Source organism: Apteryx mantelli, chromosome 13 (assembly GCF_036417845.1).
Source record: "Apteryx mantelli isolate bAptMan1 chromosome 13, bAptMan1.hap1, whole genome shotgun sequence".
In the NCBI taxonomy this organism is placed as follows: domain Eukaryota; kingdom Metazoa; phylum Chordata; class Aves; order Apterygiformes; family Apterygidae; genus Apteryx; species Apteryx mantelli.
In genome coordinates, this window is record NC_089990.1 from 22,108,031 (window position 1) to 22,167,672 (window position 59,642).

The 59,642-nt window shown below is 43.2% G+C and overlaps 1 protein-coding gene across 1 annotated transcript; it reads left to right on the top strand.

Moving 5' to 3' along the window:
* The first annotated feature begins 14,047 nt into the window (after positions 1–14,047).
* Positions 14,048–48,702, top strand: ALG13 (ALG13 UDP-N-acetylglucosaminyltransferase subunit). Its single transcript, XM_067304443.1, is given in 28 exon segments — positions 14,048–14,226; positions 15,057–15,219; positions 15,483–15,621; positions 17,404–17,505; positions 21,085–21,247; positions 21,363–21,446; positions 22,665–22,715; positions 23,449–23,495; positions 24,446–24,518; positions 26,378–26,459; positions 26,820–27,000; positions 27,981–28,056; positions 28,759–28,867; positions 30,053–30,117; positions 31,035–31,135; positions 32,070–32,197; positions 32,855–32,863; positions 32,909–33,146; positions 33,311–33,424; positions 33,632–33,788; positions 35,820–35,955; positions 37,246–37,281; positions 37,410–37,464; positions 38,144–38,216; positions 38,571–38,742; positions 45,530–45,570; positions 46,383–46,566; positions 47,716–48,702. Coding segments are annotated over 28 exon segments (3,138 nt in total). The 5' UTR covers positions 14,048–14,145; the 3' UTR covers positions 47,994–48,702.
* Positions 48,703–59,642: the final 10,940 nt, after the last annotated feature.

Sequence of the window (59,642 nt, forward strand, 5' to 3'; positions counted from 1 at the left end):
GGCTGTAGTTTTCTCTGACTGTATGCTTTACTTACGAAACTGCTCAGCTCAGAATCCAAGACACACATTAAATCACAGGAATGAATCACAGCAGTGTACTAGGGATGTGCATACAATGTAAAAAGACAAATCTGGAGCCCAGATGCACTTGTTATTCATCAGACATACAAACAAAGAAATCCAGGACCAAGAGGAGGACCAAATCAGAACTCTGTTAGTGCATGCTTGGTTCTGAATTTCAAAACAGGTGCATACTTTCCCACAATAATACATAGTCAGCTTAAAGTTAATAAATGTCAAGCTAAAATTACAACGGCTGATTTACATGATGGCAAAATGACATTAATATATGATGTTACTGTTTCTAAGGGACTTGGAAGTTGAAAGAAAGATGTTGCGTATGTGCTGGAACTATCACGGGCAATGACAATGTTAGTAAACCATCTGATTATGAGAAGTGCATATTATGCTAGCATCACTCACAGAACCATTGCCTTCTCAAAGAAATAAGATGCCACTGGTAAGTGGCAGTCTCAGAGACAAAGACTGAACAGACATGGCAGAATCAATTGCTTTCTTACTGATGGGGCTGGTCTTTCTGGTCTAGTGCCTGTGGTAGCTTGAATTTTAGCTACTTGGGCCACACTTGACGTTTAAGTCACCACAGCTAACTGCAAAAACCTTCATATGTCTCTTCTAAGGGGACAAAGCAGAGTTAGCCCAGATGGGAAAGGAATGCGTGGTTGCAGAGTCCAGTCATTTCTTGCTTGCTGCTTTTAGAGAATGTGACCTCTCTCACAGCAGGCAATACACTCTGGGAAACCAGCAGGAGCCAAACCAAATTGAGATTATTTTTTCCAAATACAACCTGTTTTGAAAAAGTCTCTTTCCACAAGCAGTTCTTTGCAGTGAGGTCAGCTACAGCAAATGTAGCTGCATCCAGTTTGTCTCTGTGCATGTGCTTCTCCTTCCATTTATGTTTGCATATTGTGTCAATGACTTAAGAAAGGACATGGGAAATTAACACCAAGAAGTTATTTAAATAAAATCATATTCTCTCTGAATGTAATTTAAAGGCAAAATGAGGAGAAGCCAACCAGCTTTCCCTTGTCTATTATCATATGATCTGACTGGGAGGTTACTGAAGAAGGAGGAGGACCTGTGAGTTACTTGGTTTTGTCTGTGTTCTGGAGACTCTGTCTTTGTGCGAGTACAAATTCTCTCATTTGCCCCCCTCAAGGAAAGACAAACAGGGCAAACAAACACCTCCATGGCCAGGGAGCAATGAGAGCTCTTGTCTGTCTCTCAGGTGATTAGACCCAGCTATACTGGGTTTTCACTTCCCCAGGTATCGTCTTACAGAAGTAAACATTGTTTTTTTTTCTAGTAGACAAATTTGTAAATAAATGCAACATGCAGTCCTCCTCTTGGGAAAGCTGTTTATTCTTTCCCATAAGTGAGTCTGAAAGAGCTTTCATTCAGTGTTACTAAGTACACGAAACCCTTCTGGTGAATGAAAATAAGTTTTTGGACCCCATTTCACCAGAAAGCTGGGGAAGACAAATTTTTGGCAATTTCAATGTTAAACACTGCCTCTTTACTAAATATTGCAGGCTTAAAAACTCAGACTAGAACATCAGACAAAGTAAACTGATACCTAGTGACATGCATACATGTGGTTATTTTATCCCTGAGTGACTGTAGCCTATTCTTTATCTTTCTCATCTATAACCATCCTCTGCTATGCTGAAGAAGCCTTGTAGCTCTTCTCTCTGCTGCCTTCTTTGCTGTTCAACAGTCTTCTGAACAACCTTCAGCAAAGCTTTGCGACTTAATGGACTATCTCAGGTTTTCAGAAATCCAGTCAAATCTGTGCTGGAAGCTGGTCTGAAGAACAGGATTGGGAGTGAGGAAATCTGAGGTTTTTCCCTTTTCTATCACAGGCAACCCATTCCACGATGTAACATGTTTGGTGAGAGTAACTACTCTACACAAAGTTAACTGCATGCCTGAGTGGTCTGGGTACCCACACTAGTTTTGAGTATCTCAGAATTTCGTAGGAGTGTAGTGGAACTCGTTTTCAGCCATTTCCTTCCCAGCTCTCTCTATCCAACATTATTTTCTGAGTATATGTCAATAAATTTATCAACCCTCAACTGACAGTAAAATTTCTAGAAATAGAACAGGCATTATATTTAGTAAGAGCCTAGATCAAGGATAAGAGGAGTTTATACAAACTCCTTCATATTTCCTCTTTGTCCCCTAGGATAGTCTTTTATCTTTTTCTGTGTTTTTTCTGTGGTAAGTGGCTGGCACATGCTCTCTCTGGCTCTCTTTATCTATTGAGAAATGTATTATAATTAGAGTTCTTTAAGATTTTTAGCATTACTAGAGGGACTTAGTTCTTTACAGAAGACAGGCTTTCTCCATTGCGGGATTCATACCATAATTAGACAAAATGATGGGCTAAGCCCCAGTGGAAAAAAATGCACTGTAATTGGTGTTCATTTGTGTTACATAAGCCCATGGAGACGATGCTGATTCCTCCTATTGCGGCCACTTCTGAAACACAGCGTTCAGTTCAAAACTGATGTATCATTATTACTTAAGTACCCACAAGCATCCTCAAGACTTGATCCATCTGAAATGTCTGATGGAAACCTTCTTCCTCTGAGAAAAATAAGATGCCCCAAAGAAAATTTAGTATCAGGCTGCATTTGCATTGCCTACTCTCAGAAGCAAGACTGCAGCCAGCCAGGGTTTGCCCCATGTTCCTTATTCAAGTGTCCTTGAGCTGAAGTCAGCAAAAAAATACTTGACATGGCACAAATCATATCTGTACGTCAAAGCAAGACACACAAAAGAATTTGTTCCAGCCTACACTGTACAGAGTCAGGCCAAGAAAATAGCTGATTACAGTCATAGAGGAGAAGTACCAACCATCAAAGACAGATGTAATTTAGTACAAGCAATATATGGCCAGAGTTTGTGGAAAACATATAATAATATTGAAATGGTTTTATGCATGTAACAAATCATTAACAAGGACTGGTGTTATAAAGATTTAACCAAATATTTGCAACTAATTTTTAGATGAAAAGTACCAGTTTCATAAATTTTTGCTATTACCTTGCTGTTCTCAGAAATCCAGGATACTCACAATTAAGCTACACAGTTAAATTCACCTCGATCACGAATGTATTTGCATGGAGAAACAAAACAGTATTCTGTGTATATGCAATTCTTCTGGCTAATTAGCACCTCGGGGTAGGTTGTTCATAAACAGAAAACAGTAAGGGACCTGCACTATATCCCAGAAGTACTTTGCGCAATACCAATCTCTGAATCAACGAAGATTTCACTGGAATCCTCACCAAGTCACTGCCTCCTAAAAAAAAGTTAAAACTCCAGGTTCAGAGAATCCAAAGGGAATGATTTTGTCTATCTTGGCAGAAATATAAGGCCCTGGAGGGAAATGGGACACTGTCTGCTTCAGAGGAGGTTTCTGTTTGATCTTAGACATGAGTAATTTCTTCAAAGTCAAAGATCATTATATTCAGAAAAATCAACTTATTTTACTAGTTATGGCAGCAGTGACACCATAACAACTGTGGACACTGCCAGGCAATTATATTCCCTCCTTTGCCATGTTCAGCACTTGCATGGATGCAAAACTTTGATAAGGGACAGAAAAGTAGTATTATTTGCTTCATGGCAAAGGTATTGGGTCAAGTCCAGCGCTGCCTGATAGTGACCTGATGCTGCTGCATATAGAAGTTGCTCAGCAGCCTGTAAGCGTCCTCACTCCAATTCCTGGTGGCCAATTGTCCCTATCTCTAGGCAAAGCTCAATGCCATTACTGAAAGGATTAGAAATGAATGGCGCTGTGAAGAATGAAGAATTTTCTCAGCCTTTGTAGTCCCACCTCCCAGTCACCGCAGAGAAAAGCTGACCTGTCACTACTAAGTATGTTGCATCTCACTTATGGATTGACTAAAGATCTCAGTCTACCCTCAGCTGTCAGTCCAATCTATGACACATTTAAAAATCAGACAAACCAAAACCAAGTCCCTTCATTCGGACTGATTTCTTTAACTATGAGTCATTGTTTTAATATGGCAAAATGATGGGAGCAATGCTTTGCAGTGTGGCACTAACAGAAAACATTACTACACCAAGCCTTACATAAATGGTCACATTTAGGATCTGAGCATCTCTCAGTTTTATCAGGGAAAGGGAGAAGCAATGTTACTGTAGATGGAAGTACAGGTGGCCATGCATAAGTATGCTACAGGCTGAAGCAAACAGGACTATCGCGTTCAGTAATGTTTTCTCTTGGGACAAGATAATGCAAAACAGTCTTGTTTTGACATTAGCGCATCCAGTGGTAATGACTCTCCCACACGTAGCACTGAGTTCTGTTTTAGATCTAAGTCAGTTAAATTACACCTGGGATGAATCTGGTCCAATATTTCTGAGCAAGTTCTAGCAAGATTATTTATTTTGAACAGTTGAATGTTAACCTGGAATTATGATGCAAGAAATCCTGAGGGAAAATTCAACATCATAAGCTGATACCTAAGTAAGAGTTTATATTTGTAAAGGGTACAAGCATATACACATATAACACTTATCCAATGAATTGTAAATATGAATGGGTATTTCTGTTATGCCTCTCCCTGCACACATCCTTAAGATATTAAAAAATAAAAGTCACAATTTTTTATCTTCACATCTTTGTGAAATTCACTGCATAATATTAACATTTTGGTTTGCCTCTGCATAAATTATTTTCAGTATTTCTGGTGGTGAAAAAAGGCTATAAACAGGAAATGTGTAGAAACAAAGATGTTTCTGATATTGGTTCTTCTCAGTCTGATTCACTGCTATATAAACAGGCAAACACAAAACTGGTGAACTAAACAGAGCTTTTTAAGACTCTCCAGTTTGAGGTCAATGGTTTTGGCAACTATCTACTGGCCACTTTGATCCCTGATATCTAATGGGAACTAGACTGCCTGTAGATAATAAGCTGATAGTGATAGTAGAAACAAAAGGGAGACATAAATGAATCACAACTCCATCACTGCCATTAGCACCTCTGCTGCAGTTGCAAAGGCTTGCGAATGATGCAGAGGATCCAGTTCCTTTGAATAAGATTTGCTGGAAGCAGGCAGACTCAGCACACAAACCAGTCTGATCTTCAAGGCCTTCTGCAGACCTGTGTTGGCTATCTCTGTTGATCTGCTGTGAAACGAATCTCAAATGCTTTCAGGATTTCACTTTTGCTTCGATAGGCAGCTTGAGAATTAAAAACAGGCATCGCAAACGTAAAGACGCTAATAAGATGTACTGAAAAGACCCAGCAAAAAGGAGCCTGCACACTTGATTCCAATTAAAATCCCCTTTTGATCCCAATTAATGGAGTGTATGTGGGCAGCCCTCTAGTGGCATGAACACTACAGATCACGTTTGCTCCTCACCCTGCTTTTCTGTTTTCTTTTGAAGCAGAATTACAGCATTTTTTCATTAATCGTAGGGTATATTCAGCTAGTCCACATTCTTCCAAAATCCATTTACTTGATCAGTGGAGCGACTTGGGTGTCACTGAAGACTTCTGAAGTGCAATTCAAAATGCCTACATAAGCTACTGCTGCCGAGAGCCAGACATTGGAAAACACCAGGCACAGGGACATAGGTGAAATTAGGACTGGGCCACAGGCAACTCCTTACTTATTTTTATGCTACATGGCTAGGGGAGACGTTTATACATATCTGTACAGTTGGGACTGGCTGGGAAAAGGGGAAAGCTCACTCAGAGCTCATTCCTAAAAGAATAAAACTGTTGGTTTATTTGAGCATAATATTCTAATTTCCTTCAAAAAATGCACATCAAAAAGAATATTTGAAACATGAAGTATATTTCAGTGCTTGTAAAAATGCATGCAGGGCCACCTCAAGATTTGATTACATGTACACCAGCGCAAGCAGCCTTCGGAGAACAAAGCTCATTGATTTCAGGGAATCTGATTTGCCTGGATGAAAACAAATTTTTAATAGATTTGTTTGTCAGACAGATTATGCAGGAACACGAAATAGCAGGGCATTCACACAGCGGATTGCTGTGGCGGTGCTTGCTGGTAGCTAGTAGGCAGGAATAGTGGTATGTGTTCTTCCCAGACTGCGAGGAGAGATGCCAGGCTGTCACGGGCTGAGGTTCCCTGGAGAGCTGAAGGGACCGGTTGCCAGGAGACATCAGCCATATCGAGCCTTCACGGCCATGATATCTCTCCTTGTGATAGACCTCAGACCCCCTCCTAGTCCTGCACAGATGCCTGTATTTCAACTGTTCTTCAAATTATTTCCTTTACAATCTGCCAAATGTCTCTAATACTGACTGGAAATCACTGGCTTTGGGAAATTGTATTTGATATGAAGCCCATTTTCTCTTTCTTTAATGCAAGTATTTTATCCTTCACAGAAACCTAGCAGAGGCATCAAGCATCAGTGAAGATTCAGTTCACCAGCTGGTATAAATCAGCTGAGCCACACTATTATAATAAAGATTGAAACACAGTATGTGCTATATCCTAGCATAAAGGTGACTGCCTGCTTCATGGGCAGGGCAAAGATGAGCACAGCTTTATTTCCAGGAACTACTAAGCCCTGAGCTTTCAAAAGTCAGGTCTCAGAGAATCATAACATTGTTTAAATATAAAGCAAAACAGGAGTATTACAAAGATATATAGTTATAGGTATATAATAAATATTCTTTATGTGTTAATCTTCAGAACCTTAAGATTTCACTGAGTCACGTTCTCAATTTCCTCTCCACAAGCATAACGGCTTAAAAATCATGATCACATAATTCCAGAACCTGGAGCTTTAAGGCACACCATCAAATATTGCAAAATTCAAAATGAATCTATGAGAGTTGTCAGATCATGGACTGATATAACACTCATTCTAGCTAAGCCACCACCTCCCCGTCCACCTCAAATGTGGAAGATTGAGTCAGTGGACACAGTTCCCTGTGCTTCTTCAGCGCCTGCCTTCTGCTAGCCAGCCCTAAGGAAAAGGTGGTCTAACATCCCTTCGCTGTCTCCAGTTAGTCTGAGCTTTTGTGTATGTGTAGGTTATCTGACAATCCTCACTGCCAAATGACAGCCCCCAAAGTGACAATTCAATTGATGTAGAAAAGTTGTCATGAATTATTTCAAAGTATACTATTTAGATTTGCCTAACAAATGCTCCTTGGTTATTTTTGCAGCCCAAGAATCTCTGAATCATGCTAATATGAAGGAAAAATCATCTATCACCAAGACAACACCACAATTAATTGAGAGAAGAAAAGGAAGTGAACCTTTTTTTCAGTTCAAATTTTTATGTAGCCAACTAGAAAGAGAAGTAAGACTATCTTTACTCATTTTTCAAATTGATGAACATGTAAAAAGTACTAAAACATACTTTGCTATCAACTGAAAATGTTAATTTAGTGTGGAGAGGCCTAATTGCTCTCTTGTGCCTCATGTGATCCACTACAGCACTATACCACAGGTCAAGAGGAGAATCAATCTGTGCACAAAATAAAAGGTAAAGGAAAGGCAGAGTCATATTTTTAACTAGCCAGTCACTGGCATTTTTTTCCTTCAAAGGATATCAGACTTTCCAGGCTAACAGATTTACTTATCTTTCCATTGTTATATATTTTTAAATGATTGCTTCATTATTTGATACAGTGTCTGCAGCCCCGGCATTTGGGGAGCTGGCAAAGTTTTATTGTGACAGTTGCAAGTTAGTCTTTAGACTTCAAGGATAAACTGAGGGCAGACTGTAGTTTTCAGAAACCAGGATGTGAACTGGCTAGCTTATTTTCATGCATTTTCTTACTCCTGAATAATATAGTTATGGAGCTTTCAGGGCAAACTTTGGCAAACTGAGTTGAATACAAAGAGACAGAGCTCAAAAACTGAACCATCAAAAGAAAGCCAGAAACATTTCAATGAAAAGGCTAAGGAGAAGGGAGGAGGCATACATCATTTCTCACTTAACAAAAAAACAACTTGCACTCATGCCATCTTCAGTTTCTTGCCCAGATGTTGTCATGGGAAGAAAATATCAGAATATAAATTATGCCATATACAGCACAGATGGGAGAAAACTCTCACAGGAACTTATCTTCCATTTTAGCCCTCTCCTAACCTCTGCCTCTTGGGTCTTTGACTACTTTATGTTAGTCCGAGTCCCTATTTCTTGAATGTCGCTGATACCCTCCCAGTGCACATATATGCCCTGGAGTGAAACAACTGGTGCGGCAAACAGAGACTCTCAAGCCCAAGTGGGGACTGGTTCACACAAGCTCTGCCCCACAGACTAGGGCACACAGCTGCCCAAGCCATGTGGCTCAGCAAATGCGATCCCAGCTACTAACGGCACGAACAGGCAGGCGTAGCTGCAGTTCCCCAGCATTTAAACCAATCTAAGTCCACGGCGCTACAATCCTGCCTCCTTCTTTGTGCTAGTACCCATGCTTGCGCAACTCAGGAAGCAAATCCAACTCCAAACAAACCACTTATTTGTCAGATCAGCTCTCTGAACCGAATCACTGTGTAGTTGTACGAGCAGCTGTAGAAGCACAAGGGCAGGGGGGAATGAATGGACAGGAACAGGGCATGACATGAAGTTGGGATTACAGGATCTTTAACTGCCTTGGAACTGCAGGCATCAGTTCCAAGCATCTCATTCTGCAGACACCAAAAGTCTAAATGACCAGTAGCTCTCATGGATCAGAGCATAAGCGCTCACGAGCAAAATTCCACGTATGCCCTACAAAACTTTTAGATAAAATAGCAGGTACAAATTAGGATGAGACTGAGTCCTATAATGGATGGCTTCTCCTTTCCTCTTTAGTTTAAAATCACCCTAGCAAACCTAACTCAATTTGCAAGTGGAATGTATCCTCCATCGTTCAGTGAAAACTCCAATGCACATTTTAGTCCCCACAAAATTATTTGTGGGTATTTTGTTCTTCTGTTCCCTAGACAGCATGATGCTGGGAGTGCAAGCTGCAGAGGACGCTAACTTTCAATGACACATTAAAAATACCAAGTTGGAATCACACAGACCTGCTCCATACTGTGTTCTTTTAATCTCTGGCCTTCCAGCAGTCCTCATGTTCTGACAACCATTTCAGTGTTTTCTGAATTCTCTTCATTCTAAAAAGCAAATGAGTATCACAGGATCCTATAAAAGCAAATGAGTATCACAGGATCCTATAGAAGTGAAATTCAGCATTCATGCAATTAATTATCAAAAGAATTAAATGCAAAACCTGCTCTTCCATGATCTGGGACATATAGTATTTTAAGAGAGCTGTGGCTTCTGTTGGCATGAGATCTTTGTTGTATTTATAATTATTTTCTTTTTTGAGCATGTTTACAACAACCAGGTAGCTGTATTAACCCTTATTTCAGACAGCACTGTATTTAACATCTTCCACAAGGAGTATTAAAAGTGATGAAGAGTAAGAAGGGCTCCCTGTTGACAGGCCATTTCTCTTGGACTTTTTTGATTAAGTAAACTGGAGGACAGATTGCATTTGACAGGCTAGTGAGATTAGGCCTGGTTTTGCAAACTGCTGAGCACGCTAAATTCTCCTTGAAATTGAAAGTACTGGGCTGTTTTGCAATCAGGCCTACTACATTTTGGAAGGAGAAGAGCAGCATGCTTTCCTCACTTTGAACAGTGCTTTGATAACACAGAAGTTGGAACACATCAACATAAAATTAGTCCGAAACACTTCTTAAGAGTAAGAAGAGGTCAGCCAATTTGCTTTTCTTTTTCTTGAGCAGTGTGGGTTTACCATTACCTAACGTGCAATACTCCTAACAAGCTCCATGCTTTGTTTAAATTGCAACTTCCCTAAAGCATGGACAAAAACCATTGAGCAGGTTTTAGAATATACCACAAACCAGACAGCCATTGGCTGGAGGAATAAGTTTTCCTGTACACAAACATTAATCATAAGAGCAAACCTTGATATAAGAATTAACAGAGTACTATGCAGCCTGTACTATAGTTTCTCTCTCACCTGAGGATTAGAAAGACTAAGACTACTCAGCTTCATTTTTCTAAACACACATTTTATTCTGCTGAAGTTTGAGGGAGCAAATAATGACAGTACAAACAATTTGCTGCTGACGCGCAGAACGTTTTCTTTAGAGTACCTTACTTTATAGGAGCTTTAAGCTACGAGTGGATGGCTGAAAGCAAGGTCATAGCTGAGATACAGTGACAAACACTGTAAACCTGTGCTAACTGCAGAATGAACACGTGGGCTTAACTCACCGTGATGGTGAGTTTATTTTGCAATTTGGGCAGAGCAATAGCATGCTCACATGGTGAGTTACTGTGCCTCAGCCACAAACAAGCAGTAATTTGCTAAACTATAGTAACCTAACCTAATATAAATTAATGATATAAACAGAAACATGCTCCAATATACTTAAATTCTATCCTCATTAATTTTAATTAAAAAAATTCTTTAATAGCTGTTTTATAATAACCTCATCTCTTCTCAGAAAGGTTTTTTTGATGTGTTGACCCTCCTTTGTCACACCTGAAAAACTTAGCATCCTTCCTTTCATTCCAAAATCTTCCTATATCCATCAGCTGTCAGGGCCCTGAGGGCACCAATTGGCCTTAATTGCCCTGACCAGTCTCACCTGGGGCCTCCACCCCCCCCACCCCGCCACCCCCCCCACCCCCCGACAGGGCTGCATTTAAGCACAGGCTGGGTCCTCACTCCCTGCTGAGCTGCATCATAGGTGTGCTTTCTCCTGATCCTGGTCTAAGTTGCTGCTTGGATTTCCTGGCTGGACCTTGGACTTGGCCTGTTGCTTTGCCTTTCCTGATGACTGTGGGGCTGCTGGCAGGACCCGTCTGCTGCCACCGCCCTGCTCTCCTTGCCTGTCTCTGGCGTTGAGGGATTGTGCCCTGCCGGTGATGTTGCTTCCTGGACTGTGTTGTGGCTGTGCTCTGCTTGCAGCTTGCCTGCCCCTGGGGAGCAGCAAGAGCAGGGGGAGGCTGGTGAGGGCTGCTGAGGCCTGCTGCATTGCTTAGGGCTCTGACACCAGTTTGGCTCTACAACATATCTCCCAACACCAAATACAGCCACTCCCCATGTCTGCTGTCAGCACCACTTGCTTTAATCAAACAATAAATAAATTTTAGTGTGCCTCATTATGCTAAATGAAAGCAATAGGGGGCTAATGAGCATTGTGAATGAGCCATTAGCATGGCAATCAGAGGCATCCTCAGAGAGGCTAAATCTCTTCTGCATCTTTCTTTGGACAATCAGCAGTATATATAGATGTAACCTTGTCTATTAAATCTAATTCAGAGAATAAGTATGTTTAGATGTCTAATTAGAGTAGCTTCTTTTTGTCAAAAAGTATGTTGCTTTACACTTTTAATTAAGAACATTTTTTGTTCAGCTTATGCAACTGGAAAGGATTATTCTGTCCTTCAGTGGCCAAGACTGTATGCGTTATCAGATGTAATGTTTCATTTTGAAACTACAACACTGCAGGATTTTCATCGCAAAGGGGAAACATACCTGAGATGAGAAATTTGCTGGTGACTTCATCTTTGCTACTGATTTAATGGGGCTTTAATACTGTACACCACTTTGTTCAGAAGAGATCTTCACTTCCCACCTCAGCTCCTCTCTGATTCCCTGTTCCTTAGCTCTTGGGATCACATTGTGTTGGGAATTGATATGCTCTTGCTCATGGGAGCATTTTTCCTCGGTCCTTGTAGAAGGTGGTAAGACCAGCCTGAAACAGCACAAGAAAGATGCGTGCTTAAAGGGTGGTAGGGAGGAGTGGGAATCTCACTGTATTCAGTGATGCTGAGCATGTATCTTTCAAAAGGCAAAGGGCAGGAGGAAAAAAACTATTTAAATGACTTTAAAAATAAGAATTAGCTTTTTTTAAGTGAGTATTTTAAAATGACTCAATTCTCTGCACATTGTTAATATAACCATCTCCCCAGAAAGCTTTGGAGGAGATAAATTGCTAAATGCCACCTTGCAGGTGAAGAAACAGAAAAGATAAAAACCTCACCAAGGTGCTGCTGCTGGTCAGTGAAAAAGTAGGGGGGAATCAGGACACTGCTCCTACCCTTGATTTCAGTCTCATTTTCAAGATTTTCCCTGAGTTGCAATCAGGACAGGATGTGCATTTTCAACTCCCTTCACGGGTTTCTTTTTTAGACACAATAATTCAATTTTTATGCCCAAATTTCCTGGAATCAGATAAGACTCAACAGACAGTTTCCTTCAGAGTTTGTATCATTTCTGGGATTTTTTTCCTGAGTGAACACAGTTCACATAGCCAGAACTATTTATACTTACAGTTCTCTAAACCAAATATAAAATACAGAGTCAAGAGATTTGTCTCCTGTCTAATCCGATCCCTGTGGTGTCAGTATAAGTGATCTCCACATAGCAAAACCACCCAGGCTCACTCGCAGAGAGGGGCGTATGCAATCTGTTCCTGCCTCGCAGTTGCTTGAAGCTAGGCCTCTGCCCTATGCACTTGCTTTGCAATGCCACAATCTCTCTCCTGCTGGTGTCCCCAGATGATCTGCTGACCAGCCATGGCAGCAGTGCAGCTGGGCTGCTGGAAGGGAAGTGTATCCCTCAGTGAGGCCCAGCGCTCAAAGGGATGCAGAAGCCCATCACCCACAGGCCACCACCACAGGCGCCACGTGGCACCGCTTCAGGCATCAGAGGTATGAAATGTTCATCCCTCCTCCAAAACATGACTGACTACTCATATATTGCCACCCTCTTCTGATGTTTTGGTGAGTTATGAGACCAGTATTAAAATAAATAGAATATACTAGAATAAAGTCCCAGCTGTTGGTATCAAGAGATTACCTGAGAATCTGGTTTTTTTTCCTTGTCCTCAGAACTACAGTGGAAGTTAACAGGCCCAGACAGCGGAAAGCCAAGAGAAAGAACTCTGCAAATACTTAAGGACTCCCGACACCCTGATTTTCTACGGCTTGGCTTGTGACTTTTACATGCGGCAAGGCTGTATGGAGAGAAACAGAATGGAAAGGAATAGGTTGAGATGATCAGCTCAACAAAAGTGTACTGTAAAAAATACAGCAGGTTAAGTATCAGTGAATGCTGGTGACAGGAACTTTGGTCTTTTTGCTTCTGTCCTCACTTAGCTTCCTCACCTTATTTTCTTGTCTCGGTCCTAGACTGTCTGCCCCAGACACCTTTTACTTCCTTGGCTTATAGCGCATCTCAAACTGTCCCACTGGGAGCCTGCCACTGTGTCAGTTTTCCTGGGATTTTGCAGCTCCTGTCCCACACCGGACACTCTGCAGGGTGCCAGCTCTCCAGCTGCCAGGCAGCCCGCTCTCACAGCCACGGCTGCTGCCAGGACTTACAACAGCATGTAGCAGTATTTGTGTTAATGTGTTTCGATTTCAGAAACGTTTTCCTAGCAGGCAACTTAAATGGTTAAAAATAAACCCATCAAACTTTTCTTCAAGAGAGAGAGGCATAGCAGATTTGCCAAGGGAGCTAAGCATGCACAAGCTGGCAATATTTGGTACAGCTCCGATCCCAGAAGCTACATAGCTGCACTGACCCAAGCCTCCTGGGCTAGTTCTCCTGAGAAAAGCCATTTAAGAAAAAAGGCCATCTTGGTATTTTCTTTTCTTTTCTTAAAAAAAAATAAGTCAATTCTTGATCTTTTTTGATAGCGGGAGGAGGCTTAAAGAGCTGTGGTGACTTCTGCGTAAGGGGCTGCTTCCTCCTCACCACAGAGGAAACCGAATGCGACAAAGTAGCTAAGCAGAGGGACAGTAGCAAGCTGCCAGGCAGCTGTCCTTAGCGCCCCGGGGCCAACGCGCCGCCCACAGGCAGGGCCGCGGCGCGGGGGGGCTCGGGGCTGGCCCGGGGCCGGGGCCGCCCCTGAGGGCGGCGGCCATTTTGTGAGCGCGCAGCGGCGGGGCGGGGCGGGCGCCGCGCGCCCCCTGGCGGCCCCGGCCCCGCCGCTCCCCCCCGCCCCGCCGCACGGTTAGGTGCCACTTGGCCGGCGCCGCGCGGCCCTGCCGCCGGCCATGAAGTCCGTGTTCGTCACCGTGGGCACCACCAGCTTCGAGGAGCTGATCGCCGCCGCCTCCTCGCCGGCCGCCGTGCGGGTGAGGCGGCGCCGCGCCCTGCCCTGCGCTGCCCCGCGCACCGCCGCAGCGGCCGGCCCGGGCCTCCCCGCGCGCCGCGGCGACGCGCACGCGCACTGCGGGGCCGCTCCCCCGCCCGCCCCCGAGGCTGACGACCCCGCGGGGGGGGGGCGATGGGGGAGCGGGCTGTGAGGCGCGAGGCGGGGGGGGGGGGCTGTGAGGTGCGAGGTGGGGGGATTTGGGGGGCTGTTAGGAGTCATGTGGGATTTGGAGGGCTGTGAGGTGTGAGGCAGGGGGATTTGGGGGGCTGTTAGGAGTGAGGCAGGATTTGGGGGGCTGTGAGGCGCGAGGCGGGGATTTGGGGGGGCTGTGAGGTGCGAGGTGGGGGGATTTGGGGGGCTCTGAGGCACAAGACAGGATTTGGGGGGCTGTTAGGAGTCATGTGGGATTTGGGGGGCTGTGAGGTGCAAGGCAGGCGGATTTGGGGGGCTGTGAGGTGGGATTTGGGGGGCTGTTAGGAGTGAGGCAGGATTTGGGGGGCTGTGAGGTGCAAGGCAGGGGGATTGGGGGGGCTGTGAGGAGCGAAGCAGGAGTGGGAGGGCTGTGAGGTACAAGGCAGGGGGAATTTAGGGGGAGCTGTGAGGTATGAGGCAGGGTTTGGGGGGGGGCTGCGAGGCAGGGGTGGCACCCACCTCCTGGCTCTGGCAGTGCCAGCAGCCAATGCCAGGGGGCCACCAGAAGCAGAGCCGGGCTCGGCCCAGCTGGGTGCCCAACCAAGGGCAGCCCTGCCGCCGACGCTCCCCTCCGCGGCTCCCTGCTGAGCACCGTTGCCGCTCTCTGTCCTGCCGCAGGTGCTGCAGAGCCGCGGGTACTGCAAGCTGGTGCTCCAGATCGGCCGGGGGGCGCAGGAGCCAGCCCCGCTGAGCACCCCGGCCTTCGTGCTCGAGGCCTTCCGCTTCAAGGACTCGCTGGCCGAGGACCTGCGGAGAGCAGACCTGGTCATAAGCCATGCAGGTAGAGCGCATTGGCCGCTGAGCGCCGCGCAGAGCCTTTGCCAAGCCTGTTCTTATGTGGGTAGATGTGAAAGTCAGTGGAGTGGGTAACATCTGTTTCTGTAAGGCTCTGTCTGGACTGTGCTAGCATTAAATGTTCAGGTCCGCAGCTAAAATTAAATGGATTAAATGTTCAGCAGGAGTCTCTCGTGTGTTGCAAGAGGCAGTAGGATGAAGTTTGATCTATTGGTGCAAACACTGTCACGTTTTTTGTTTCTCCTGTAGGTGCAGGTAGCTGTTTGGAGACACTAGAAGAAGGAAAACCACTAATAGTGGTAATAAACGAAAAGCTGATGAACAACCATCAGCTTGAATTGGCAAAGCAACTCCACAGAGACGGACATGTCCTCTACTGTAACTGCAGGTATGGAGCAGCTGTGGCCATCCTGACTGAACAAGAGGTGTTCAGTACCGTAACTCGGTCATTACAGTATTGAGACTGTAACAAGCAAATTCACATCCCGCTCTGTAACAAAATCATATTGACCAAATACCACAATTAACTTCCTCACCTAAGTAGTAAAGGCAGGGCAGAGATCTCAGGAGAGCTAGTTTTCAATTTGCTTGCAAAGCAAATTTTTCCATTGTAGATAGATAATAGTTGGTGCTGTGTCTACCAAATCTATCAAGCCTTTTGTCTGAGATTAATGTAACCTTTTTTTTGAAGGCACATGTATTCAGATTGAAAGGAAAGCAGTCTAAACCAAACAGACATGGTTGAATTTGAGTGATAGGTAACTGTCAGGTGGCATCCTAGGGGCACCTAGCAACTTCTCTCCTACTCTGCCCTCCCTTTCTCACCTCTTGTTCAATCCTTTCTCAAAGCTAGAAATAATACAACCCAGACTATCAGTTCCTAACCATGAACTATAAGAAATAAATTGCTCCCTGCAGGTTTAGTAAAATGAAAAAACAGAGTCCTATGTGGATTTTCCTTGTGAAGGGCACTAAAGATGACTGTATAGATACTTCAGTTTTTTATGATGTCAGTGCATCTCGAGTATTTAGAACAAAACATGAGAATGGTCTTACTGATTCAAATCAGGAGGCCATATAGTTCAATAATCTGTGTGCAGTGGCCATACATAGATAACTAGCAAAAAGTAAGCAATACACAGATACCTAGCAACAGGGCAAATGGGACTCTCTTCTATTACTTTCCCTCTAATACCCTAATACTTCAGGGTTTTCCTAAATCAGATGTTGGCTGGTTGGTTGGTTAGTAACTTTCAATACATCTGTCTTCCAAGTACTTATTCAGGCTACCCTCTTAACCAAATTTTCTGCATCCACAACATCCTTTGACAAAGAGTTTCACAGATCTACTGCCTGTCACTTAAAAAAAAAAAAAAAAAAAACTCTTTTCTTGTTTGTTGGCCCTGGGTCCTGTTAGTTTTATTTGATGTTCCTTTCTTTCAACTATATCTTCCCATTTCTTTTCATGAATGTGATTTATGGCACTCTATAAATAATAGATGACCTTTAAATTGAAGGAGGGGAAATGCAACTCACATTATTTAGTCTGCATCTTGTTCCTTTGCCCTGCAAATAGGGTTCTGTATGTGTCAGAAGAGACTTCTGAAAACACCAGGCCTTCTATTAATTTGCATTAGGCAAGTTTCTTAAACTTATTTTCTCAATGCTTCTGACAACTTCAGAGGTCGGAAGGAATTTTTATTTCTTTGTTGAACAGTATTTACCTTTTGACCCTTATTTGCAGTCTGAAAATTGCAAGCTAATGAATTGATTTAGCTGTCTCTTCTGGCTTCATGTTAAGTCGATACTTATGCCATGTGTTGAAATAGGATGAATTTCCTAATGCTGTTTATGGCAGTGATCCTCAAACCTTATTCAGTCTCCCAACATTGCTTGAAGCCACAGAAGATTAAAAATTAGACCTGAAGCTCCGTATGAAAGCTGTGATGTGGCTTGAAGTGCATTCCTTCCTCAGCATTGCTGCCTATGAGCCAGTGATGGTTGTGCTCATTGGTTTTTGGGTCTCTTCTTCCTTTCAATATATGTCCTTATTTTCATTTCAGGGCTAAAGGATTATGCATGCATATGAATAGAAAGAAAATTGTGTGAAGAAAAAATTCCCCCTTGGGATGAATTTCTTTTTACATTTGGTTTTGGTTTGTTTCTACAGCACTCTTGTGGAGACACTGCAGTCAATGGACTTGTCGACTTTGAAACCCTTTCCTCCTGGACAGCCAGAAAAGTTTGCTTTGTTCTTGGATAAAGCTGTTGGGTTCAAATAAATAATCCAGAGGAATAAAAATGTCAGAATAAAACTTTTTTTTTGCCCCTGGTGAGACATTCCATAATAAAAAATCCCACCAAGTGGGACAAATCCTGTTCATATCAACTCAAAGGAAATGTCTGTCAATACCAACTGATATTAAATTGTTTCCATTTAATTCCAGTTTAAAATCATCTGTCTTTATGCTTAAAAGGCCACAGTGTCAAGGGGCAGAGTAGGAACTCCAAATTGGTTTTAGTTTCAGCCTTATTGAAATGGGTCATAAGTGACATGACCTATGTGAAATGAGGTAGGAGAGGAAGCAGATGTGGACTACTGGTTTGATTTGTTCATTTGCTAATGAAATGCCTCCATTCCAGAGGAGTTGCTGATCAGGCCAGCAAGAGACGTTGCAGCAGCAATGAGGATAGAAATTTCTGACCTAAGGAGATTTCATCAATGAAATATATGAAGTAATGTTACATTCAGCTGGAGCCCTGTGAAGGTAAATGCTGCTGACTCACATGCTGAACGCTGGACAGCATACCTAGCATCCAGCCCCATTTATACTTATAATTGTGATGGATTGATCTTTATGTAGGCTAAATCTAGATCAAATCCTCGCTTTAAAGAAGGGAATCATCCTTTGCAACAAAATTGCAAAAGGAAGAATCATCATTTTTGTTGTTCAGGTTTCAAAGGATAATGCACAATATAAAAACTCCATTGCAAGAGGTGGTTTTTTGTAAAATCATCACGTGAGTGACTGGTAGCACTGCAGCTGTGGTAAGAATGCTTTTTGCTTACTTCAGTAATGTCTTTAATCCCTGACAAGAGTCAGCACGTGCACATAAAAAGACAGTGCCACCCATAAGAATGCATAAGTTGTCAGGCTGTGATTTTTTCCCCCACTTATCTGGGTTACTGTGACTGTGCAAAAAATATGCGAAAGCAAACAATGCAGAAGTTTATCTTGCAGTTTATCTCTTTGGCTGCAAAGAGACAATTTTTCAAAATCATGATATTTTTAATGAATGCATAATATCTGCAACAGAATTTGTATTTCTAAGATATGCTTCCTGTGATTTTTTCACAAACTATTTTCTTTTACTCAAATACATCAAAAAAGGCAGATAATATATTTCTCTAAATAAACTCACTGAAAGGACATAAAAATAATAAATACAGTTTATTCTTGGGTTTATATATATGGCTTAATCATATTTTAGAAAATGTAAATGTCAGAAGCTCTTACAATATTGCTAGCTATGTTTAAGATATGTACATAGTTAGTGTACAAGGAAAACCTCTGCTTCTGAATGTTAGATGGCTGCAGACACTAGTCTGCTCCTAGTGATTGCTTGCAGTTAGTGACTTTGACCACTTTTGCTACTCTAGTCCTGACATATATGTTTCTTAGAATACAGATCTCAAATTACTAATTAAGTTGCATTTGACTTTGGATGCATGTGGAAGTGGAGACCTGCAGGTAATTCTACTAGACTGTGAAGAGAAAAGATATTGCTATAAAATGACTAAAATAGTTTTTTGAGAGACTTATTATAAGACCATGCACCAGTGCACTTCCAACAGTGAAATGTAACTTCAGCAGCCTAGCACAACACTTGAGGAAGTTAGAGAAACTAGGAACCCATGATGTTCAGGAGCCCAGCAGCTTGTTTAATGAAAGAAGCACTTGATATTTCTAAGTTTCATTTAGATGAGCAATTGTCCAGCTGACTGCTCACTCTGAATCCTACCAGTGGGATACTCATCTATCCCACCAACTTTTCAGAAGTTAGTGAAGGATGGACTAACAGACACTCATACATTGCAACCATATGAACTGAGTGTAATTAAGAAAAGAGACTTCTCTAACCTATCTAGCATTCGGTGTTCTCATCATCATGAGCATTTAAAAGCATTTCCTAAGATTGGAAGAATATAGGCTCTCATCCTGCAAACCACTCCAGGTTCCTTTGTATTGATCACATTAAGCTGACTTTCCCCTCTTTCCTTTCTAACACTCTCTGAAGAAAAATCTCACCCTCTGTCACAGGCAGGCAAACATACATAGTAACCTGTCATTAATGTCATTAGAGGTATGCTCTCTCTTCTGAATGCACGGGCAATCTAGTTTCTTGGACAGACAGATATTTACATCAGAAAATCCTCACTGAGTTGATAATCCTAGCAAGGAGGCCAAGGTGGGAATGGCTTTTTAACAGGCAGGACATACATACAGTGGTCTCCTGACCACATTTGCCTAGTACTAGTGGAAATAAGTTGTCCTTGTCACTGGTCCCTGCTGTGCCTTCAGCCCTCACCATCCTCATGGCACATGGCTACACAAGCACTGGAAATAAAATTAGAAACATGAGAGATTTAAGCCTCTTTAAAGAAAAAGGGGAATGTGGTGAATTTGGGTGGGAAAAGTCAGGGTTTACTGAAAACCTGCTGCGAAACAGTCCACCAACTGACTTGCACGGTTTTGAGTAATTTATATTCCTCCTGCTCTCAAAGTAAAACAGGCCTATAGGAGAGGAATGGGATTGACAATATAATCCATTTACACGGTGTTATCCCATCATTAATTTGTTTGGACTTCTGTAAAGTGCAATACCTTGCCTATTGATGGGAGCTCCCCATTTAAAGTACAGAGATTGTTAATTGCTGCTACCATCACTGCATTTTGAAAACAAAGAGAGCTTAAACTTAAAAACATTTAGGCAGGTGATTTTGTGTGTAATGCTAAAGAACTGTACGAGTACTTAGTTGGTGCTAATTGTCCTCCCTGTAAATGCATTATTTGGTATTTTGTTGCCGTTGTTGCTTAAAACAAGTGAAATAAACTCGTGAATATGTGCTTCCGATGCCTCGGGGCAGCCTTTACTAGCAGCGGTTAAATGCACACGGCTTTCTAGTCAAGTCACGCGCAGCCAGGACTAATACCTGGAATACATCACGCTGCACGATGGTGCGAGAGTGATTTCTGCTGATCCCCAAAGTTTTCCTCAAATACTGTAGTAGTAACAACTACGACTTTTACATCCGTAACAAGTTTTATAGAGCAGAATTTGTTTGCAGTTTCCCGCTAGACGCTTACGTCCTCCTGAGAGCCCGCCGGGGTGCCAGGAAATCTGGTGTAAAGGTCTGGGTTCTCGCTAGGAGTTTGGCAGGCAGGCAGGCACGCCAAGCCCTGAGTCGGGAGCGGTTAGCTCAGCACGGGCTACCGGCTCTGCGCGGGCAGGATGCCGCAGGAGCCGCCGCCTGCAGGAGGGCCCGGCCCGGCCCGGCCCGGCACTGCCGGCGCGGGGAGGCAGCGCGGCGCGCGTGGGAGAGCGGCGGCAGGAGCGCGCTCGGCGCTGCCCGGTTGCAATGCGCGCCGCGCCGCGCCGCGCCGGGGGTGCCGCGTGCCGAGCCGAGCCGGGCCGAGCCGAGCCGGGCCGTGCGGCGCAGCGCAGCGCAGGTGGGAGCGGCGGGCGCGGCCCCGGCCCCTCATTAGCGGCAGCCGCGCGCCCCGCCGCCACGCGCCGCGCAGCGCAGCGCCGTGCGCGGAGCTCCGCGCCCAGCCCCAGCCGCCGCCAGCCGCCGCCGCCGCCCGGGCAAGATGCAGAAGGGCTGGAAGAAGTACTTCGGGCAGAAGTCCCTCAGCGAGGTCACCATGGACGAGTACCTGGGCAGCCTGGGGCTGTACCGCAAGCTGACGGCCAAGGACGCCTCCTGCCTCTTCCGGGCCATCTCGGAGCAGGTGGGCGGCCCGGGGACCCGGGGGGCGCGGTCCTCACCCGGCGCTGCGCGGTTGTTGGGCGCTGCGCTAAAGCTGCGACTTTCTCCTTCGTTCCCCGAAAACTTCTCTCTTTCAGCTGTTTGCGTGTCAAATCCATCACATGGAAGTCAGGAAAGCCTGTGTCTCCTTCATGAGGCAACACCAGCGCAACTTTGAATCTGTAAGTTCTGCGTGGGCGCTTGGGCTTGGGGGCTCAGCCACGAGCAGCTCCCTGCGCACATGTCCCCGACGCCGTGCCGGGCTCTGCCACCCCGCAAGGGGCAGCGGTGGCAGGCGGAGTGTCTGCTTACCTTACCCGAGCCGCGGTCGCAGCAGGCTTTATTCGACTCCGTACTGCTGTAGCTCCTAAAGTCATGCGAGTTACTAATAGGCGAACGTTCCCTGTTACCTAAGCAGGTAGGGTGCAGTTTGTGCATAGCGTGTTCTCTGTGAGCAATTAGTGCAGAAGTCGGAATGTGAGAAAGCTATAGGATCTTGGAGTAAGAAATCATCAAAGGATAGTAAAATACTCCAGCATGTGTTTAATCATGGTATAAAGCATGTTTGTGTTGCTTTGATTCCACCTGGATGATCTAGTATGTATAAAAGGTGCTGCATGAAGATTTTGTTTTAGCTGGTAAAAGTCAGTGATTTTTGGTGTTGGTCAGGGTTTAGTTCCTGCTAACAATGATGCCCTCATGTAGTCACATCCTTTCTTAATCTTTTTCAGATTGAGTGTTGAGATGCTGGGGTTTTTTTAAGCTTTATTATTATTTATTTTTAACACTCAGTAAATTTCACCCTTTGCTTAGCTGGAGCTATCTGGGGGATAATAGGAGGCATCTGGCTGGATCTGAAGCTATTGCCTAGACCGAGGGTGTCCCCCCACTCCTGTGAAGGATTGTTTGGGCTTAATACAGAACAGCTGAGGTGCATGTTGTTGGTTTGGTTTTGTTTTTTAAATCACAGTTAGGTGTATTATGTAGCCTAGGAGGGAGAAAAGTGGATGAGCATTTGTGCTCAAGAGCATTTGTGCTCTTAGGGGTTTCTTTTGTTTTGCTTTTAAGACTCTCTGGTATTTTCACACTGGTCCCCCAAATCATCACTGTGCCTTAAGGCAGGGAACAGCTGAAGTGGTTTCCCCAGTCAGACCACTGCCCTTCAGAACCTGAAGGTGGTAGGATCTGGCAAAGTAGTCCCAAGCCTGGGTTTTGTTGTTGTGGGTTTTTTTTGTTTGTTTTGTCTTTTTTCCTCCTCCCCCAAACTTGCAATGGGTGACCTGTTTAACAGCTAGTAATGTTATCTGACATAGTGTTTAGGTTTAGTTATGATTGTCAGCTGGTTAAGTTTTCTGTGTGCTTTTTTTTTTTTTTTTTTTTTTTCTTCTTCTTCTTTTAAGTATGTGGAAGGTTCATTTGAGAAGTACCTGGAACGACTGGGAGATCCAAAGGTAAGTCTGGTCTAATACTTGTGGAGGTACTAAAATCTGAGGAGAAAAAGATCAGGAAAGTAATTGGATGATGGCTTTAAATGTTTTATTGTTAGTTAGGCCCCAATCCTGGGGTCTTGTTTGCATAGAAAATACACAAATTCTCAGTATAAATAAATAGTATATAAACAATATCAATTTCAGTGGGAGTTCATGTGCAAAGGAGCTATCTATACAGACCAGGCAGTAAAGCTGAGGTCTCTCTCAAGCCCCTTATTTATGATTGCAGCTTCTCCCTAAGAAGGTAAAAGGAAAATGTGTGGACTGTACCTCACAGCAAACATTCATCAGGCTTTGTAACCCTTTTCTTCTTCCTTCACCCCAAGTTATTTGAATGCTATTTCTTTAAACTTTAACTAGTAAATATAGTGAATGCAGCAGTATCTGAAACAAATGCAGTGTGTGTGTGGTGTGGGTTTTTTTGTTTGTTTGTTTTTTGTATATTTGCATGACTCCTTTAGGAATGGCTGCTAGAAGTAGCTCCATCTTTAGCTATCAGCTTGGTAATCATGGCCATCCCCTGTTGCAGATACTTCTGGAAATTCTTATGTCTCAATTCTTCATGCATTTGTTATTTTCTTTTTAACAAACTGATGGATTTGGTTAGCTGTCTTAACACTGCAGAGAGCTGGTAGAGAGTTCCCAATATTGAAGACAGCTCTGCTATTTCATGTAATTTCCTAATCTTGCATAGGAAAGTGCTGGCCAGCTGGAAATAAGTGCTCTATCAGTAATCTACAAGTAAGTGTTCCGTTTCCTTGTTAAATTTCATTTTGTTTTGGACTGCGAAGCATTTGTGTTCTGGCCTCCTTCCCCAGACCTTTTTATTTGTTTGTTGCAGAGGTACCCGTGTTGTGAAACATGGTAAAAATGCCACCTGACCAAGTTACTTTAACATCTAAGTGGGTGTCATCACAAGCCCCTGTTCTGATACCAGTTGTGCGGATTATGGGGAGGGTCAGTTTCCAGTGATGTTTATTTGGTATCTTTTAACTGATGTTAAACTCTGAAGTCAAGTGCTTCCTTCCAGTGGTTGAAGGATGGAGAACATGTGAAACAACTAGAAGCTGTGTATAGTGGAAACACTGTGTGGTAGTTATAAGCATGGCTAAAACTCACATATGTGTTCTTGAAAGCTCTAGTAGTGAGGACTACTTGGTGTGTAAACCCTGAAATCTGTTTCAAATGTAACATAAGCTTGCTGCAGGTGCTGGCTGTCTTGCTAAAAATGCTGCTTATTGCTGAACAGTGTGGCTCTCCAGTGGTAGAAAGAAGAACCCTCCCTTTGCAAACTGGATCTGTTCCAGTACTAAACGAACAAACTGGACTTTCACAAGAGTTGCTAGCTTCCTGTAGTGAGGTGCTGATCCTTTCACAGGATGACTAAATCTCTTAAGCTTAACTGTCCCACTGGCTGAGCACCGTCATAAGTATCTGAACTAATATAATGCATGCTTTTGTTATCTGTGACTAGATGTAACTGACTTTCTTGGATACCTCTTTTGCGAAGATGGGTGTAGTTTGCTCATCTAGCTATGCTTTATGATAGCATTAATTTATCAGAGAAAGTATTTGCTTACTTTCTATAAACCAACAGTGGATTCTCCAAAGAGCTCCTTTCAAACTTCTTCATAATATGGTTCTACTGAAAGTGCAGTCTTTCAAGTCTTGTTTTTCCTCTGCTTACCTAGTCGAGACTTTATTCTGTACCGGTACCCTGGAAAGCCACCCACTTATGCTACAGACAATGGCTTTGAAGACAAGGTGAGGAGAAGTGAGGCAACTTCCTACCCCTCCCCCTGACTCCTCGATTCCGCCAGCCCCGCTCAGTTGCACAAGCTTGCTGCTTGAATTGAGCTCTGGTAACTCCAGTCAAGAGTCTGTATCTCTTGCATACCTGAGCAAAGCTCCAAAGCTGGTTTCAGCTCATGGATAAGCAGGCTATTTGCACAACAGTTAATCAAATGACAGTAGTTTCCCTTCCCATCTGAGGGATGGCTTGTGTGCTGTTCCCCTGCCAATTTTGTTTGTTATTCCAGTTCATTATTGGAAACAAGTTTGACTTTGGCAGGAAGAGGGAGCTTTTAGTTCCAGGATCTTCCTACTTGATCAGCTTTCATGTTCCTGAAATTTTGCTGACTAAAACCACTTCCCACTGCAATTTAACTGATCTGACTAGGTAGAATGAAACATCTGGACTGAGTCACTGAAGAGCAAAACAAGACTTATCATATTGGTGAGGAGAAGGTGTTCTTCATCACCTTAGGGCCTCTCTTTGAGATGTCAGATGGGGTGTGTGTTTTTTTTTTTCTTCCTGAAGAGGAGAAATTAATGGAAATGCATTAATCTAACAAATTAGTGCATTTCTGTGAGTACAAATTGATCCCAGTTAAGAATCAGAGCTATTGGAACAACTTATCTTCATAAGAAAGTTACTGCTGGGGAAAAAATGAACTTAAAGGAGAAATACTCTGTATAACCTCCTGTCTGACCCCATTTTTTTCTGTGATGGTGTATTTGTGCCCGCACAGTTATGTGGATAGCTCAGGTGTTATGCCAGTGCAGTCACTGCAGTATGGGTTTCAGTATGGGCTGTTATGCTTGCTAAAGAGGCTAGTCTGCTCTGAAATCTGTGCTGCAGCAGCTGGTTTGTTATAGGTTAGTACTGCTGCCTTGGCTGGCTTGCCTGCCTGCCTGCACTTAAGTTGCACCTAGAGTGCCCCTTTCTTTCCCTGTGTAGTTTGCTCCTCTTGAAAGAAGATTATACTTTTAAAAACTATGCGGCATGGCCTAAATGGCTTTTGTCCTGAAGACTTTACCACCAGAGCTCTGTTAAGCATTGGCAGCTGTGTGTCATTAGATTGCATGCACAGGCAGCAGCTCTTTCTGATGTTGCATGCCCTCACTGAGGGAGGCTGTGTTGGCAGAAGACAGCACAAACCAAATAAGAGCCTTGGCATCCCAGCTCCTGTGGGGTCCCTGTGGGGCATCCTTACCGGCCCTGCGCTGACAGCTGTGGGCGGCTGAAGGGCTCCTGCCAGTCAGAGCTGGCGGCAGTCATGCACCTACCTGGGTTTTGATGGTATACACTTAATTGGTGGGTTACTGCACACACTGCAAAAAGCATGCATCACTTCAGAAAGCGGCCTTTGTGGACTGAATTGCATCATACGAGCAAGGCTTTATTGAAAGCTGGAGTAGAGTCCACATATAAATGCTACTCTTCTAGTCTTGCAGGTGGGGAAGTGTGAGATGTGCCTTTGCTTGGACAGGGTTCTCCAGGGATTCTGCATGTAATGGCTTGTATTTATTTTACCTCTTGAACAAATGTTGGTTTCAAAGTTAAAGTGGAAACAAACTATTGTTTCATCTTTAATACAGCATGACATACAAGTCAACAGTTTTTGCTTGTATAAAAGATAAAATTATTTGTAAACTTTAACTAGGATTCAATTTTAAGCTGGTTCTACAGCTTTTTCATATTTATATTGATAATATTTATTTTCTTGAACTTGGTGTTGGCTGTAGAATGGAAGAAAAAGATAGTCTTGCGTTAGGATATCAAATAGACAATGTTAGATTTTATGTCATTCCATCCTAAAGCCTTTTTTTTATTTTCCCAGATTTTACTGTGTTGTTCCGGCAACGGCCATTATGACTCTGTGTATACAAAACAATTCCAGGCAAATGCTGCTATTTGCCAGGGTAAACTTGAAACTCGTTTTTCTGTGAAAGAGAATTATGTCTTTTCATATGTTTCTAGGCAGTATTCTGTTTTTCTGGGGGGACGGGAGTGGGAAGGAGAGACAAGCTCATTTATGATATACTTTTATATACGTACAATCATTATACTGTCTGTGAAGTAGGGTATTGGACCAGATGACCTTCAGAGGTTCCTTTTGACTTAAGTTATTCTATGATTCTCTGCTTAATTGAATTTAATATAACTAGTACCTTGTAACAGTATGTAACATCTAAAGATATGCTTACCTTCAAAATTGCAGCTGTTCTTGTGCATCTGGTATTGTGTTAATTTGTTTTGAGCTTTGTGTTGATTTTGTACAGCTGTATTGTATGAGATCCTGTACAAAGATGTGTTTGCCATGGATGAGGAAGAATTAAGGTCTGCAGTTGAGATGTTTCGAAGTGGGTCTAAGAAGAACAGAAACAGTGGCTCTGTAGGAAGTGAGGATGCAAACTTCGATTGTCTTCCTGAAAAAGTATCAAAAATTCTACCAGAAAAGAGGTAGTATTTGGGGAAGTAACATGGTAAAGGGGAAGCAAAAGAATTAAAACCCTTGCAAAGGGCAGCAATTTAGTAGACTGATCTCAAAGTTTCTTTGAATGCCTGTGGGGTGCTGGTGTTTAAAAAAAAAAAAAAAAAAAAAAAAAAAATCTCATGACACAAATGCAAAGCTGAAGTGTATTGTGGAAGAGACAGTGTGCTTTCCCTGGAGCTGGAAAGTGTCATGCAACTGAGCATCCTCTGCTGCTGGCTATGCTGCAGTTGTGGCTCTGTAAATGACAGTTTACTTGTAAATAAATTTGTTTCTTAGGTCATCACAATTCCCCTTTAGTGTTAACTCTTCTAAGCCGCTATAGCCCTGTAGAGGCAATAGTGCTCTTGGAAAATGAGCTGTTTCTTTTCTTGTTTGTCCATTTTTAACAGAATTGTACTCCAAATAGACAATTAAATGGTGGCATTATTCATAAAGCTACTGTGTAACCACTGTCTGTTGGATCACTGGGGGTCATGCAAGTGAGTGGGCAGAATGTGCCTATGGAAACCCTCGTATCCTGTGTTGATCAAGTCACCAAAGGGCTGGAGGGGTGGCTTTGACCATTACTGAATGCCTGTAGATGATGTTGGTTTGATAGGGAACTGCTGGGCTTAGAGCACAGTGCTTTGTGGTGCTCTTGCAGTGCAAGAGGTCAAGCACTGTCAGCGGGGTTTTGTTGCATGATCCTTAAGCAACATGGTGGCTGTTGTTAGAGGGGTGGGTGTTGGAACAGGTAAAGGGGTTTCTGTTTTTGTTTTTTTCCTTGAAACTAGAACAAGACTTGCTGGCCTGCACTGTATTGCAGTAATGGCTAGTGTGAAAGGCAAAATCTACCACTTGATGGCACCATAGTGCTTTTATTTGGTTATGTGAACATTTGGTTGATGTTGATTCTGGTTAGAAATTATGCATTGTATCTTTTGTAATCTTATTTTGAATTGCTTAGAATGGAAGACTGGGAAAGCAATGATATTGACAACTCGCCTGAGGATAAATTCAAGCAAGGCACTGAGGAAGCAAAGGTTTGGCAGTTAAGGAAAAATCTGCCCCCTGGCCCCAGTCATATAATGTTATGCTGGTTGAGGTTAAATCCTCATTTCCACTTTTTAGAAATTACTAGCTGGGGAGGGGGTTCATATGGCTTACTCTTCCTCTATCATCTGCCTGTCTTTTGGTTTTGCTCTTGCATTTGTCTTAAATTGGATAACCCTGTGTCCTTTCTGAGGTTCCCTTGTTTTTTTTCCTAGCTTTTTCCTAAAGGTTGAACTTAGCAAGCATTTCCTGGCCTGTTCTTCATGGTTTAACTCGGTTCCCTTTCATTTTGAACACAGTATAAGTTAATTTACTGGAATTGGTTTCAAAAACTCTTCAGAAAACTGTTTTCAGACGTACTGAATAGCTGAAATTCCTGCTAACTGGGAAGCCATGGCTTCATTGGTTTTAGCTAGCTTCCTTTTGATACCTTTTGAGTAAAGAGCATGCCAAGTGTTACTCTTGAGCTTATTTTAACCTTTTCAGTCTGTTTCTTCAGTTTCTGAGCTGAAGAATCTGTATGCGCATTCATATTCTTGGGCCTTATTCTTAAGGCAAATATAGAAGAAGTGGAAAAAGTTGGGAACGTAGTGTGTGCATGTTAAAATGATCTGCAGATGCTGGTAAGATAGAGACTTCTGAACATCTTACACGCACTTGCTAATTCTAGTCCATTTCAACTCTGTTTTTAGCCTCTAGAAAATCCATCAAAGATGCCTTTTCCATATAAAGTGCTAAAAGCTCTGGACCCTGAGATCTATCGAAATGTAGAGTTTGATGTTTGGCTGGACAGCAGAAAAGGTATCTTTTAATCTAAAAAACCAAAAACTTTCTATACTACACCCAATGTTAACCTTATGGGTTTATGAGATCTGTGATGCATTTCAGCATAACTGAAATGCAAAGGGCAGTGGTTAACCGAATGGATAGTTGTAGGCTGTACATCCTCTTGCCAGTAGCTGATTTTTTGGCTTGATTTCAAAGTACCAAATACACTGCTTCTGATTCTATGTAATAAGGTTGCTAAAAATCTGACTTCAGGATTTGAAGTACAAAACAGAATTTTGCTTTACATTGCTTTCATATCAGAAATCATTCGAGTTTGAGGGTTTCTTATCACTTTTGGTAGCAGCATCTGTGCAAGGACTCCTGCTTTTTATGCAAGCTTTCGGCTTCAGAGTTGTATTATAAGGAAGGTGTCAAGTTTAGCATTGAGGTGTGCCAAATGAGATGAGTTGTCTCTCTCTTCCCAGCTCCCCTGGGCTTGAACATTATGGAGGAGACTTTATAGTCTTCATAGCTTGGGTTAGGTAGCTGCATTTCTGCATATCTTATGTGGCTGATCTTCAGAGGAAGATGTTACCAAGAAAGATGAGTTTTGAGGTGGTGTTTGAGGGCTGTCTGACCCCCAAGTCCTCTGCGTACTGAAGAAGTTGAGCGTTTTATAACTGCATAAGTAGTAATGAGAGCCACTGACATTCTTGGAACAGAGTATAGTAACTAATTATCTGTGTGGAGTACTGATGTGCAGAGATTCTGAGCAAGGAATGAAGAAAAGCCTGTTGAAAACTAGCAGCAAGGGAGATGTTAAGGGATGTCAGTTTTTCTGGGCAGCATCTCACTTTTACCAAGTGCCAACAGGGCTCTGGCAAGACAAGGGATGTCCAGCATTCTTAATACCATGCAGGATTGACTCTGTGAAATCTCAAAGGACACTGTAGTATTGAAGTAATGATGCTACTTGATGCAATATCTAGTTGTTATTAATTGCCTGTAAGTTAGTCTGGTTATGGTTTATGTTAGAGGAACAGCTTCAGTTACTTCATTATCGCTATGGGGAATGTTTAGCTATGCATAGAGAAATAATTAACTCATTTGGCCTATGACTAGTAGCTGGGTGTAGTCCTGAAATCATGAAGTACTTGTAGGTATGCATGAAGAAAGAACAGTAATTTTAAAGGCTTTTTCCTTTTTATTTGTTTTTAGAGCTTCAAAAAACTGAATACATGGTGTTTGCTGGGCGACAGTACTATTTAGGAGACAAATGTCAGGTTAGTACTCGAAGCAGATTCAGTTATGATAAATTATTAAGCTTTGAATGAAGTATGGCAAATCACGTAGAATTTTCCAAGGCTTTTCTCCTTCCCTTCCTTGTACCTATTAATCTGACTTTTTAGTTGCATTTTGTTCTAAAGTCTAAGCTTAAGCATTGGGTAGTATGATGAAAAAGCTGCTTTGAAGTTCATTGTGAACTAGTGATACATATTCTGCCAGTGTGGAAGCTCCAGACTGAGAGCTCAAAATACACAGGGTGTGTGTTTGAGGCAGTTATGTATTAGGTTTTTGCTGGGGGTCACCCACAAATTTGGCCAGTCTTCCCTCTACTCAACAGTAGTGCAGCAGATATTTCCATAAATGAAAAAGGGAAGGGGGGGGGTAAAAAAAGGGAGGAGGGGCAAGATAGGGCCAGGAGATGCTGAAAGGGAGGTCAGCTTTTCTTGTGTTTCCATGTTGTATGGAGCAAGGGCTTATTTTTTTTCTTTATAACTTTGTTTGAGGTAGTACTGATGACTCATTCAGTGACTTGTTTCTAGCTGAGCAGAGCTTTCCCCTCCAATTTCCTGTTTTATCTTCTGTTCTGCTGAAATTCTTAAATAACAGTCTTCCCTGGTAGTTATCTGCTTGGCACAGGGTACAAAAATAAGTTAAACATTGGAATCTGTATTCTTACCTTGTCTTCACTCACAAGTTTCTTTGCAATGTCTTCTTTCTTTTCCTTTGTCCCTCTGGTTAGTATAGTGCTCATTATTTTGCCGCTATGTTGAAGAAATATTTGAGACTCTTGGGCCAACTCAGTAATCTATGGCCAGCTAGAAAACAGCCTTTGCTATCAGTGGACTGTAGACAGCATTCTGATTCCCTTGATACCATTTGGGCTTTTTTAGAGCTTCCCTTGTTCTCTCTCCAGGTACGTCTGGAGCCTGGAGGTAAGTATTACAATGCTCATATCCAGGAAGTTGGACAGGATGGCAACACGGTGACTGTGTTCATTGAAGAACTGGCAGAAAAGTAAGCAATCTGGTGACAACTTAAAACTGTGTTTCATGTTTGCTGAACTCTTTCTGGTTGAGTCTGTGTGTGCTTGGATCTGACAGATGCCTAAAGTAGGATTACTAGGATAGTTTGAGAAGAAAAGAGAATTCAGACTTTCAAATATAGAGCGAGGCTACTGGAAGGAGACAGGTTTCCTTGCAGGCTATTGCTGTCAACCTAAAATGTTGCAGGAAAATTATTCTCTTGGATTTCTAATGACCAAAGTCAGTACTGTGATGATTATTGAGAAGCCTTGCTCTTTTGTCTCTTCTCTCAAATGCAAAAAAGTGGTCTTTGATGTTTGGGTTGAGTTCATGGACAGCAAATTGTCCTGTTACTGGCTTCTCTGGAAACTTTACATTGTAGCCAAAAAATAAATATTTGGCACTTCTTCTGACAAAAAAATCTAATCACTTTCTCCACCTTGCTGTTTAAAGTATTCCCCCTCCCTCAAATCTAAAATTAGGCTTGTCCACATACTTTGTTCGGTTGTACCTCTGAAAGCATGCAAATGTAGAGAAGAAATTCACCCCAGCAGGCTGATAGGGTAGTGTTGAGATTAAATCCTACTTTGCCCTTTTTTAATATATAAATAACAGTAAGGTGCTGGATATCAGAGAAACAGGATAAGATGGTAGGGAGCTTGTGAAAATAATAGAGACAAACTTGTACCCCCCTCCCCCCCAATCTTTAAAGAATCTTAAAAGGTTGACTTGCGTATTGGAGCTGGAATCGTTAACTAATATGTTTTAAATGCAGGTCCATTTACCTCAGAATGAATTGGACAACTTTGAAATCTAGGTGTCTCATATTTAGAGATCAGCTTTCAATGTTGCTTCTGCTTATGTTGCTGTGCAGTTACGCACGGTGTATTCTTGCAGCACTGCTAACATCAGTATTTTTCACGTAGGCATACAGTTCCATTAGCAAACTTAAAACCAGTGACACAAGTCGCACCTGTCCTTGCTTGGAATGTGGTTCCCAGCCGTAAAGGAGGAAGCTATCAGAAAATAACGGGTGGATACTTCTCAGGAATAGGTTTGTACTGGGTTTCAACTTTTTTTTTTTTTTCCTCCTTCCTCTCTCCCTTCTTCTGAGGGAAAGAAGACCAGTTTTTAATGGGAGCAGTCTTTGGATATTGAAAATGACTCAACTCAACCTGTGATGTAAAGCTTGCCATTGCAGGGAGTTCATGTAACGTGATCCTTCACAGAGAAGGATGAATTTACCCTTGCAAAATAGCAAGTCCATTGAAAATATGTAGTAGGATTAGTATTGCTCAAAATTACCAAGAAGAAATTCAGTGTTTGAGAACCATATATAAAAGCCTGGGTCCCTGTGCCAAAGAACTTGTCTGAGCTGGCCTTAGCAGGGATATATGGAAGGACAAAGACTCCTGTAGTCAGGTAGATACAGACTCCATTTGTTTGATTTGGAAAATGTTTTTGTAATAAAACCTCTTCATAAAAGCTTTTATTTATTAATACCAAGAGTAGTAGTTTGATCAGCTGAAACTGGGAGAGTATTTACACGAGACACTATATTCTGCTCGTGTGTTTAGAATGCCCATTTGAGCTTTCAAAATAATGGTATACAGTTTGCATACTTCAGATATTTTGTGTGTGTTTGGGGGAGGGAGGGGTGTTATGTCCAAATACTGACTTTTCAAATGATAGAACATAACTCTGGAGTAAGTTGTTTAAGGTATTTGTGTAAGCCTGTCTCTTCTGTCTGCAATTGAAACTGCAGAAATGGATATGAAAACACGGAAGAGATTGCTTAAGAAAGTCCGTGGAAAGGAAGTTTTCATGACTGTGGCTTATAGTAGAGGTCAGCCAGTTCTTCCACCCCGGCTACAGCATGGTGTTCCTTCAGGGCGCTCTTCTCCAGTTCACTGCTCGCAGGGTGGTGGAAACATGGCACCTTACGAACCCTATCATCCTCAGAATCCTCCTCAGAGACATGGCCGTGGATTTGGGATGCCGAGGTATGAAGCCTTGAAAACCTATCAGAGATAATCATTCGTTCTCTATTCATTCTTGCTACAGACTAGTTAGGACAGAGTTTGTGCTATTTAATAGATAATACTACAAGCGAGTTCCATCTGAGAGGCACTTCCTGGTAATTGCACCTTTTACCCTTTAAACTTAGGGGATCTGCCCGATTTATAAACAGGCACAACATGGTTGGCCCTCAAATAGCATTCTACCCCAGTCCAGGAAAGAGATGCTATCAGAGCTATGACAATTTCTCCTACAGGTCCCGGTAAGTGAATATAAACCTCTTTACAAAACATTGCTCTAAAAAGGTTGGGGGTGTGATGGGAGAGGGATGTGGAGGGCTGAGTTGGCTATTAATGGCACGATAATGGGAATGTTGCACATCTCTGAAAATGACAGTTAAAATTTAGCAGGAAAACCAAGCTGAAACTCCAGATATTGTGGTTCTTAACCGCTTTTCTCCTTTTTAAAGTTCATACAGCCGTAGTCGCCGTCAGATGCAGTGCATGAATAAGGAATGTCAGTATGGGTTTGTACCAGAGAACGGAGAGGAGCCTCAAGGATCAGAAGAAACAATAACTTTCTACGAAATTGAAGAAGGGGATGAAACTGCTTTTCCTGCTTTACCAGTAAGTAATGAACAAGAGACTTGTTTAAAAGCTTTGAAAATAAAAAGAAAAGGCTGTACAAATGCACAACACTTCACCTAAGTACACAGCATCTCTGCTTCCTGGTATGAGCTTTAGCAGCCAACATATTTTGGAGAAGTGAAGGCTGAAATGAGCATAGAGCCTGCAAAACCTGCTTAAAATCTCCATTTTTTTTCTAAGTGTCTTGCATGCCCTTCAAGCAGCAGTTGTTTTATTTTCTATTTAGTATATTTTGATACAGGTAGGATTGCTTTTATTTTTTCTATTGCAGTTTGATAACAAGAGGCTTGGAAAAAAATCCCTTCCTATTCTGGATGTCTGCTATCTAGATCTAAACACTGTGGGAGTAAGCTCTTCACTTGTTTGCCACACTGTAATTTATGATTCGTGCAACTAGATTTAGAAGCTGTATAGTGATAGTCTGGATTGTTCTTATGAATTCATAGCTGTGATATCTTGGGCTAGCATGCTGTTCCTGAAACAGTTTCTTCTGCTACAGCAATGGAAAAAAAATCTAAATCTAGACTTCTTTTAAAATAGTCTTGATAGCAGGTCTGTAGATGAAGCAGCACAATGTATTCTTAAACTTTAAAATCAATCTTCTATTTATTTATTGAAAACTTAAGCTTAGTGCAAACTGCTGCAAAAAATCAGTTGATGTTTAGCTACCTGAATAGGAAAGCAGCTCTTCTAAAAACTGGTAGGTTTGAGACTTTCTTATTGCACCAAAGCAGTGAAATTCACAAGTGCAGACTTAACCCTGAGCAGATTTTTCTCTCTCATTATTTATTTCAGCAGCTGTTTTCTGGTTCCTGCTTCATGCTAGATCTGTGACCTTTTGCTCTGATTTCATCCAAGAATGTCCAAGATTATCCTGAATATCTTTTTTTTTTTTTAAAGACATGAGATCAATATAGCTTAGTAGCTTTTCATCCCCGTTGCTAGACTAAATAGCTGTAGCTGCTACTGAATAATTTCTCATGTACATTCAAGCACTTTGTTACTGTCAATGCCAAAGCCTTTTCTCTGTCTCTTCCTTGTCTTGTTTAGTAAAGGAATTTAACATTTCCTGGGGAAAGATGCATCTCGCAGAAAACTCTACCATCCTACTAGAGGCCTGGTGGTGGGAGAATCTTCTGACTCACAACCTCTACTTCAACCTTGGAAATCTTAAAGGCCTCTCTGAGCACTTTATCGATTTCATAGCCATCATGTCTTCTGAGGAGAATTTTGAGGGTCACCTTAGCCATCACAAAAGAGTGAATTAACTACCTTTACTCATGCATCTCATAATCCTGTGTTCCTGCTCCTTCAGAGAACTCTAGACTTTTAAATCGTGGTGCAGCTAAGGACTGACTCTTCCGTGCAAAGACAAAGGGCACATGAAGAATTACAGGGGTATCATGGGAACCCTGATGGGTGCTTCTCTTTAGAAGAGTCAGGCTTGCATGCATGGGTCCAGTTAGCACAGACAGTGGGGTCTATACTGATTGCCAACCTCATGGGTTTCTCTAATTGTGGCTAAAGACAACCTCTTGCTCTGAGAATTGGAGTGTTTGGATGAACTGCGCTGTTGCTGGTTTGGTGGAAGTGCTCCAGGATGAAGAATGAGTGAGTATATGTTGGAGGTAGATAGAGATTCTTGGCCTGCTGTCTGTTGTCTGCTCCCCCTTCTCCAGCTTTGTTTTAACCTGAAACAAAGTTGACTAAACTCTGGAGTGGGGCAACTTGAATGTGTCGCATGGGACAGTGATAAGTTTTTCAAAGACAAGTTACCCTGTGTGTGCTGGGTGGAACAAAAGGTAAAGGAAAGAAGTGTGTCCACAAGTATTTTCCTGTATGGAGGATGCATAGGAACAGCACGCAAATTGCAATTACAGTAAGCATTGGTTGCAGCAAACTTGTTCTGCCAGTCTGTTTCAAGATGATGGGAGGCTCTGCTGTGCGCATGTGGAGCGAGGAAAGGCATATACTATTCTTAAATGCACACTACTGATTTTTGCTTTTCAGAACCAGGGTAGCCCTGCTCCCATTGTCCACAGTCCAGCAGGATTCTGGGTAGCAAGGAGAGGCCCCAACTCTGTTCCAGCTAACAAGCAGACCCTGAATTCCTCAGAGGAGGAAGTGGAAGAAACAAGTGAAAATGGTGAGTTCTGAAAGGGTTAGTGGGAGGAGGGGAAAGACAAGTTCAAAGATCTGCAGTGTGCTTCTGATCGTTGAAGTGGGTTGCTTGGTTCTCCTAAAGATCCATTTATTGCAGGCTTTGAACATGGGTGTGAACATGCTATTTTTTTTTGCCTGGCAGGAATGTGTTGCTGTTTTCCCTTAAGCTTGCTAGACTACTACTCTCTTGATTGCATAGGTGTGTAACAAACTTGCTGCTTGAAAATGCACGATGTAGACTGCATTTGGTGATGACAGCCTTGATACTTGGTGGAATAACTGAATGAGCAAACTTTCACCGTCTTTTCTGCACAAATGAGATGATAGTGTGTCTCAACATACTGATGCTTTCTTTAGCTTTTAATTATATACATACACTTTTAAGTATATTAGGTCAAACTCTGCTATGCTGTGATTGTTTTAAGTTCTAGAAACTCCTTTTTTTTTCTGATGGGTTTTGTTTGTTTTCTAGAAGTGTCTGTGAGTGCTTAGTTTCAGATATCAACTTTGAAAACAAGGGGTTTTGGAGAGTGCCGGTAGCTCTTTTCTCATGTTTTCTTAGTCCTACCAAATCAGTACCCACAACTTACAGTGGAGAATACTAAAAATGGAAACCTCTCAGATTTCATCATCTTGGTTCTGCTATAACGCTTACCTCTGAACAATTAGAGCAGTGTAGTGTGTTATGTTTTGTTGTTTGTTTGAAGGACTTTCTTCCTGTGCCCCTCCATAAGAGTATCTTTCTATAACCTCTTTTTCCTCTTCAGAATGTGTCCTCTTTATCCTGTGTTCGAAGACAGTAATTTTCTAGTTTTAAATGAAACCATGAACTCCCCTTCTTGTTGTGTTGGTTTTTTTGTTTTGTTTTTTGAGAGGGGGAGTTATTTTTTCGAAGCTGACATAAAATGAAAGCTAATGTCTAATATCTTATAGCTCTGTTTAAAGTCCATAAACCCAGAACTACAGTGACTTCAATGTGGATTGTAATTTTAACCCAAGCTTAGGTTTGTCTTGGTATCTACAGGTGGAAGTAGTGACTCGGTATTCCTCAGTTCACATAATGTTAACAGAGGGAGCTGACAGTGTTGTTTCAAACCTTTTAAGAAAAGTAGTAACAGGTTCCTGTTTGGCATTGTGTGGTGGGTGTTTTTTTTTCCCCTGAAGGTAGGTAGTTCATGTTAGTTGATGCACTGAAGTGTTATTGTGGTCACTTCAGCTTTAAACTCCTTCCCCCTCCCCCCTGAATTAAAGCTTCCTGTTCTCTCTCTTCTAGGGAAATTTCATGAAGAATATCTTTACGCGCCTTCAGGTGAGTAAAACTTGGTCTCTTCTGATGCAACATGTGATGATTGCAGTGCAATCATTACGATCTTATAAGTTTCTGAAAGATTAGATTTAATGCCACTTTTCTCAATTACCTTTGCCCATGCCCTCCAGATCCAGACTGTGAAACTGCAACAGTATTTAGTTCAGCAGAACCTACAGCAAACTTGGTAAGATTTAGTCATGGTCTGTTTGGATTAGGAATCCCTGAAGTACTTGGCATTCTCCATAAAAACTATCCTTGGAAGCAGGCTTAGTGTAGCAGATTAGAGACCATTTTTGGAAGAAAGGAATGATGGTTTCATTTATTTCTCCCTCTTCTTTACCTCTTAAATGGTGAATTTTTTTTGTCTGAGCTTGCAAGTACAGTCTGAATTGTACTAAGTACGTGCTCTCTCTTTGCAGAGGGCAAGGTAGAAAATCATTAATGTATTTGAGTCCTGTTTACTCTTCTTCCTTTCCTGCTCCAAATAGCCCTTACTTTTCTCAAGCTATGCTGAAAATCCCATTCCAGTTAGTCTTACTCCTCTACAGTGGAACTGGATAGATCTCATCTTTGATAGAACCAGTATTGAATGTTTTGTTACCTGAAACTAGATCAGGGACTATGACTTCTCCCTTCTTTGCTCACCTGCTGGTCTACACTGGGTATGAAAACCAGTCTTATGCATGTCAGAATGAAACTGGTTTTACTCCAGTTGCAAAAGATCCTCTGTTTTCAGATATATGTATGCATGTGCATGTATATAGAGATATATACACACCCATAATTACACACACCAGCAGCTTAAAAATTTTCTAATCTTGTGACTTCTCTGCCTCTTAAACGGATCGCACTTTGCTCTGGAATCCCTTCAGGAAGAAGGGACAGTGTCTGTCTCGCCTCAAGATGGAGTTGCTTCCTACAGCTATCCCCAGAAGGTAATAACTAGTACTTTATTGTGGCAGCCCTGTGGGGAGGTGACCATTGCGCTTGATCGCTCACAGTTTTGTTCTCTTGTAGTCTTGTAGCAAAGAATACAATCCCCTGTAAATATAAGCAGAATAGAAGGGTGGGAAGATGGATTGCAGGTGTTTGCAACTCTAAACTGCTATTTTCAGGTTGGGATTTTCAAGCCCATTTTTAGGGAACTTGGATAGCTAGATGCATTTTGGATGTCCTAGCTGTAATGTGAACTGAGAATTTTTGAACTATGTGTTATTTTCAAAACCTGCATAGCCTCTGTCAAAGCTAGTGTTTAGAGTCAGTGTGCTGATGCTCTGGCCCTTTTGCAGGTGATGGTGAATTCTGCAGTAATCTCAACCTCCACCTGTGTTAATGCTGCTCCAGCTACAGTCTTCTCCTCAAATTCTGCTGCTTCCACTCAAGCCAGTGTCACAACAGCTGTTCCCCCGCAAACAGCAGTTCAACCAATCCTGGTATCCCCCCCTTCTATAGGGAGGCCAGGTAGGGTGTAGATACTAAGGCAAGGGATCAAACATATAGGCTTTCGGTTACTTTACTCCCCTTCCATTTTTCCTTTGCTCCACCAATCCAAAACAAATATTGAAACATTTCTAGAGAACATCATCTGCTTCGACTTAAAATGAATTGTCAATAGTTGTAACTTCACTGCTGGCTCCTTGTTTTCATGTTCTGAAGGGAACAATTGCCCCTGAATTTGCATGCAATTGGAGGTCTCCACTTTGGGTGCAGTTCCACCACCACCACCTCTAGCTGTCAATGCAGTTTCACTGAAGGGTTTCTTTAGAAGATGAGTAGAAGTTCATTGTCACTTCCTTCTGTTTCCAACAGTTAATTCTCCCCTTGTGTTGAGAGATTGATGCAAGTCCTGAGGCTTTAATATCCCTTACAAAAATGTCATTGGCTGTGATAGTTCGGGCTCCACGCATTTTGGTTGTCTGACTTGACTTTTGTGAACTGTGTTTAGTTCTTATCTTTAGTTCTATGGGAAGAAGATCAAGTGCACAATGTGACACTGATACTGAATTTATCATCTGAAACACTCTCTCCTTTTGTTCTTGTGAAATGGGATTTTCTGATGTGCTGTCTGTGGGCAGTCTGCTTTTGTAAGAAAATTACTTTCCCTTCCTATAAAGAATTTCTCATGTCTTCTACAACTCTTTATTTAGTATCTTTAAACTTCATTTTGCTCAATTCTGTCTCCCTTTTCACTATTGCCTAGTGTTTTCTTGGTTTGGGGTTTTTTCCACTTAGGCTGATATTTCTGCATGAGAGTTCAGCTGGCACACTTCTCTGCAAGCTCTTCACTTGATGATGCCTTTACAAATAATCTGCTGGTGTTCTAGAGGTCTGGGCCAACTAATGAATATTCAACAAAGTTTATCTAAAATAACTTCTGCATGACTTCTCTTGAACCTTCCCCTATTTTTGTGATATTTTGATGACTTAGTGATTAGTCTGTTCCCTGTTGTTCTAGGACAGACAATTATGTAAGAAAAGCCTGAACTGTCTCCTAGTATGAAGAATTGATTGAAGAGAGACAGACATGTATTCTTAACTGGAATATGGAACTTGTGAATAGACATACGGTTAAGGCTTGTAAGACTGGAACCTTCCCATCTGGTTTTAAAATTTCTTCTGGACTTCTTATGAAGTGGGAGGGAAGTGATTAGTAAAGAAAACTTCAAGTTTAAAACCTGCATTTAGGGGCACAGAGATGACCAGAAAGAAGTGCACGCTTAATTGTATAACTTAGCATCTTGCTTATTTAAAATGTCATTGCAAGTTTGACTTGACTTTTGTTTCCTTCTAATAGTAGCAGTTTCTTCAGTGCCATTCCCAATTTACTCAGCTCCTCTTCCTCCAGTCAGTGAGGTGGGAGAAGCTGGTGCCATTCCTCCACCTTACTCTTGTGATCCCAGTGGCAGTGATCTACCGCGAGGTAATGAAGGTGTATTTTGTGCTTCTACTAGTGCTGCTGTCTAGCACAGTTTTGACTTGTGTTTTCTATGGGAACTTTGCAGAATACCTGTAGGGAGATGAAATAGCTCTCTGCAGCTCACAGAGAGCCGGAAGGAATATTGATGCTTATGGCAAAAAAAGTGCGTTTAATTCACATTTGAGTCTGATATGAACTTGCTATTCAGAACTAGGATTACTGCAGCTTTAGACAGCAACCTAAAGAAGCAGAAATATTAAGGGAGAAGGTTGTTGACCTATATCTTATTGGCTCTGGGTGGAGTAATCATATCTTTTCTGATAATTGGTTAGTGTTGTAGGTCTTCATGAAGTCTTGCTGTTGTACAGTTCAGTGGGATATTGTGCTGCTGTTCTGTGTGGCTCTGCAATGTCATTCTTTGGCATCATAAAATGAGGATAAAGTGTAGAGTTTTTTGTTACTCAAGTATACAGCATGTTCATATACTGTCATAAATTATGATAGGGTCTCTAACAGTAGATCTCAGCTATTAAGCAACAAGTATGAAAAGAGCAGCATAGCACCTACCAGCAAAGCAGCTCTGAATCAGCTTTCAGCTTTACCTAGCTGCTGAACTTGGGCTTTTTTCTAAAGTAGTAACTCCTGTTTAATTAACTTGCTGTTACAGATTAAGAATACCTGCATAGCATGCAAGGTTGTATCAAACAGCTGAGTTTGGTAAACAGTGCAACACACATTTGCATTCTGGGTTATTAATTTCATGGCTCTCAAGACAGAATCAGGGCCTGCAATTCGGGAGAGCTTTGCTTAATAACCCAAGAATCAAGTAGTCCGCTGTCAGTAGCGCTGGCAAGGTGCCTCTCAGCCACAGGAATAACAGTATTGCTTATTATTATGCCGTATACCTTGCTTTTCTCTAGGTAGGAATGTAGCTGAGGCCTGGGTGTCACCTTCAGATTGCTGCGCTAATCTCAAGAGGCAGATAAAACTGATCTGTGACGCAGTGTCTTGCCTTAGCTGATAAAGGATTGCTTGGCTGTACAGTTCTGGACAGCTGTAGAGAAATGCTCTCTTTTTCCCTGTGCATGTCCTTTGGCAGTGCATTGGCTCAAACTGCACTAAGGGTTAAAAACTGAGAAAGGCTGTAAAAGCAAATCTGGTTACTCAGCTGGCTTGTCCTCTGATAGCAACATTCAGCTTGTCCCAATGTGTAGCGCCCAGGCTGGGGCAGAAATGGTCTGGATATGAGTTAGTTTAGCTACGGCTGCAGCTGTACCCGTGCTGCCGCTATAGCAAGTAGAACAGCTTGAGCTATTTCCGCCTTCTCTGGCGGACTGACAGGGACCTCGAAGTGGGGCTACTTCTGGCAATAGTGAGGCCAAGCTAGAGGGAAGCTATAGTCTGCTCTAAAGAGCAGTAATGTGAAACTGGCTGGCTGCTTACACGTTTACTGCCCTTGTAGTGGGTATAGCTCTGCACGCAGGTTGAAGTACATGTGCTTTTCACCTGCCTCCCTCCCACACTGGATATGTTGAATGTCTGTGCATCATAGCTAGCTTACTCTAATAGTCTTCTACAGGTACAGCAGACATTATTTTATCAAAGGCTTATTATGTTGGATTCAAATTTCTGTCTCCTATTCTCTTGCTCTGTTGCTTGCGTAGAGAGGAGCTTTTCATTTAGGGGTGACTGAGGAAAGGAACTGTGTGTGTGTATATATAGGGTCTGTAAAATTCAGACTTTCTTTTTTGCATTGTTTCAAAATATGCACTCTCACTGTAACTGCCTGAATTAATTTCCTTCCTCCCCCTCCCCACCTGACCATGCATTTCAGGTGTCTGGCACTTTCTTTTAGCTTCAGAATATACAGGTTTTATTATTATTATTATTATTATTATTATTATTATTGAGGTGTTTTACTTGTAACACAAAATACTTTGGTAACACAAATTTGTTTTCATGCTTGATTCAACATATTGTTATCTAAAGTAGCTCTCTTGTCCCTGACTGGGACTTTCCTCGAAGTACTAATTCTAGAGGGACAATTTCAAATAATGGGAAGAGCCACTCTTGATACCTGCAGTTCAGGTAGCTGCATCTGGTAAGCTGCAGAGCAGCTTTGGGCCAAAAAGATATGGATTGTCAGTTGGGTTCACCATGCAACATGCTTGTTTTGCCAGAAGTTGATTTGGAGAAAAGCAGGATGCACAGTGTTACGGCATGGCTGCTCAAAGCTCTGCTCACCCAAGTATTGCTAATGTGTTGTGCAGTAACTCGATTGTTTTTTTTACAGGTGCTCTCAATTCCTGTTTTTATTAATCTTGAATATTCTATTTCCCACTTTCCTACTGCAGTAGGATCACTCTGGATGGTACTAAGCACATATCGGAGTTAATTGTCTTCAGCTTTAGTTGAATGTCCTTAACTGAGGCTTTCAGCACTTGGGAGAATTGGGTGTTAAGTGCACTGACAAGAATCTGGAGTGGATGTGGATTAATAGCCTCTTCAGTCCCTGCCTGTTGCTCTTCTGCTGAGTCTCTCCACCCAATATCTGCCGTGTCCTTCAGGGACAAACTTTTTCAGAATTTTAAGGCTGATAATTAATAAGGAATTGCATGTAGCATTTATGTTGTCACACTGCTGCGGTGGAATCTACACAGCCATTAAATTGAGAAATCCAGGATCTTTGCTGTAGTAGATGATAAGCTGTTTAGATATACTTGACCTGTAGTTCTGTCTGCCTCTCTGTTAAGAGGTACCTGCAGGACTGATGTTTGTTTGACCTGGTGTAGTTTGGATGCCTGACTTGTGAGGAGACTAAGGTAATGGACTAGAGAGGAAAACAAGCCAGGTGCCTTAGTATTTCTTTGTACATCTGTGTCTGTCCTAATTTTCAGACTTTTTTGGATCTCTTTCAATGGAGTCTGGGCTTGTGAAACATGTTTGTAATACAGTGGCCTTAGGTGTCTGACGCTCACCTGCTCCCTTGCACTTGAAGAAGCTATTGATAAAAGACTGCTTGATATTACTGTGTTCCAGAGACCGCTCCTTTCCTGCAGTAGCATCAGGATCGATCAGAGCCTCTCATCAGCACAGTAAAAATCTTGTCAAGAACTTTGTCCTCATGCATTGTAAGACAAGGCTTTATTGGTAGTTAACATGTGCTTTATGTTTTTGTGTCGGGGTGGTGAACTTTCTTTTTTGGCTTAGCTGTTGCTTCATAAGGTAGTCATGTTTCACTGAGGATCATCTTGATTTCTAGACATTTAAAAGAAGAATATAAACGAAAACTGGTCTCCTGCTGTACTTGCTTCTCTTCCAGCATTCCAGACATCGGTATTTCCAGTATCAGTTTGTCACTTCAGTCTCCCAGCTCTCCCTTTGTACTGTTATCTCTGCTAGGAAGCAGCTGTTTCATTCAGCTTGTGTGCTTGTTTTGCATAGATTTGCATAAATAATTGAAGAACAAAATCAGATTTTTAAAAAACTTGCTCCAAATGTAGATGCTAGATACATAAAAGCTGACACTTTTGTGAGTCTTCAGGCTATTTTTAATATTTTACTGACTGGGGTCGATGTTGCAACCAAAGCACCACTGCTTTCAGGAGTAAGCTAGCAGCTGTTAGGCACGAGGAAGGACCTGTGTGTAATCACTGACATAGCGAAGTGGATTGCTGCCCTGAGCAAATGTGCTGGGCAGTGAAAGAGCTGAGAATTGACAACAGAGGAAACATCCTCATTAACTGTCGAACTGGGGTTGCATTCCCCGTGCTGTGCCTATCTGCAGCGAAGTAGGACCCGCAGTACACAGAGGCGTAGGGCTGGGAAAGTGCGCGCGTGTGGTAGCGGACGGACAGGGAAGCGGTGTGGAGCCGAGGCCCTGACTGGGCACAGATGGGTAAGTGGTAGGAAGCCGGGGTATCCGGTAGCTCTGGAGGCGTTGCTAAGCTGAAGCCCTTAGTGGCTCGCTTGTCATCTTCGATTGCCTCCCTGTTATGCTGCTCTGCTTTTCGGCTCCCAGCAGTACTAATCAAATGACTAATCTGCCTTTTTTGTGTGTGCAAATGTATTGCTGTGGAATGGGTGACTTGCTCTCCCTCCTGAGCCTTTTGAAACAAATGTTTTGAGACTGAGAAATCGGCTATTTTTTTTCCTCATGTACATTTCTAGAACTGCATCATAGGATGAAAAATGCTTCTGTGTCTTGCTCTCTTCACCCTTCCCCTCCCTCGCCCCCTCCCTCCATGGCAAACTTGAAAGTTTTTGAACTGCTTAACTGTTTTGGACAGTTGGAAATCTATTTCTAAGCTCAAAAATATATTATTCTTGCTAAGTGTTTTAAAGTCCTTCCACGCTTCTGGGTCTGCTCCTCAGAGTATCGCATATTTTCCTGGGGGCAAATTAATCAATTCTTGGATGACAGAAGTAAAAGGCTAGCTGCAAGAAGGCAGGAAACTGGGTACCCTTTGATCCTTGTGAGGAAGGCGAGGGAAGGAACATCTCCCTTATTATATCAAATCACAATATGGGGAGAATCAAAAAAAATCTAATTCTTCAGGTCTTGGGATTGCTATATGTGTTGTCCCAATTGATGTTTCTCTGTATGGTTATTGCTCAACAAAGCGCTGAAGCTGGAGACAGTGGCTGCAGAGTTGGACTTAACAGAGAGCAGAAGCAGCATGAAGCTGGAGTCTCTATGGAGTTGGGCCACTCTCTCGCATGCTAACCCAGAATGGTTTATTTTCAGTATGTATGCAGCGTGTATACAATACGTATACATTGTGGATGAATTGCCCCGGCTTATGAGAAGGCAACTCCTACCTTGTCTGCATGCTTCCAGACGCTTTCACATTTCTGTAGTGAAAAATGACAGAAGTGCTTTTAGCAGTCAACTTCATTTTGGGGCTTGGCATCAAATTCTTACTGGGTGTTAAATTCCTTTTTCCTCTGAAAACCCAGCCTTAATAGGAAGTCAAAGTTGCTAATCAAAGTCCTGGTATACTGTGGAAACTTATAACCCTGTCTGTTATCAGTTGACTAATCAAGACGAATAAACCAGAATCAAACCTGACAATCACTGAAGTTTGATTAAAAGTTGGTTAGACAGATGCACAAATATCTTACTGGATTAATTTATTTAGAAAGATGCACTAGTTTTAAAAACTGGTGATATTCCAGATACATTCTTAACCCTCAAAACTTGCAAGAAAAACTAAATATTTTTATTTGCTGAAGTGACTTTAAACAAAGTATTCTTAATGTGTGTGAATTTCTGTTGCTTCTCATCTTATACTCTTCTGCTCTTTTTAATGTCATCTCCTTTAATTTCAGATACAAAGGTTTTGCAGTATTATTTTAATCTGGGATTGCAAGTAAGTGCTTTTACAGGCAATTTACTGTAGTCATTTTAAAAACCGCTGCTTGTCTTGACAGATGTACTGATGTATTTGAGACTTGCCGGTGCACTAAATGTGCATCCTGTGCACTTGACTATTAATACATATAGGCTTTCTTGGAGGAGATTAAAGTACAGCTCAGGAAGTGAAGTTCTAACTCAAATCACAAAGCGCGTTAGTACGTCTAGTTGTTCACTTTGATTTTTGCAGAGGGCAGTGGATAGATATTCTTCCTCCTGTGAAGATAAAGGGAGGAGTGTGAGCCATTCTTAAAATTTGTGTATGTGCACATCAAAGACCACTCAGATATATGGTTTGAGTCCTCTAGGACTTGTTCAGCTGTGTTCAGACTGATTAGCACCACTTAGTGTTCTGGGAGTCATTGCTCTGCTTGAAGAGTTGTCCCTGGTACAGAAGGCAGTGCTGGTGCTGCTACACAGGGAAGTAAAAAGCACGTCAGCTCCTTCAGCTGAAGAAACAAAAGTCTCTGAATATGACAGTCATTAAGGAGGGAATCTTGATTCTCTGTAAAGATCTGTAACAAGGAACTGCAATGTAGAACTGAAAGCAAAATAGGTGGCTGTCTTTGTAGGTATTGCAGTAACTTTTCTGGCAGTCTGCTTTTTTTGGGGGGGGGGGAGGAGGGTGTACCATCATCTTAAAGTGATAGAAGGAAAAATACACTTCTTCCTACTTTTAAATCTGAAAATGTTAGTAATTTGGAGGAGGAATGGAGACTGTGGTTGTGCCTTTGGCCTTGATGTTTTTTTCCCCCCCTCTTTCCAAAGTATTATCATCAGAGCTATTGGCATTCCATGGTGTATGTACAGCCAGTGCCGCCACCATCACCTGTGGAAGCTTATCCAGCGTACGCTGAGCCTGCGCCAGTCCTGGATCAGTCAGTACCTCAGCTCTACACTGATGCTGGGCGGACTGAAGTCCATCAAGTTCCTCTGGAAACACCTACAAATGGTTAGTATTTAAGACCACATGCATGAGTTATGAGAAGCTAGAGAAGAGATTTTTAGTCTAGGACTGCTCCATAGCAGCCTGCCAGCACCTTTGTTATCCAGTCGGAAGCATGAGGTTGGGAGAACATACAGCGTAAGCACTGTAATAGGCTGTTGCAGTTCCTCTCCTGTTTTTGGTACTACTCAAGGTTATGTCAGCATTGCTGTTTTAGTCCCTAATGTCAAGGGCTTTGTAAAGCCATAAAGAGGAAAATGTACTGTAGCTCTGTATGTGGTATGCTAATTTGGAAAAGCTTTCTAAAATTGTGCTGGATGCATGTCTCTGATAAGCAAATAATCAAGGTATCAAAACAGAATACATGTACTTAAAACTTGACCATCTCTTTCACTTTGGCAAGCTCTGAGCACAGGTATGTTCACTCTGTAGGTATTTCTTTTGTAAGGGAAATGCTGCAAACCTTGTTTTCAGGCTCTGCGTGCTGAGTTACCTTCCAAGTAGCCCTTATTGCTAGCCATGTCTTTTACTGTGTGTAAAATTTATAGCAGAACTTGGCTTAACCTAGCAGCTTTGTAACAGGCTTGTAGATATATTTGGCAGTAAATAAGAGGATTGCATTAAATGAGGTAAAAGATATCAGAAAGGTCAGATGCCTGGCTCATTAAAATGGCAAATGGTCAGTGTTGGAAAGGAGCACATGATAATAAAACTATTGCTCAGAGTATATGGGCTTAATGTTCTGATAATACTCTAGCGAGGTCAGCTGAAGTGTTTTTTTTACACAGATCAGTGTTGTATAGTCAAAGGTTAAATAGGGGAAGAATATATCATCTCTCTTACCTGAGTCCTTCTTGAAAAATTTGCCTCTTTAATACAGGATGTTGTTATGAAATTCTTGAACAGGGTTTTGTGAAGATGAGTGAGTTGCCTTCTAGTTTAATTCAGGACCTGAGATGACCCCCCCCCAAAAAAAAAAAAAAAAAAATTAGGAGGGATATACATGGGCACAGAATTGTTGTCACCTAAATGGATTTTTCCCTTTTGCCACCTGCATAACACTGTTCATGGCAATGAAGGTCTGCATAAAAATAGTCATAAAGCTTAAAATATGGTAATTTTGTCTAGGGTGTATTTTGTTTTGCTTTTTTTAAGGTCACTTTCAAAATGCAGAGCCTCCACCCCCGTCCCATGGAACAGTGTATTATCCAGTGGTGTCGGATCCCTTCAGCCAGCCGTCTCTCCCTGGGTTTGACTCTTGTATCTCTTTAGTACCTACCTATCACTATATTAGTTCCTGGCATCCAGTAAATCCATCCTATGGAAACTCTCCCCGAATTCCTAATGCTGTAAGTTCTGGACCATTGCACCAAGTCAGCTATATTGCCTCACCTAACCCTGCACCACCACATTATGTACCTCAAGGAATGTAAATCTGAGAGATGTAAGCTCACTTCTTGCACTTGGTTTCTCTTGTTTCTTTTTTGTCAACTACCTGTTAATATTGTTCCATAACTGTTATCCTGCCCCAGCGGGCTGGGTACTGGTTGATTAAACTGTGTTCAAATTTCATGTTTCTCTTCTGGTTTATGCTAATGATATTTAACTTGACAAGATGATGTTTTAGGGGATTACACAGGAAAGCATAATAAAAGACTATACACAAACAGTAGTGCTGGGAACACAAAGTTTGTATATGACTATATAAAATATATAAAAAACATATACTATCACTAAAGGAAACTTGCATCATATACCTCTGTGTGAGGGGTTACACTGGAACACTTGGTCACGTGGTTCTTGTTTGAGTACTAAAATAGGCTGCTGTTGCAACTAAGAATAAAAACTGGGTGCAGGGTCACTGAAGGACAAAAAATAATGTTTAAAATAGGTTGGCTTTCTCACATTTCCCCAAACAAAACTTTATTTGCCATTAGTGCTCACATACTTGTAATAGCTGTATTTTCTCTGTTTAATTTCATTCTGCATTGGCTTCATGTCTCTTGAAGGTTAAAAGAATACTGTTTTGATCTGTTCTGCTGTACATTACTGTATATTTGTAAGATTTGGTTTGTGAAAGGTGTTGCACAAATGGTGGTAGTCTTGGTGTTAAACTTGCACTGATAGCACAAAATAAAAGCATCTAACACACTGAAATGAGTGATCGTTTATCTTTGACAGGGTAAGCTCCTTAGAATGAGTCGTCCAGGAGAGTAGACTGAAGAAATGAGCTGTGTCGTATGGGATAAGACTGATCATTCTGACTTGCTTTTTTTGTGAAAGTTGGAGAAGGAAGATAGGAGCAGCTGTCCATGTGAGAAAGTGCAGTAGAAAACTCTGTTTTTGTTAGAGCTGCAGTCCCTGTGAGTTGTTTCGATAAGCTTAAGAAAACGTGAATAGTCTGTGTACGTGAACGTCTGATTCTTTCAAATGACTGTCCTTGATGGGAACTTCACGGTATGGACAAAATCTTCAAGCAGCTGGTGCCAGACAGGGAAACTTCAGTTTCATGTGACTTCAGCATTGGGGTCTTTGTGCTCGTTTCTGAAAACCAGGGCTTCCAGATCTTGTAGGGAATTTGAATCCCTCCAAATTCAACACGGCAAGTATAGGTAATAAATGCCCTTTAGATAAGGAGAGAACCAGTAGCTTCAGAAAATGGCACATTTGCCTGTTGACTTAAACTTTGCAGTCCCATGCTGCTGTGCAGTTGCTTTTCTCTTTTTATTCTCTCCTGTATGACTAAGTAGTCATGAAAAGGAGATGGACTATCCGGAATTAGGAGGAGGAAAAAGTATAGTTACTTTGTATATCTTTTAAGTAAACATGGGAGCAAAAAGGTAATAGGAAGATGGCTCCTTATAGCTTTCTCTTAAATTCATGCAGAGCTTTTGGTGTTGATCATATTTCTTCAAATTTGAAGGGCTCTCCTCTGTTTTCCCCACCCCCCCCTTTTTTTTTTCCACCTTGGGAGAGTGGTGATTTAATTCTCCAATGTTTGGACTCTTGCAAGTTTGGCTTTTGGTTTGTCTCCTCAGCTCTAGTTGCTATGCATTTAACTTGGCAGTCTAATAATGACTCTTCAAGAGGGAGGAGCCAGGTGACAAGTCAAAGCATGAGGAAAACTGACCCCTGAAGAGCTAATTTGATTATGAGCTGCTGTACTGTTTCTAACACACACATGCATGTGCGCACACCTTCCCCCTTACACCCCCCCACTTAAGAATATATCTACCAACTACTTGAAAGCAGGTAAGACCTTGGCCTCTGTATTTCTGCCTCTTTGATAGAGCAGCCTTCACTTGCACAGACCTTTCTCAGAAAAAGGAAAAGAGTACCACAGGATTTTTTTTCTTTTCCCTTCTCCGAAAAAGCTTCGAGTAGATTAATCTCTTAACTCGGGTGCTTTCACAGTTCCTTTGTACTTCCTGCTCTGTTCCATGGGGCAACAGGTAAAAGCAGCCGTCAGCTGTGTCCCCCTCGCAGCCACACGTGCCATCGCTGAGCCGGGGGACAAACCTCTCCCTTCCCAGGTCTTTGTGGGGAATAACACCTCCTCCCTCCTCCTGTCGGTGAGACAGCCTGGCTTTTCCTACACTAACGGATATCATGGCGAAGAGCTGATGTTTCCTCTTCTGGCGTTAGCTTGTCTCCTGAAGTCAGCTTTCTTCTTTTCGTTAGAGACACTGAGTGATAATTCTGGTCCGAGTCAAGCTTTTTGCATTTTTCTGCTTATGCTTCTGGTAGCTGGATTCTTCATTGATGCCATGGCTCGCTTTCCATGTTCTGTGCGCTTGGATATGGATCCATCATATCAAATAATGCAATTTTCATATATGTACTGTGTGGCCATTTAGCTTATGGCTTTGACAGTGCACGCATAGGAGACAGTACCTCTGCTGTGACTTGATACATGCATTTTTGCCAGGGCTGTTCTGGCTCAAAAGTAACTTTTTGAACTAGTAGCTGGGGGAGCTGTCTGGAAAAGTTAGCCTTGTGTCCTGGGGTTTGTTAACAGCAGCTGGTCTGGCTTTGTAAATGGGGAGAGCAAGGGAGATTGATCTGCAAAATGTGACATAACTTCATTGATCAGCTTTCATTTAGTAGAATAAACAGCTGACCTCTTATCTCGGAGCCTGCAGCAGCTTAAGAAATGGTGATTTTGTGTTACATCAAAATAATTTAGCCTGGTATAGAAACTGCAGGGCTGCTGGCATCTGCTGCCTTGAATTCTGCTTTTCAGAGCTGTCGTGGGCTCTGTCAGTGGCTCTGTATCGCTTATTAAAAGGGCTGTCGCAAAGTGCTGCCCTGCTGAAGAGATGGCTGAGGTGTGAAGCAAACGAGCTGGCTTCTGATCTGGAGGTTTCTAGGCCTGGCTCCGGCATCCTTGTACTAACGATATTCCTAGTTTTGTGGTCAAGCGCTCCAGCGACTGATGCAGCAAAACGGCTGCCGTCGCGGGGGCTGCGAGATGATTGTGACCAAACTCGCAGAACTCTTTTCTGGGGGAGCTGTGGGGGGTGTTCGGGGTGTCTGTGCGCTGTTTTGGCTTTTGCCGTGGGCACCCAGATGCGGGCTCAGGCCCTGGGGCAGGGCAGTGTCAGCGGGCGGTTGTCCAGGCGCGCTGGCGTCGCCGCATCATTCAGTTACCTCTGCCGCGGTTCGGTGCGAGCCCAGGGCTCTGGGCTCTGGCGCCCAGCAGAACTGCGGGGTCGGTCTGCGCAGTGGGATGCAGGTTTGCAGCCCCAAGTGCGCTTTACCTCTGAACAGGAGCACGGAAACGTGCGCTAGCATTGATTGCTGTTGGGGGCAATTATTTTCTTTCAGATTGATTTCTCCCCCCCCCCCCCCCCCGTTGTGCTTCCTGAGGTACGTGCTTGTGGCGCTTGTCTCCTGCTTCTCCGCACCGTGCTCTCAGTACGCGAAAGGCAGCGGCCCAAAGCAGATCGGCAGCTGAAGGCTGCGCGGGAAAGATGCGTCGGCTGGCCGTGCCAGGGCGCTCTTCAGGGGCGAGCGCTTCTGGCTTCCTGGACCCAATAAGCAGCCTCGGAGCCAAGCCTGCCTCTTCCTAGAGCGCAGGGTGAGCCACGGGGTTGTCCGCAGTCGTTCTGGGGCTTTGGGGGGCGGGAGGCTCTTGTCTTGTTCTTGTTTTGTTTTTCAGTATGCCATCCTCCCCTAAACCGCTGAAAATCTCTGTGTTTGGAAGGAGCAGGCTTTGGTCCGACCGTATTTGCCGGCAGGTCACCGGATGCTGGGATGTGCTCGTGCTCTTGGCGCACCGCTTGCTCTGAGGGCAGTTGCGCGACGTTGGGCAGCATCACCGGGGTCCTCGCCGCCGGCTCCCCGGCAGCTCTGTCTCCATCCTGGCTCGGCCGCGGCCGCTGCCTCGCGGCTCGTCCCCTGCTGCCCCCTCGCTGTCCTGCGGCGTTTTTCTGTAGCTAGAAAATAACCCTGGTCCCAGTTCAATCTGTGCATATTAACATCCATAACGCTACTTGCAGCAGTGCGCTAGAGGTATAAGTCTCTTTCAGAAAATCTTTTGAATTGTAAAATTCGTCCATTATGAAAGATAATTATTATAAATACCGGAGAGAAAAATGTTACAATTGTGCCTGCCAGCAGCATTAGCCTGCAGGGCTGTCATTACGTCTCCCTCCCGCGCTCTCCTTTCCCCTCGGTCGCACAAGAGCACCACGCTGAGTCCTACGGCAAGTTGCTTTTCTAGCTCTGTTGTCTTGTTTTACTCGCAGCTTCCTCTTCTCTCTGCAGTGCTGCTGGGTATCTTATTTATAAAATTATACTGTCAAATACAGCATTATGCATGGAAGATATTCAAAATATAAATCCAGACCCATACTTCCAAGTAATTGCTGCTTTGATAATGCAGAAAGATAAAACTCTTGGATCAGGACTCTCTAGCTTTGGAATAAGAGCAGAGTTTACATTTTGCAGGGCAGGCCTGCATACAAACTCGTACTCACGGTCAAGTCGCTGTCGCTTACCAGATCTCACAGGCAGTTGAGCTGAGGCAAACACGCAGTAGTTGAGCCAGTATTAGCCGCAGGCTAAGAGCGCGTACGCAGACGGTTACTGCAATTTAGTCATCTCCGAACGGTGGGTAGTCTGCAGGAACAGGAGCATGTGTCCGAATCCTGATGGCTTTGTGTCTGTGTGCGCTGGACTCTGTTCGTGGCAATATTTATATCCCAGATGCTAAACCTTGCCCTCACTGGAGCCGGTGAGAGCTTCGCCATCAGCTTCAGGGTGCCGGGGTTTACCCCAAGACAAGAGTTGCTGTTTCTCCTGTTGAAGGCGTTGTCATAGCCTTGGCAACTGCTTGACTTTGTGGTGGTGGTGAAAAGGGCCCTTTCCTGAGGAAGTGAAATATCCTATAATGATGAAAAATAGACCATCTAACTCCCTCTGCCCTCTTCTTTACATATTTTTGCTGTTCTCTATGTTGCCTGTTTGCATTTTCCATTCAAATCTCAGACTGTGGTTTCTGACTCTTTTTAAACCAGTATTTCTCTATTCTTGTTCTAGTTGAAAGCTGAAACTTCACTTTTGTGGTGGTTGTATGAATGTGTGATTTTTTTTTTTTTTTTTTTTTTTTTTGCAGTACTTCTCAGGGAGTGCAATTAAGAGGAGATGCAATATACTGCAAAACCTTTTCCCCCTTGCCCACCTCCCTCCCCAGTCAAACACGGCATTTTCTGCTGTAGCACATCTGTCTCGCTCCGCAGTGATGGCTGAGGGGCTTACGGCATTTTCAGGTACAGCTCGGTTCCCATTTCTGGAATAGAAAATACCACTGGTGCTTCAGGGTGTCTTAACTTTGAGCTCCCAGGCTTTCCGATGTGAGCCGGGACTGTGCAAATACAACTCTAGAATGTTCTTTTTTCGGTCTGTTCTTAAAAACTTCAGCTTTCTCTCCTAATTTGGTTAAAATTCCGTAGGTCTGGATTATCGTGGTCCTTGGGCTTTGCTACGGCTTTCGGAGTGGGCCGCGTTTCTCTGCGTCTGCACCGCCTCCCTTGCCCGCGGGAAGCACGTGCATCTCCTGCCTCCAGGAGAGGGATGCTGCCGGGTTTGGCTTTCCAGGCGGCTTGAGCAGGAGCCGGCAGCAGCTGGGGGAAACCCTTCCGATGTAGCTGCGTGCCTCCAGTACTCTAATGAGCTCTGCTCAAGGGCAGCTTTACGTGAGCAAATTATGCTGATACAGTGATATATTGTTGCTTAATGACTTTTTTAGACTATTAGCTGTGTTGTTACAAATTGCAGCGTGGATGATGAAGTTATGCTGTTAGAAGGATATCTTTGGGGAGCAAATTAAAATGGAATTACACTTACTTGGACTCCTCTGTACAAGAGTAACTGCATTCATGTGGTGCTTTTCATTTATCCGCACGTGGAGCGGTTTGCTGTTTTATTTGTTGCAGACAGGATAGAACGTGTGGGATTTCGTGTACAGCCAGGTGTTGTTCAACCCTTGCCCGTAAAGCGTTGCACTTGCTCAGATTTGTGTGGCTGGCTTGATTGCAGGTGAGCAGGACTGTGCCATCTCTTCCACATAAACATCAGTAAAAGTCTCCACCGAATTGGGGCCCTTGAGTGCGCCCATGACTACTAACAGCCTGCGAGGGGGCTCTGCTGAATATGGTAAGAGCTGATAAAACGTCAGACCTATCGCTGTTCATAAATGTTTATTATCAATAGGCAGCTGGAAATGTTACATCTGAAAAGGTAGAAACACCTTGAATTTCAATAGGCTTACATTTTTGGGAAAAAATTTAAATGCTTTTTTCAGTTTACAGTTAAGCTAAAAATACACATAAAATAAATAATTTTATTTATTATATACATTTCATTTTTACATGTTATGTGTGGGAATGACATGGAATCTGCACTATGGACAGAAAAGATGAAGTAGAAAAGTACATAAAACTAAGCATTTGTTTTTGCTTTTTGCTTTTCGCCTCCTCACCCCCCGCTCCCCTTCCTCTAGGGGCGGCCGTTACCCCTCAGCGGGCAAATGCTCAAGTCCTCACCCTGCCTTTACACGAGCAAAATTCTTACAACATCTAATAGCTCCTTTTTTGCCTGGAAAAGACCATGATGTTTTTGACCAAAGCTAAAAAAGGAAAAAAGCCTCACCTTTGTATCCCATGAAGTAAAATGTCATTTTAAACTATGATCAGGTGTAAAGCCATTTCTGTGACAGCTTTTTTTATGAAGATTTAATTTGATATTAAAACTTGATTGCTTAAAAAAAAAAAGCTTGCAGCGTATGCCTGGTTCTCCAGGGCTTGCCGTATAGAAAACAGACTACATCAGCATCTGCTGCGCCTCTGCTTCCCGGAGATCCCCAGCCCTCCGTTCCCAGACCCACCTTGTAAACACACTGAGTGGTTTTTGAATAAAACTGTACAATACCCCAAAACGGCTAGACCAGAAAGCGCCCCCCTGCTCAAAACCAGCTATTTATAGTCAAAAGGCATCTCGTTCTGTTGGCTGAAGGTATCGCAGCGTTCTGCTTGGGCACTGCGCGAGGAAAGGCAGCTCCGACCGGGCGCCTCGGCCCTAAGCGCGGGGCTCTTCTGCCTTAGGTGACGCTGCTGGTAGGGAGACGTTCTAAAGTGGGGAGGAAAAAACCCCAAAGAAACAAAATACGCCGTGCTGAAGGCAGCCGACCTAGGCCGAAGGAAGGGGTAGTGCTGTTTTCCGCAGCTGTTGAGTCACAGATTGAAAAGTGGCTCTAGGTAAAGAAAGAACCGTTAGGTCAATTTGGCTTTGTAAAACTGTGGGTGGTTTGAGTAGGGCTGGGATTTCTGGTTTGGGTTTGTTTCTGGTTTTGTTTTGCACACCTTGGGAAAAACGGAAGGTAAAAGTGTTTCCCTGAAGCATAAAGCACTGCCAAATAATCTGAAGATACAGGATGAAATGCTTCTCCTGCCTTTTAAATGTACTTTTTTTTAGATAAAACACTTTCTGTTTTTAAGAGTCATTCTTGTCCATGATTTACTCAAGAGCATTAGTTATTCTGGTGCGGTGGGTTTATGTGAATAAAATATAAATGACTTGTTTGTACAAAAGTAATGGTCTGAAATGGGGAAAGAAATAGTGTGAAAATTAAATTAGATTATATTACAAATGGTAAGAAAAATATGTTAATGCAGCTAGCCCCGAGTGCCCCCCAGCTTCTCCAAAAAAAAAAATCCCGTAGAGGAATGATTTTATAGCAGTTAGGTTTCAAGTAACACGTTCACTAACAACTACAGATTATTTTGGCAACACTTTATTTTAGAAGCTCCACCAGTGAGTTGATTTATTATTCAGTGTGGTCTCACCGATTCCCATTAGCGTTGCTGTTAGGTGGCCGAAAGGCAGGGACGCGTCCCCGCGTACGCAGCCCGCTGCGCCCGGTGCCACCGGGGAGGACGGAGCCCCTGCGGCACGTCTGCCCCCAAAACTGCCCTGGAGTTTTTGCTTTCGTTAACCCTAGCAGCTGTGCGGGTTTCAATGGGTTTGCTTCCCCCCCGCCTGCGTGTTCGACTGATGTGCGTTTAAAGGCAATGTGAAACGGCAGTGCAGCTTGGAGGGTGATCCTGGTTTTTGGAAATCAGCCGCCAGGGCTGCCCGGTGCCTTCCCGCAGGAAGGCCTGTGAGACGGTGCTGGCACGGCGCTTTCGAGAGCCCCGTACGGGGTTAGCGTAGCGCTCGCCCCCAAAGCGGCGCCCACGTGGACTCTCCTCCTGGGTACCTTCAATGCGCTTTTCTTTGGGACTTTGTCCTTTGGCAAAGGAAGGTAGAAACATCAAAGCGAGGCCGCGATGTCCCCGGGGAAGCGGGACACGCAGGTGACGGCGTGAGGGCAGCAGGAGCTCGTGCAGCCGGCTGGCTCAGCTGGAAACGCCGAGGAAATGGGGAGCCTGCACCGCTCGCTCGTCCCCGGCGCCCCCGCGGCTCGGCTCGCCTCCCCGGGCGGGAGCTCAGCGCCGGCGCCGTGCGAGCCAGCTCCTAGAGCTCCTGCAGCTCAAACGCGATTCCTGCTGGAGTGCAGGCCTTTATCCCGAGCGAGCGCGAAGGGAGAGCGCCTGCGTCGTGCCCGAGGAAGGGCAGGTGAAGAGCCCCTCGCGGGGACGCACGGAGCCTGTCTCAGCCCTCCTGTAAAGGCTCTCCTGGCTGCAAACGCGCTGGCGCCCGGCACCTGCGCCCGTGGGGCCACGGGCTTGGCACAGCGAGTGCCGGCTCGCGAAGGGAGCACCTGAGCGCGAGGGCGACAGCGGCGTGCGGTGCGATTTTCCTAGCCCTGCTCCCGATGCCGGGAAGTCTGGTGCGCTAACCAATTTCCATCTCTTTAAAAAGTAAGGTTTTATATTTATACATGAATATATTTATTTAAATAGTCTTAATATTTACAGTGTCCGATTCTGCTAGAAATTGTTACAATGTACCATTAGAAAAGGAGGATGAAACAAATACAGTAAAGTAACATTAAGGGTGAAACGTAAACCCACAAAGCAAGGGTGTTCGGAGTTTAGGCTTCCAGGGTGTTCTGCACCTGCTCTCCATCTACTGCAGAAGTCCCCTAAATTCCCCACTTGGGAAACCATGCTAGTTTTCTACATGGAAAACTATCATCATGTTCATACAGTTAAATCCTAACCTGAATTAGCTGTAACAAAATAAAAGTACGTACTACTACTACTACTACTACCAACTACTTAGTGTATATAGCGCCTTTAATCTGAAGATCTGAAAGTGCTTATAAATAATTAACTAACCCCCCTGCGAGGTAGGTAAGTATTATTATCCCTATTTTACAGATGGGGAAACTGAGGCATTAGAGAGGCTAAGTGACTTGCCCAAGGTCACAGGTGAGTTGGTGGCAGAGTTGGGAACAGACCCCAGAAATGCTGTTGTCTAATCCCATGCTCTAGCCACTATGCATGCTTCTTCTGTAGGGTCCACATATACCAATACTTGAATATTTACAAATATACTGGTAATTAATTTACAAATAGTTATCCAAATAATCTGCAGAAATATGTCCCTTAACTTCTTGTTTCTGAAACAGCTCCTTTAATCCGTGACCTGAGTACAAACACCTCCTAGGTCCGTGCAATGTCCTGTACCTGCATGTCCCTAGCTAACTTCTGATCAGTGATCCCTTTTAGTGCGCTGCTCTGAAAAGCCAGGTGAACACGACACCAGAGGGTGGGAAGTGATAATAAATAATAAAGCAACTTCAAGTGCAAGAAGCCTAAAGAAAGGACAAGTGATCAAGAGCTGTATTATTCCTAATTCCAAATTCCTTGCATGTGTTTAAGGATGGTTTTTGAAATACACAGAATAAAGGCCAGGCAGGCACCAGTCGTGGGGAACTGCATCCTGAACCAGAGGCAGGAAAAAACAGCTCACTTCTCGCTGGAGATGCTCAGTGTCCCATCGGCTCCCGCGCCAGGCCCTTGCGCAGCCAGCAGCGAGGTAGCTCACTCACTTCTCCAAAGGGAAGAATAACTTTCACCAGACGTGCTTTCCCTTTCATCACTTGAGAATAGAAAAACGCTAGTGAAATCCCAAATGCTGACTGCAAGTGAATTTAAACAAAACAAAAATTTGCCAGTTTTGGCTTAAAAAATGTTCTTGACAAGATGCTTCAATTTCCCTCCCCCGAAGTTCCTGTTTAAGAGTACTGCTAATAACGATCGTTCACCAGCTATTATAATGCCTATTGCTGCCAAAGGGGATGCACAGCTGCAGTCGAACAGAATTTGGCCTTTCTGGGGTCCAGTTTGACAGTTTTGCAGACTCCTGGATATATGTGTTAATCATTTAGTCCAATCAAATATTTGTGTTAAATTGAAAAGTCAGCTTAAACAAGCTCTTAGCTGGGAGCTAGGAAATATCTGAGTCATGAAACAAACCCCATGGGAGACTCAGCCAAGCAGCCATGTGATTACGTCTCGCCCTCAACACAATATTACCAAGAGATTCTGGGTACAGCATTATCCGTCGTTCCATTAAAATGCACCAGTTCCTACCCCTGCCCTTTCTGTACGCAGCAGGAGAATACGATTCGTGCTGTTTGCACAGAAGGGATTTGCGTTGCCCAGTGTCGCTTTCACATTTTTGTAAATGGGGGGGCAGTGCTGCAAGGAATTAATTGCATTGCACTTCTGATATTTGAACCTGTTAATGCAGTGCGGCGTTTGAGTGAGACGACATAATCATAGCCAGTAGGAGTAAGCTTGCAGTCCTGGAAAACTTAAAAGCCTTTCTCCTGTCAGAAGATATGAACCTTGATTGTATCCCAGTCTTGCACTCAGCTGATATCATCTGCATAGCCATCCTTGGCTCGCTTCATTCCCACTTGTTACCCAGGAAATACCGTAAGGGTTTGCTGGCCCTATTTCGAGGAGAGTTCATAAGCTGCAGTGTGGTTAGGCGAGGCATAAAATGATTCAACCCCCTCCCTCCCCCCCCCCCCCCCCAGCAACTTGTGCTAATGTTCATGTTTCCAGAAATGGGCTCAGTCACTTTGGTTTATTAAACTTCAGGATTTTTCCTGAGGCTGCTTTGAGAATTACCTTCACACAGCTCTGATGTATAGATGGATTTGCCTCGTGAAAGACAGGGATGCTGGATTTCCTTATCAGAGAGCAGCAAACTGCCTCTGACCTGGGATTTTGCAAGTCTCCTTACGTGGTGCCCGTGTCAGTTTGCTCAGCCTTTCTTACATGAAGGGGAGCTGCAGTTTTCCAAAACCACTCTAATTCCACAGTTAGCCTGAAAGCCTGAAATTTGTTGCTACAAACACACTTCTCACCCTGCCTTAACTAGCACAGCTAGAGGCTTAAGTACTCAGGGCTGGATAGTGCAGGCCAGCAGCAAGGCTGGTGCCACTTGCACGTGGGGAGCAGCGGTGCGTTTTTGAGCCTGCTACTAGCAGCTCACTTTTCACAGCACGGCGGCAGCTCTCGAGCCCAGTCCTCAGCCTGAGGTCTGCGCTCAGAGCTTCCACGGGCCTCAGCTCTTGCTTCTACAGCTCTGCTCCAAGGGCAAGCTGCAATGCTCACGGC